Source organism: Cenococcum geophilum (assembly GCF_001692895.1).
Source record: "Cenococcum geophilum 1.58 unplaced genomic scaffold K441scaffold_11, whole genome shotgun sequence".
NCBI lineage: Eukaryota > Fungi > Ascomycota > Dothideomycetes > Gloniales > Gloniaceae > Cenococcum > Cenococcum geophilum.
Genome location: NW_027137569.1, coordinates 1525457 through 1597545, shown reverse-complemented (window position 1 = coordinate 1597545; position 72089 = coordinate 1525457). Strand labels below are relative to the sequence as shown.

The 72089-nt window shown below is 36.5% G+C and overlaps 5 protein-coding genes across 5 annotated transcripts; 3 read left to right on the top strand and 2 right to left on the bottom strand.

The window, feature by feature from the left end:
* Positions 1–13431: 13431 nt before the first annotated feature.
* Positions 13432–13629, top strand: K441DRAFT_550027 (uncharacterized protein; the record flags this gene model as incomplete). The annotated part of the gene is made up of 1 exon (XM_067643036.1): positions 13432–13629. A coding segment is annotated over one exon (198 nt), but the record flags the coding sequence as incomplete, so codon positions are not given.
* Positions 13630–35836: 22207 nt separating this feature from the next.
* K441DRAFT_712449 (WD40 repeat-like protein) lies at positions 35837–36855 on the top strand (the record flags this gene model as incomplete). The annotated part of the gene is made up of 2 exons (XM_067653920.1): positions 35837–36553; positions 36742–36855. 2 exons carry the CDS (start codon positions 35837–35839, stop codon positions 36853–36855), a joined length of 831 nt encoding a protein of 276 aa, XP_067506524.1.
* Positions 36856–37834: 979 nt separating this feature from the next.
* On the bottom strand, positions 37835–39042 carry K441DRAFT_27747 (uncharacterized protein). The gene is made up of 4 exons (XM_067640909.1): positions 38702–39042; positions 38522–38645; positions 38344–38474; positions 37835–38273 (listed from the first exon to the last, which is right to left on the bottom strand). Exons 1-4 carry the CDS (start codon positions 38874–38876, stop codon positions 38038–38040), a joined length of 666 nt encoding a protein of 221 aa, XP_067506523.1. The 5' UTR covers positions 38877–39042; the 3' UTR covers positions 37835–38037.
* A 9895-nt stretch (positions 39043–48937) lies between these two features.
* K441DRAFT_675505 (uncharacterized protein) lies at positions 48938–49852 on the bottom strand (the record flags this gene model as incomplete). Its single annotated transcript, XM_067650862.1, has 4 exons — positions 48938–49287; positions 49357–49373; positions 49456–49490; positions 49850–49852. 4 exons carry the CDS (start codon positions 49850–49852, stop codon positions 48938–48940), a joined length of 405 nt encoding a protein of 134 aa, XP_067506522.1.
* Positions 49853–69550: 19698 nt separating this feature from the next.
* Positions 69551–69772, top strand: K441DRAFT_549444 (uncharacterized protein; the record flags this gene model as incomplete). Its single annotated transcript, XM_067643004.1, has 1 exon — positions 69551–69772. A coding segment is annotated over one exon (222 nt), but the record flags the coding sequence as incomplete, so codon positions are not given.
* Positions 69773–72089: the final 2317 nt, after the last annotated feature.

Genomic DNA, 72089 nt, shown 5'->3' with positions numbered 1-72089 from the left:
TAGCGTCTATTAGGCCGTAGTTTGCGGTATAGGGTTTATAGTCTTCCTTAGCTCACGTTCTATTTTCCGTAAGTTATCCTTCCTATCTATTAGTTTAGTATAGCGTCTAATATCCCTAGCTTTCCTTTATAGCTTCGTAGGGTTCTCTATAAAAAACTTAGCTAGGTTACTACTAACTTCCTAGGTCTTTAGTGCGGGTGGCGTAATATAGGTAGTCTAGGGGCGGCGTAGTATACGGATCTGTTATAGGTTAAGCTGTATATCCTTCTTAAAGGCCTAGTCTCTGCGTATAGCATTGGCCTAATAAATAGTATTAATCTAGGGCCGTACGAGGTTTTCTATTATAATGCTGATTTCTTTTATAAAGGAAGGGGTTAGGGGTAGAGTTTTAGGCTAAATAAGCCGTCTACTCTATACTTTAAGCTATAAGCCTAAATAGGCTAGCTATTTTCTTCCTAAGATTATATTATGGCTTCCTAAGTCCGTAATAAGAAAGGGGACGTTATACTACCTTCGTCTGTTAACGCGGAGGTAAATCCGCAAGATAGTTATAATAGGTAGCCCTATCCGTCCGTTATAACCGCAAATAGGGATTAGTTTAGGTAGTTCTTTAAGGGGTATATTTAAAAAGTCAGCCAGTTTTGCAGCGCACTTTGTGTTAATTAAGGTAAAGGTATTTACTCCTAAGTCAGCTAAAGCAGAGGTTAAAACTTAATATTTATTGCGAAATAAAGTATAAGAGATAGTGCAGCTTCTTCTACTAACTAGCCGACCCAGATTAATATATAACATATTAATCCCTTTTAACCCTAAAGAGGAGTCTTCCTCTAGGGTTCCTTTTTTTCCGGCTTCGTACTATCCTCTTAAATTAACAGGACCTTATTTATCCTTACCTTTATTAGGCAGTTTCTTATAGGGTAGCCTATTTAACCGCATAAGAAGTAAGCTTTTTAATCGCTAAGGGCCTATATACGGGGGTCGCTATATATAGGCTGGGTGTATACTAGGCCTATAGTAGGGGTAGCTACGCGGCTAGCTACTAGGTTGGCTATAGGAGTTGCCGATTATACTAGGGCACTATAGGCTGTATTTATAGTACTTATGGCCTAGTTTATAAGGTTTCTAGTTTTTAGCCAGTTGGCACGTGCCTTAATTTAATAAAGGCCTTAGTTAATAGCTAGGCAATAGTCCGTAAGTTCCTTTAACGTCTATACTGTAGTATAAGCTAGTAATACGGCCCGCTGTAGGTCTAGGGTAAGCTTATTAAAGAGGTTTAGTAGTAGGTCTTTCTAGGGGATCTAGGCCTGTCCGGCTAGGTATAGAAAGCGGGTTTAGAAGGCCGAAAAGGTCTCCGTTGTTTTTATATTTAGGCTTTTATAGCTAAGGCGGGCGTTTTATACTTAAAAGGGTCCTTATAAATAAAAGACAAGTGTTTAATTATTTCTTCTTTAGAGATAAAGGGGTCTACTAAGTCTTTAGTGTATCGCGGGCGTAAATACGTCTAGGCGTCTCCGCCAGTACGGCTAAAGACATAGGCTATTCTAGCTCGGGCGTTAGGGAAGTAGTCTATATTAACTTTAAGCTTATTCCGTAATTAGAGCTTCCAATTATTAAATATAGGGTCGGTTTCGTCTGTAAGTAATAGGGGGTCCGCGACCTTTACTAACCGCTTCGGTGCTATATAGGCCTTAGTAAATCCACTAAGGCGCTAAAATAGGGCCTAAAGGACTATAGTAAGTCTTTAGTTGTCTAATAATGACTTATTATTAGATATAGGGGTATCTCTAGCTTTAAGCAGCTCTCGTAATCGTTTAATTTTGGCATTAGTAGCCGCAAGCTCCGCCTAGGGGGTTAAAACGTTAATTATTTCTTTGTCTAAAGTATTTAAGGGTCCTATAGCTGCTTTACCTGCTACTGTAGTTCGTGGTATAGTGGTAGGGGTATTGGGTAATTTTAGGTAATTTCTTTAGGGGTTCTAGTCTATGCGTGTCTTATAGGTCCTTTCCTTAGGGTTCTGTTCTTTTCTTTTAGGTCCTGTCCTTATAGTCCTAGTAATGTCCTTAGGGTCCTGTTTTATATTCTTATAGATATATTTAAGTTCCTTCTTAGGAAGAAAGAGTAGAGTAAGCTTTAGATAATATTAGCGACTTAGTTAATCGAGACATAAGTACAGCAAAATGGTCGCGCAAGCCTATACGATTGGATTGTCTATAAACGAGAATCTAAAGCTAAAGAAAGGGAAGGAGAAGAAGGGGAGCGCCGCTTGAAGCTATATACGATCTTTACGTCACGTGACCGCAATATATAGCAATCTGTAGCAACTTGCCGGTGCGTAGTTCTGCCAAGTTCTGCCAGTGCTGTAATAAAAGTTATGCTTCTGAATAGTAGAATCTCTAATTTATTACAAGCCATGGAACATCTTCTTTGCGATTTATTAAATAATACCCTTAAGCCTCTAAGCCGGCGGGCGAATCCCTTACACTATGCCTTAGTCAAGAACGCTTATTATAAGATTTCCCCACCCCTTTTAATACCCGCGGCAACCTTACGCAAAGATACCTAAATATAAATAGTATAGCGTGTTTAAATGGAAACCCTAGCGGCTCTAGTTTTATAGACGTTAGTGGTAATAGCAAACAGATAAGCTATAAGGCGCAATGGGTATACGGAGACTAAATCGACGGTAATATGCTACTAGCAATTAGAAACAGCGAATAGATGAGCTATAATAAGGCGTAATGGATGTATGGAGACCAAATCGACGGTAATACGCTACTAGAAATTGGCAACAGCGAATAAATAAGCTATAACGAGGCGTAATGGGTGTATAGAGACCAAATCGATGGTAATACGCTACTGGCGATTAGCGACAGCGAATAGACGAGCTATGGCGCCGCGTAATGGGTATATAATAAGTCCCTTAACAGTGCGGTTGCTATAAGTTCTGCTTATAGGTGTTAGTGAATTTCTTCTAAAACTCTTATATTGTTATACACCCCGGTTTTAGGTTTTTAACACGGTATAATAATGGTTTAATAATATCCCTTATTAAGTAGAACTAGTAGTTTAAGCTTAGCTAATAATCGGCACCGTAATTATTGTACTAATACTACCTCCACTCCCGTTCTATTCTACCTATTATAAACTAGCCTAGTAATAGCCCTACCTACTCTCTAAATGCGGGATAGTATAACTAAGCGGGACCTAGGAGTCCCTATAAGGGCTAAAAGCTAATGTGCATACCACTAAATCGTTTAAATAGTACATTAAAATGCGTCGTCCCGTGAAATAGACTGTTAGGCCTATACGTAAAGAGTTTATATTAACTGCTCTGACTTCTAACTTTAGTAGTATTTCTAGTATCTTTAACTTGAATTCCTTGTTTGCGTTAGCCGCTAGAGTTACTATACTAAAGTAAACTACGTTAAATATACTATTTTCGCAAGCTTACGCGCTTTATTACTTTTTATAGTGTCCGTTAAGGCGATAGTAGGTATAGTTTTGGTTGGCGTAGTCTTCTAGATCTTCTATATCGTCTCCTCTAGGCTAGATCATACGAGGTCTGCGTGCGACTTGTCGATTATGGATACTATATGTATCCTATTCCAGTAATCTTTTGTTAGAGTTTTGTGCTTACTTATTTTTTGCGTTACTGTATCCAATTTTGCGAGCTCGCTGCGAGTAATATTGTCTGAGTAGTGGGGTAGTTTAGAGGGGTAGGCTTTGTCGGCCTATTTGCATTTCGCGCGCTAGGTATGCTAATTCGCTAACGCGCACGGATATTAAAATGCTTGGCATTTTAAACGAGCCTCAAATATTTAATACCCTAATGCTTAAGTGAGCGTCACTATTAACGCTTAGGCTTTACTATTTTTATTGGCGAGGATTTAGTGGTAATGTTTTTAATGCCTTAAATATACCGCTAAAATAAGATTAATATGTATAATGGCCGCTGTGCGGGCCGCTATATGCATTAAACGCTCGGCATCTTATCCCGCGTGGATGCATTTATAGTGCCCTTTCTGCCCTTTAATATATTTAGCGGCCTAGACTGAGCACCTAGCTATAATAAGGCCTACTAATAGTATACGGCACGTACTATAACCTCTTACTAATCTTTATTAATCGCTGCCCCTACTCCTATCTATAATTATATGGCTATGCTTTTAGAACTAATAAGTACTATATTTAACGCTTTTTTCTTTCTAAGTTAGACTGTTTAAGCCCTTAGGAGTAAGGATAAAGTGTACCTTAATCCACTACCTGCTAAAACATTTACTAACTAACCTAGACCTTTACATTATACTGCCACCGAGAAAATACCTATCCTTATTAAATATGCCTAGAGAAGAGTATTATATGCTCTATAAAATGTCCGAAACTAGCTATAATAAAATGGCCGGAGTCTTTCCTAACGCTTAGGGAAAAGAAGAGTTTGAATTTATTAAAGTAGGTTATAAATATAGGTAATTTTTAATAGATCTTAAGCTTTACAGGTTTTAAAATAGATTGGTTTCCGCTATAATCTACCTACTAAACCCGAGTACACTTAAGTCCTGATAAATTTTCGTATTGGTAGTATTGAAAAGCAGTTATATGCTCTGTTAGAAGCAGTAGGACTAATATAAGGCGGGGAGAAAATTGTAGAAGATATAAACGCGGCAAAATTAAAGGTTAAACAGTTAAAGTTGCTAGAGGGGTCTTCTAGCAACTTGGAAAAGAGCAACGTAGAGGAGGGTTTACGTGCTCTAGGCTTTGAGATGGATTTTTACAGTGTAGAATATCCGTAGTGGATGTCACACGTCTGGGAAAACCTGCTATTTAGCTACTAGATTATTAATTCTCGTTTTAAATAGCATTGATTTCTTCTATTTTACTTTCTTCTTACTCCCTATATTTTTAGAATTGAAGTCTACTATGCTCCCGCCTTGTTAGTGCTACTAGCTGTCTACTATACTTTAGCCCGTTACTAATACCACGGTTAGAAAACCTTCTTTAGGGAATTTATTTACTAAGGAAATTATTACAAAGTTCTTACATTTTTGGGTGCAGTTAAGAAGATAAATAGTAGAAAAGAAATCCTGTAATAGATAGAGCGTAAGATACAGAATGATAGAAATTGTAATATAAGGTATGGTATAGAAGAGGACCGGGATAAAGATAGGGATGCGTATGAGGACGTATATAGGGAGGACATAGTCGCCGGGATTGAGGCTTTAGGGATTGATTTAAAGAAGAATATATCTCTCCGCTAGTAACTGTTCCTTCTATAAATAGTATAGCGAAGGCTATTATATGACGTTTTCGCATTTCTATGTATAATTATGGCGTACTAATTCGCACCTCCCCCTATGCTACGCAATCACACTTATGGCTGGCCGAGCTAGGCTTTTCTACTTGCAATAGGTTAGCCTCCTATATTCCGCAAGCACACTCGGTCTTACCCTTTACCGATTGTTTACTACCCATGGTAAGGCTGGAACTAGCGTCTTCTTGTATTTATGCCGTTTAGTAAGTCGGATTTAGGCCTACCTTTGCGCATTTTATACCGTTTACAGCCCAACTTAAATCTATACGTTTCCTCATTATTCCAATAAAAACTTTTATAGAGTTTAACTTTGCTAACACGCATGCACTGCCTCTGCTAGGGTTTTATATAAATAGACCTTTAAGATCTTCAAAGACCTCTAAAGACTGGCGATAACTTACCTGCTAAAGCAGGTAGCACGTAACCCGCCTCTTTTATATCTTTAGTAATCTAATCGCTGCTTTTAGGTACCTATCGTCGTGATGGATACATCTAATATAGGCTAAGGGTCGGCCTATTGGGTTTTAAGGTTAGGAGAAAAGATTTTTAAGGAGGATAAAAAACGAGATATTACCTTTATTGGATGGGAAGAAGGCAAATTATATAAAGTAAAGGTAAGTAATTGCCTATATTATAAGCGAGCAGGTCCCTAAAATCTTAAAGATTTATAAGATTATTGGCATTCTATATATTCTACCTAATGTTTGCTAGGCTACGGTTTCTATATATAATACAATTATTAAAATATCTTTAACCGTACCGGGCTACCGTGGTGGCATATTAGCTATAACGGCACTTGATTACAATGGAGAAGCGATAACGTCTAATTGCCTTTCTGGCGATATACGGTTTATGGAAGGTAGAAAGGAAGCTTTAGAGTAATTAGATAAAGAGGTTTAGGAACTTAATAAAGCCAACTAGGCTGCTAGGCCCCCCTTTACGGTTAGATTAGCGTCCTGGGCTCTGCCAATGCTTGCGGCAGCTGTAATACTTCCCTATAGGAAATGATTTGAGTTTATATAGAGGAACCACGCTGCTTAAATTGCTTATGCGGCTTACATAATGGTCTAGCGATTTGCTATCATTCTATAACTAAGCCTAAAGCCCTTCCCGCCTTGTCCTCTAACTAAGCCTCTATTATATAACCACTAACTACTTCTAGGCGCTATGGCCGCACGCCCCGCCACTTACCCTTCCTGGAACTTTAGAAGTTATACAAGTTCTTGGTCAAGCGACTGACGTTTAAAGCTCTAACTAATTAGCCAAATCCGTCGCAGATTAGACGAAGCTGATAACGACTTCTTAATGTATATATAGAGGCTCTAGAGCCACGTTTAATAAAGCAGAGTTCTTATTCTTGATCGTTCTGTTTAACACCAAATCACGCCCTTAAACATTGCTCGAAACTAGAAACAGGAAAGAAAACCAACGAAACATGTTATCTAAAAATGTTCTACTCGGCTTAGCGTAGCTTATAGACAGCGAGAAATATAGCGACTTAAAACTTGTATGCTAGGGGCTGGAGTTTAAAGTCTATAAAGCGATTATATGCACCTAATCTCCCGTGCTTACAGTTGCCTATAATAGGGGCTTTTAGGTAAAAGCCAACTAAATATCTAATAAAATTGACCCTAACTAGGAACTAACTAACGGGTAGGAGGCGGCGACTAATATTATAAATATTAACGAGTTCGATTCCGGTACTATTAAGAAAATGATAATTATATCTAAGGTAAGGTTGAGAACGGGGTAATCACGATCTAATAACACTTAGAAAAAACACACTATATTACAATCTAGTATTTAGCATAAGCGGCAAACGTTAGAGTATTTGCGTTGCCGCTTGCGCTAATCTAGTTATAGGCTAGTGGTGGATAATGCGGGCTATTAGATTTATACGGGCCATTAGATTTATACGGGCCACTAGATTTATACAGGCTACCAGATTTAGGCATTGGCAAATGATTTACACTAATATACACGTAACTAAAGCTGTTGCCTTTTTAAACATGTCTAAGTGCACGCTACGAAAATGTATGTATATATATATGTATATTCTATTATAGCTATACACCCCTAGGGGCCGTTACTAAGAGCTAGCTAAATATATCCTGCCGCTAGAGTACTAGCTCTAGTTCGGAGGCTAACTATAAGAGCTGCGTGTCCATTGCTTAGCGCGACGCACTAGCAAAGGCACGTAAGGTAGAGGCTCGTAGTGTAATCGGTTAGGAAGTGTATTTGTTTATTAAGATTGGCTTATACATCTTTTTCGCAAAGTAGATCGTAGCTTTAACCGCGCTAATATCTGGGAAACGCCACGAAAATAAGGGTCTGGTCGGTGCGGCTCGGCCACCCTCCCTGCTAGTAGGGGCGAGCTTAAAGTATTTTCCGCTTTAATTACCTGTTATAAATACTAACTTAGTAAATTTATTTCTAGTAATTTCCTTCTAAATGACCTACTGCGGGGCAGTAATGGCAATAATTAGTTAGTTATAATTATGTTATATTATTAGGAATATAACTAACCTAATTATAATCGCACCTACTGATTATGTTATATAAATATAACTATAATTACCCGCGGTAAGGCCATATTCTGGAAGCGGAGCGAATTACATTGTGCTACGAGGTAGTAAGGTTCAGCTCTATACAGCCAAAGATAAAAAGTTATGGATTAATTAAGGTACCTCTTCTTAAACGTATTTAAAAGTCTCTTAAAAAGGACACGTTACTAATAGTAAGGCCAGTTTGGGTGCTTGTGATGGGGCACTTAAGACTTAACTAAATTTGGTTTAGCGGGCTAGCTTTATAGTATTCTTATAGTTCTAGCACTTAAACTTAGTTACACCAATATCTTTATCTAGTCCGTTATAGTGCATATAAATCTAGAAGATAACTTAGAAGAACGACTCTAAATTATACCTAAAGAAGTGTTTCTTGTCAAGAAGTACTCTAATTGCTATAAACGCTCTTATACCGGTCTTGCCCCGCGCTCCCGAATGCCCTTTCTATAGCTCTTTAATGGCAATGTCAAAGTCGATTAAGAACTGCTGATAGCGTTATGTTACCTTCCTATAAGAGTATAGATTAGGGGTATCTGTAACTTATCTACTATGTATATATAGCCTTATTCTCTTTATAGATTTCAATCTTTATATAAGTTCTTCTTTCCTAATATCTGCGCACGGACTTCCGATTAATAAGAACGGCCTAAAATCGGGGCTAGTGAGCAGAGAAGGGCATTTTCTGAACCGGATAACTACGACATTTACGCCTTACTATCAGCCGTTAATCCCCTGGGTTAATAAGCTATGAAAGGTAGTTTTTCTAATGAACGGGAGGTGGGAAAAGGAAGATAGGGGGCTTTATTCTGAGATAAAGGAGATTCTTTAGGAAGTATAGAAGGACTTAAAGGTATTAGCAGAGTAGAGAGCTTTATAGCAGGCCTTCTTAAAAGTAAAGTGTCCCGTATTCTTCTTAGTAAGGTTTCTTCTTAATTTTACTGGCTTGAGATATATAGCAGCCCTAGTTACTAACTGGATTAAGAATTATAAGAATATGCTTTAATTTTTTATTAAAAGCTTAGGATATCTTTACTATCGCTATTAAGCGGAAACATTGCCCCTAGTTTTAACCTGTATAACTAATAAAATTTCCTATGAAATAAAGGAATAGTGTAAATATCTAGGCTATAACTCTTTCTTTAAGCTCCCTCTACTATTCTTAGTAACTGTTATATCGGCTTTGGGAACTAGATAGATTTTGGGAATCTTTATAGCATCTTTATTAACTTGGCCGAATATCTTTATCTTTTTTTGGTTAAGGCTGGCGTCTACTAAACCCATAAGCGCCTTGTCAAGGAAATCCTCTAATATTACTCTCTCTGGAATATTAAGGGGGATAACAATAGAATTAACGAAATCCTTGCTTTTAGAGTTCGCGTTATTTACTTTTTACGACTATGTGCTTAAATCCCTGACTTCGATGCACATTACGCTAAAGAGGTCCTATTGCCGCCTGCGGAGTTCTTTACTAGCTTTATAGTCTCCGATATATCCGCCAATATGGCTAACTTCCGATTTTAGCTTCCTTTTTCTAATGCCCGTTATGGTCGAAGGAGCGATTATAATATAAATTGTACCTATTAGACAGTCTATTATAGTAAATGTTATTTCGGCTTTAGTAGAAAGATTGTTAAATATGCGTATAACGAGATCGGTTAGCGGAGCATTTGTATTCTGCTTTATTATATTTAAAAGCTACTAATATTTCTCTAGATACTGCCTCCTAGACTATCCTTTTTGCGTATACTAGAGTATACTCTTAGCTAACCAGTAAACGGTATATAACTTTTAATGCTTGCCAGCTCCCCTTTTACTATCCAATTCCTTAATCTTCTTGTTAATTTCCTCTACTATAGTATTATCCTCGCTACTAACTTCCACCTTAATTTCCTGCTAGGCTTTCTTAATATCTTTCTAGCTGTTAAGTAAAGCTAAACCTTTTAGCCGTTTACGTTCTTCTGTCTAGCGTGTGGTTGCTTTATCTAGATTAGAGTATAAGGGGAAATACACGTCTATGGAGCACTCCTTCCGGACTAAAGCGAGTGTGAATATCTGGGTAGAATGTTGCATAGCGGCGGATTGGTCCTCTGCCATTTTGGATAAAAGAATTAGATAGAGCATATATTAATATTCTAAAGCATTATTCAGTTTCGCTACCTAAGTTTCAATGGCTTCGCTTGTGGAACTAGATCCGTAATATAATAAAAGCTTATCTTTTTTCGCAGCCCGACCCGTCTGGGGTTTTAGTGGCGTTTAGGGCTTGGAGGATATGTATTCTATAATTGAGAACCAATAGGGTATATTAATTGGGATTTTAAATATATATAGAAGGCCAAGCTTAAAGTTTAGATGTGCGGTGGAGGAGGTTATTAATTTTAAAATAAAAGTATTATAATGATTGTAGAGAGGCTGGATGCTGCCCAGAAGGCCTTTTCTAAGGCCGATTTATTTAATTACTTAATTAGAATGCGAGACTTCGCCTAGTAGGGTCTCCTGCAGTTATTTAAAATACCAATAATACCTACTATATATCCCTATGGTGGCGTTTACAGACACCTAGGCTTTAACTCAGCATAATATCTGCATTACTTTGGTTAAGTATAATAATAGTTATTAATTTTAGCTCTATGGGCGCTATAGTATACAGGAGGCAAACTATAGGCCTTACTAGGGAGGTGGGACAGGGAAGCGGAGGCACTGCTAGCGTCGAGAGATAAGCGATATTTTAAACTACTTAGACACTGAAACAGGTTTTCCCAGCTATATTCCCTCCCTTAATCCCACTTTTACGCCTTGTAGGGTGCCTAATATATGGGCTACTTATTATGTATCTTGTATAGGGTTAAATGGCCGCTTAGTTAATGCCTGGGGTCGATTAGTTAATTCGCTTGTTTCCTCTACGGACGCTATACTTGGTGAAGCTAAAACTTAAATAAGTATAAGTGTTCTAACTATAATGTAACAAAACTGACAATGGGCCTTTTTAACGGCTTGTGCCATGCGCCAATTGAGGACTTTAGTGGCTACTTGGGGTATATTCTCAGCCGCTAGTAACTTGTTTAGGCGCTTTAAAAGCGCCTCCTATTCGTCTATAGGAACCTTAAACTAAGTAGGATATATTAAATGTGATAAGTAAAGTCGTTCAGCTTTATTCTATGTAAGTATCTACTAATCTCTATTACTAAGAGTTAAAGCTATGCATAAATCCCTACTTACTAGGAACCGCTTCTATTAAGTCTTAGTATGTCCGGCAATGGCCTGTATATTACTAGCTTTGGACCTAGCGGTAAGACTTATTATACGTGGTGGCGTTAAAATAAGAGGTTAGTGTCGCTAGGCGGAGTGCCGTTTGCTAAGGCGGGGCTGTTGACTATTAACCCTATTAACCCCGTTAACCCTATTAACTGTGTTAACCTAATTAACCGCTAGTGATATAAAACTGGCTGACGCTAATACAGCTAATAAAGCCATATACGTCGCAGCGCCTCTCTAAATGTCCTGACCCAAACGTTCTAATAGGCTTATTCTATAAGTATCTCCGCATCGCTATCTTTGTCGTAACTACCCTGTCTTATTATAAGACATTTTATATCCCGTCAAACTTTCCCAAGCTTCACTCGCCCTTTATTAGCATAATGGATACGGCAGCTAATAACAAGATTAGCAGGTTATAAGCACCTCTACCTCTTACCTTGTCTTCAACACCTAATGGTCTAGAATCACTATCGCCTATATCCTGCTACGTGACTATCGACCGCAGCTTTATAGCCCCGCTAAAAAGCCATGCCTAGAAAACACTATGCGTAACAAGGATTAGTAGAATGCGAAGTGCGCCCTATATGTTTCGTTAGAAAGGAAATGGTATGCGCTAGTTGAAATCCGGCTGCCCAATACCTTAGAAGGCAATTTTAGCAGTCCATTACGGATGGAGAATAAGAGGATAAAGGAAAATACAGTTGTCTATAGGATGGATCGCATAAAGCCACGACTTGGTAAAGAGCAAGGAAGCTGTATTGCATTAATATAAGCCTTGGTATTGGATCAGGCTAATATAGCTTAGTAAGACTAGGCTGGGTAACGCAATTTTATCTAAGTTAGATTAAGGAAAGTTATAGGCAAGTATAAATATCTAATGCATCTTCTACCTTTATTTATCCTCCTATAAGTCCTTTTTTCAACTCCGTCAATCCTAGTCATTTAATTCCTTGCCTCTAGCTTAAAGCATTTATATCTGCCCAAAACATACCGCTATACCTTTTAACATTATTAATTAAGTCTTTATAGAGACCCCTATACCGATTAGCCGACTAGCGAGTTCCTACTGTAGCTATGCCGGTAATGAAACGTGTTAAGCGTAAAACTTAGGTGTTCTTAACTTTTTATTTAGGTTCCTGGAAGACGATGCCCAGCTTGTCTTAAGGAAGGCGAAGAAGTTTGGGTAATCCCTAGGAAAGACTGTCCTTAGTATAGTACGCCAGTGAACTAGTTAAAGCGCTAAGTAAGAATTCTTTTCTAGATATTTATTTCCGGGGTAGGCTAATAGGTATAGTGCCTTAAAATGTTCTAGTATTAAAGGTAAGAGGGGGACTACTACGGGTGCGTGGGTGGTGTGGGTTATTGTTAATTAAAATCGTATTTGTTTACACTATTTCCATTACCTATTACCTAGTTTCTATTACCTTTCTATTACCTATTACTAACTAAGTGGTAATATCGACCTGGTGGCAATTGAGTAACAGTTACAAATCGCTATTAGTATTACTAACAGTCCTTACTACCTACCTAATGTATATAGTGAGGCTCTAGAGCCTCTTGCAATGAGATAGTTGATTCTTCTTTTTATCTTTTAGTCCTTTAATTAATAGTTATTATAGCTGCTTGCGTCTAGCGTTGCTGCTTACATTAGGTAGAATAGTGTAATTAGTGGGCTGGTACACAGGAATATAATACTATTTAACTTTACTTAATATGGCTTGAAGGAGTGTAGAGCCTTAACCTAAGCTATGGGAATACGTCCTTTAATTAAGCCTCTATTATATAACCTAACTGCTTCTAGGCGCTGCGGCCGTATACCCCGCCACTTACCCTTCCTAGAACTTTAGAAGTTATACAAGTTCTTGGTTAAGCGACTGACGTTTAAGGCTCTAACTAATTAGCTAAATCCGTCGCAGATTAGACAAAGCTAATGATGACTTTTTAATGTATATATAGAGGCTCTAAAGCTACGTTTAATAAAGCAGAGTTCTCGTTCTTAATTGTCCTGTTTAATACCAAATCACTCCCTTAAACATTGCTTAAGACGCAGTTAAAACTAGAACCAGGAAAGAAAACCAACAAAACATACTATTTAAAGGTGTTCCGTTCGGCTTAGCGCAGCTTATAGATAGCGAGAAATATAGCGACTTAAAACTTGTATGCTAGGGGCTAGAGTTTAAAGTCTATAAAGCGATTATATACACCCAATCTCCTATACTTATAGCTGCCTGTAATGGAGGCTTTTAGGTAAAAGCTAACCAAATATCTTATAGAATTGACCCTAACTAACTAACTGACGGGTAGGAGGCGGTGACTAATATTATAAATATCAACGAGTTCGATTCTGGTACCGTTAAGAGAATGATCCAATTTATATACAAGAGGGACTATAATAATAGCGGTGGCGATAATAAAGACATAACGATATGGCCGACAACGGCCGATATTACACTTTACCACGTTTATGTTAATGCAATTGCCGATTACTACAATATACTATAGCTGAAAGAGCTTACGAATATAAAAATCTAATACATTCTGGGAACTAGCTGGTCTGCGGATAGGTTCCCTAATGTTATTAAAAATGTCTTTAGCCTGATAGGCGACTTAGCATTATATAATATAATCACCTTAATAGCGGCCGAGCATATTGAAGAGCTTATTAAACTTGAGGACTTCGCAGAGCTGGACGTTATAAGCGATTTCGCCATCGGTATTATACGGACAGCGATTACCGCATCCAAGGATATAGAGGAAAATTTTATATAGAAACTTTAAGCTGTCCAGTCTTAGCTATAACAAATAGAATTACTACTTTAATCTGCTAAGGCGAGGTACGCCGCGGCTAAGCGCAAAAGCGAAAACATTAATGACTGTATTAATACCCTCTGCTCTACCAGGACCTATTATAATATCAGTTATAGTACCGAGTTTACATATTATATTAAGGACAGCAGTTATCTATCTAACCCTAATTACCCTTATATACTTCGTTGCAAAAAGTGCCAGCGTTATGCATAAGTAAAGATGCATAGCTTAGGAGATTAGCTTAGGTAGGAAGTCATTATATAATACTTCTCTTCCTTTCTCTATTTGGGTTGATCTAAGAAATTCAAATATATATCTCGTTTATAGTCAGTCCGTTAGATATTATGTAGCAACTATATTATCTATCCCCCATTAGCCACCTATTACCTTACTTCTTACCCCTTACCCCTTACCCCTTATTCTACCCTTTATCTTATCCTTTACCTTACCCTTACCTTACCCTTACCTTACCCATCACCCCTCACCCCCTAGACGAATTATAAAATTCTAGTTATTGCATCTATTCTACTAAATACTAGAATAGGATTGGATGATAACAGACTAAAATGAAATAAAAAATGGTAAATAATAAAATAAGCGCGTAATGACTAGGAAAAGGTCCTATATATACTAAGCGCATAGTTCTGAAGATGCATTTTGTGCTTAAGGGTCACTTTGTAAACGTTACATCTAATCTTACCCTACTGTAGGAGTTTGGAGAGATGCCCTTTTCGGAAATGTTTTGTGAGAGTAGCTGGAGTGTAGAACTTATATGTGCGCTTGCCGATTAGTAGCTTTTGGTTCCTAAGGCAGATAAAGTATATCTTTGGTCTTTTCTCCTTATATAAGGATGCCTTTGCCCTCTCTAGCGCTTTAGCCGCTTCTGAAATCTTAGTATCTTCTTCAATCTTAACTTGGCCAAGGGCGATACCTATCCTAGACTATCTCTGGCGATAACTTAGCCGATACGCTCTACCTTCCTTAACATTGCAGTAATCTACAACCGTATTAATGGCATTATTGCGTCTATATATCTTATCTTCTAGTGACGTGCTAGGAAGCGTTATAATTATATTAATAAGGCGTTTGTATTTAACTAATCTATTATTACAGGATTCTAAAGTTGCTTTAATATCCTCGCTGAATTTAACCCTAGAAAGTTACCGCTTAATATTAATTATAGCTTATTTGTTGTCCTAATTCTTCTTAATATTTTCCAATAGCGCGTTTCTTTGACGTTGTCTTTTATTTGTGATTTTCTGGTTAAGCTTTTAGTATTCTATACTTCCTGCGGCTTTGCGCTTAAGGCTGTGCTTTAGCTTATTTCGAACCTTAATTAAGGAACAAATGTGTGGGTTCTTGTTAACCGATAAGGATTGTTCTTTTATTAGGTTCTGTGGCCGCCGCGGGTTAATTAATTAACTTATTTAGCACGCCGCTTTTATTAACTTTTCCTAAGGCTTTAAGCCTCGAATGATTGCTTATGTATCTATGTTAACACGCCGCGAAAGGTAGTGCTTTAGGAACGTTTGGGTGTTGGCGTGCTACATTATCAGGTTCTAGAGGGCATCAGTTACGTTACCTAGGTAGTAAAGATGTTAGAAATGTCTTAGTAGGACCGGCTCTATATAATAGAACTTACTATTCTTATTAAATGCCTTGCCTGCGCTGTAACGGAGACTATATGGGCGCGCAATCTGCCGAAATCCCGTGATTGTGCCAAGGTCCTTAATTTATGGTAAAAGAGTTAAGTACTATAAAGGTTGGTTAGGTAAGACCTCATAGCCATAAAAGGCTTTAATTAATTGCCGAAATATGGGGATATTATCTAGGTCTAAACGGAGTGGCAGTGGCAACTTGTTACGCCTAGGCTTGATATATAGCTTACTAAGCTGCTCTGCGGACGTTAGGTTAGGGGCTTTAAAAGCTTTATTAGCAAAGAGGAGGCCTAGGAGAAAGACGTAAGGGCTAAGAATAAGTAAAGGGTTAAAGATAATCTTAGGAATTGGGAAAGTATTACTAGTTCTCTATAAGTATAAGGTAAGAGGAATAGGGTAGAAAGATAACACACGCTTTCTTTATACTAAGATATTCCTTAGTGAATTTAAATGTGAACTTAAGTACGATGTTATGGGGACCGCCCTTTAGGTCCCGAATAAGTGTAACTATTATATATTGGTAGCATAGGTTTAGAAGAGCTTTAGGTCGGCTCGCAGTATAAAGGCCCAGTTATATTAAGAAGTGCACTTATATCCAATGCCGTCTAACTATATATTGCTTCCTTGTTATAACTAAGTTAGTCTTAAGGACTAAGGCGAGATCCTCCGCGTCTATAACAGTCTTTTCTCGCTTTTTATTGCTTAGACCATATTTCTTCGCCAGTTTTCGAAGTACCTAAGAAAGATATCTTAGCTCCGCCTTACCTTACTAGGTTAAAGGATTAATTAGAAATATAATTACCTTATATATCTAGCGGTTTAGTTTACCAGCAATTTTCCCTTTAGTTGCTCTCTTGTATATAAGGCGATAGTACTTCTAGTATAGGCTAAGCGAGCTAGAAACCTTTGTCCCGCACTATTTCCTACCCCCCTTCCCTTATTTCTAATTTAGGAACCAGTTAAAGAAGCTATAAAGGAGCCGAAGTAAGAGGACTCAGTACGTTTTCTTAGGGTCTTTCCCTATATAGGTGCAGTATCTAGAAATTGTTAGCTCTCTGCCAAGTTAGGCCTAAGAGGAAGCCGTTAAATAGGTTATTACTTACTAATGCCAGTGTTCTTCAATACGGTTAATGAGATTCGTACTACTATCGGCGTAGTCCTATGTTGTGAAATTGGATTCCTCAAACTCTTCTAGCTGTTTAAGGTAATACTCTAGTAGATGGTCTTGATCCTTATAAAGCCATGCTTAAGCGGACGCTTCGCAAGCATTTTTAGATTCAGCAGTGCTGTCGGCATCACTGTTAAAAACGGTCGGTTCTGTCCTGTAGCTATTACCGTCGCTATTCATATCTATATACTTATTGTCGGTGACGCTAGACAACGAGTTGCGATCTAATAATCGAGCGCGCCGCATTCTAGGGGGCTAGAAGAGAATTTAGGGCAATAACGGCGAGAAGGACCTAGAGGGCAATGACGGCGGGAAGGATCTAGAGAGTAAGGAGATGGGAGGGTAAAGAATAAGAGAAACGGGGCCTAGATTAAACGGATTAGAGGTAGGAGCTATAAAGTATATATAGCTTTAGGGCTAGGCGCGTAGAAGGTTATATTTTTAGATAAACTAGTTTACCTATTAAAAAGCAAGGGGTATAGGGCGGTAAGCAAGAGGCTTAATATTAGACCAGTAAGTAAGAGGCTTAGGGCGGCAGGGAGTTTTGGCGACGTAATCTCTAAAAACGGCAACAGAACCCTCTAAAACCGGCAGTCAGATCTCTATTTTCTTTTTTAATAAAGTAATATTTCTTAAAGCTGTTAATATAGAACAGAGCTAAGGAAAGTGGACTTTAGTAGGTGTTAGCGACTTAGTTAATTAAGATATAAGTACGGCAAAATGGTCGCGTAAGCCTATATAATTAGATTGTCTATAAACGAGAATCTAAAGCTAAAGAAAGGGAAGGAGAAGAAGGGGAGCGCCGCTCGAAGCTATATACGATCTTCACGTCACATAACCGCAATATACGGTAATCTATAGCAACTTGCCAGTGCGTAGTTCTACTAAGTTCTACCAGTGCTATAACATTACCCCCCCCTCTAAAAAAGCCTGCCCTTAGGCTTTGCCGCTAAAAGTCTTAGCAAGAGAATCTAACCAATTAGATAACTTTAACCGCCGGTTAAAGTTCCTAGATATTTTAATACCTTATATAACTAAGAAATTTCTAAGGCGTTTTTGTTTTTATATTCTTCTAGTAGCTTATCGTCTTTATTATACTAGCACTCTATCTACTTATTTAAGTACTTTAGCGGTCCGGGTTTATTAGGGTAATAGCTATAAAACTCCTAAAGCTTATAGGGGCTACCTATAAAGTTTTATATAGGGTACTAAGTAGGGTCTAGGTTATATCCTTTCCAACTAACCTAATACTTTAACATTCCCTTTATAAGTTTACAGGCCAGTATTTCTTTAATTTCCTATTTATTATCGTCATTAACTTAAATTAGTAGGGGAGGTTCATTCTTTTATTCAGGTAGTAGGTTATTTATAGCTTTCCGTAGCTTATCCAGTAAGAAAATAGGGTGGACTTTAATTAAGTCTGGGAGCTTAACCTTATACGAGTTACCTACTTTATTAAAAATCTTATACGGTCCTACTATTTTATAGTCTAGCTTACAGCTAGGCCGTTCTGTCTTTTAGTTCTTTATTATAACCTAGACTATATTACCTATAGTAAAGTTAGGCTCGCGCCTATACTTATTTGCCTACTATTCTATTAATTTTTAGGCCTTTTTTAGGTTTATATAAGCTACTTTCCAGGCTTCTTCTAAGTGCTTAGCGTACTACTGGGCTTCCTTATAAGATAGTTTTTCGCGTACGGTCTAGGGCCCTTCTGGTCTTTCCTAGTTAAAGCTTATATAGGATAGGTAACCCATTTCTAGTTAAATAGGGGCAAATCCGGTAGAGTTATGGGGTAGGGTCGCTTGGGCGTAGTCTATTAAGGGTAATAGTTTAGCCTAGTTATTTTAGAAGTAGTTAATAAAAGGCTAGAGTCTCTAGTCCAAGTATTAGTTTATAATCTTTGTTTAACCGTCTATCTAGGGGTAATATGCTATAAAAAGCTTTAGCTTAATGCCTAGAATCCAGGTAAACTTATTCTAAAAGGCTAATATAAACTACGGCCCGTAGTTAGATATAATAGTGTCTAATAGTCCGTAAATTCGGTAAACGTAATAGATATACAGTTGGGCTGCCTCTTTAGCATTAATATTCTTATAATAGGGAATTAAGAATAGGCGCTTGCTAAAGCAGTTAACTAGGATTATAACCATATTATATCTGTTACGGTCTAGAGGTAGCTTATAAAAGTCTATAGAGACATATTACTAGGGGCGGTCGGGTATTAGAAGGGGTTTTAATAGTCCTAGGGTCTTATCTCGTAGGATTATAGACCTACGGCAGTCGTTACAGTTCCGTATATAGCGGTTAATATTTATAATTATTTCGGGCTAGTAGTAGCGGTCGCTAATAATCCTACGGGTCTTATTCTTTTTAGGGTAGGCCATAGAGACCTAGGTATATGCTTTAGTAATAAGCTAAGTCCGTAAGTTTTATTCCTTTACTACTACCAGCCGTTCCTAATGCTTAAGTAATCTATTTTTAAGGGACTATAGGCTAGTAACATTCTTTGCCTTTTTACGGTACTCCTATAGAGAAGGGGCCGTATAGTTTATCTACAGCAATTTATTAATTAAGTTAAGTCCTAAAGGGTTAATAGGATATATCTCAGCGCCCAAGGGGTCTGTACTTAGTTCTGCCTATATCTAAGGGTTAAGGTGCTCTAGTTGTAGTAGCGTCTAAGTCCGTAATAAGATCTTCGCAGCTATATAGTTACCTAGGTCTTATTCGCGCCTAGTAAGAGCATCCGCACGGTTTATAGCGCCTAGTCTATATATAATTAAGAAGTTAAACTAAGATAGAATATCCGCCTAGCGTGCCTGCCGGGCTATAAGGCCTTAGTTATTATAAAGTATTCGTTAGGGCCTTATAATCTAATACTACTTTAATAGGTTTAGGGGTCCCCTCTAGCTATATACGCTAGTACTAAAAGCTAGAGAATAATAGCCAGCATTTCTTTATTATAGATGTAGTAGTTTAGTTTAGTATCTATTATAGTCTTTAAATAGTAATATAATAGGTGCCATTTTCCGCCGGTTGCTTTTAGGAAAATACTGGCTATCGCTGCTATCTAAGGCATTAGTTTTTAGCATTAAGGGCGTTTTTAGGTCAAGTGGTATAAGTATGGGGGGGCCGACAGCTATAGCCGTTTTTTAAGCTTATTAAAGGCCTGCCATAATACATAGGCGTTAAATTAAAAGGGCTAGTCTTTCCTAGTAAGAGCGGTTAAGAGGCTAAGGCGATCCCTACTGTATGTTCTTAATAAAGCGTTAGTAGAAAGTTATAGAAAACCTAAAAAAATTATACCCCTTCTTTACGGTCTTATAGGGGCGTCCACTAGTTAATTGCGGTCGTTTTTTTTAGGTCGGCCCTTAATTCCGTTTATGCTAATTAATAAAAACCTAAGTACTTTATACAGCTTAACACGACTAAATTCCAACTCTTAATATTGGCTTAAAGCCTAGCTCGCGGAGCATATAGGACTTTATAGATAGTATCGCTTCTATATTCCTATTGTTCTGTCTTAAATTAGATTATAATATTATCTAAATAGGCTATATATGAAGTTATTAAAGGTAGTTAAAGAGTAATATATTATTTACTGTGGTACGTCCGCTGCGTACACGTAGCTAGTCTAATTAGTTATTCCAAAAGGAAAATACCCCTTTATATTTAATACGCCCGTAACGGGTTTAGAAATGTAGTAAAATTCTTAAACCCGGGGTTTATCCTAATTTAGTAAAGGCCTAGCGGGATATTAAGCTTTATAAAAACCTTAGCTCTATCTTATTTAGGTAAGAGTCTTATTAAGTAAGGGTAAGCGGGTAGCAGTCCTTGCGGGTTATATTATTTAGCTTATAGTAGTTAAATGCAGAAGCGCAGTCCTCTATTTAGCTTTTTAATAAAGAGAATAGGTAAGTTAAAAGGGGCTTAGCTAGGCTTAATAAAGCCCTTATTTAGGTTATTAATAAGGTACTGCTTTATGGCCTATAATTTAGCAATAGACTATAGGTAGAGAGGGCTAAAGCTAAGGGTGCTTCCCTTATCTTGCTTAATCTTAATCTTATAGTTATATAGTTGGTAGGGTGGAAGCATATTAGATACTGCCTTAGAAAATATATCCTTAAATTTCCGGTGTTAATTGGGCAGTTTTTACTCCACTAGTTCTTCATCTATAAGCCCGCTTTCCTATCCACTAAGCTCGCTTTCCTTTTCCTTAATTATTTAGTTAATTTTATATAGGCTAGTTATAAAGGTAACGGTATTAGGCTAAATTAGGTTTTAGTAGAATCCTATAGCGCCAATACAGCAGATATTAACTAGTAGGAGGTTTATAGGTTTCTTTGGCGTCTATTAGGCCGTAGTTTATGGTATAGGGTTTATAGTCTTCCTTAGCTTATATTCCATTTTCCATAAGTTATTCTTCCTATCTATTAGTTTAGTATAGCGTCCAATATCCCTAGCTTTCCTTTATAGCTTTATAGGGTTCTCTATAGAGAACTTAGCTAAGTTACTATTAACTTCCTAGGTTTTTAGTGCGGGTGGCGTAATATAGGTAGTTTGGGGGTGGCGTAGTATACAGATCCGTTACGGGTTAAGCTATACGTCCTTTTTAAAGGCCTAGTCTCTGCGCATAGCATCGGCCTAGTAAATAGTATTAATCTAGGGCCGTATAAGGTTTTCTATTATAATGCTAATTTCTTTTATAAAGGAAGGGGTTAGGGGTAGAGTTTCGGGCCAAATAAGCCGTCTACTCCGTACTTTAAGCTGCAAGCCTAAATAGGCTAGCTATTTTCTTCCTAAGATTATATTATGGCTTCCTAAGTCCGTAATAAAAAAGGGGATATTATACTACCTTTGTCCGTTAACGCGGAGGTAAATCCGTAAGATAGTTATAATAGATAGCCCTATTCGTCTGTTATAACCGCAAATAGGGATTAGTTTAGGCAGTTTTTTAAGGGGTATATTTAAAAAGTCAGCCAGTTTTACAGCGCACTTTATATTAATTAAGGTAAAGGTATTTACTCCTAAGTTAGCTAAAGCAGAGGTTAAAACTTAATATCTATTGCGAAATAAAGTATAAGGGATAGTGTAGCTTCTTCTACTAACTAGCTAACCTAGATCAATATATAATATATTAATCCCTTTTAACCCTAGAGAGGAGTCTTCCTCTAGGGTTCCTCTTTTTCTAGCTCCGTACTATCCTCCTAAATTAACAGGACCTTATTTATCCTTACCTTTATTAGGCAGTTCCTTATAGGGTGGCCTATCTAACTACATAAAAAGCAAACTTCTTAATCGCTAAGGGCCTATATATAGGGGTCGCTATATATAGGCTGGGTGTATACCGGGCCCGTAGTAGGGGTAGCTGCGCGGCTAACTACCGGGTTAGCTATAGGAGTTGCCGATTATACCAGGGCACTATAGGCCGTACTTATAGTACTTATGGCCTAGTTTGCAAGGTTTCTAGTTTTTAGCCAGTTAGCGCGTGCCTTAATTTAATAAAGGCCTTAGTTAATAGCTAGGCAATAGTCCGTAAGTTCCTTTAACGTCTATACTATAGTATAAGCTAGTAATACGGCCCGCTATAGGTCCAGGGTAAGCTTGTTAAAGAGGTCTAGCAGTAGGTCTTTTTAGGGGATCTAGGCCTATCCGGCCAGGTATAAAAAGCGGGTTTAGAAGGCCGAAAAGGTCTCCGTTGTTTTTATGTTTAGGCTTTTATAGCTAAGGCGGGCGTTCTATACTTTAAAAGGGTCCTTATAAATAAAAGATAAGTATTTAATTATTTCTTCTTTAGAGATAAAGGGGTCTACTAAGTCTTTAGTGTATCGCGGGCGTAAATACGTCTAGGCGTCTCCGCTAGTACGGCCGAAGACATAGGCCATTCTAGCTTAGGCGTTAGGGAAGTAGTCTACATTAACTTTAAGCTTATCCCGTAATTAGAGCTTCTAATTATTAAATATAGGATTGGTTCCGTCTATAAGTAGTAGGGGGTCCGCGACCTTTGCTAACCGCTTTAGTGCTATATAGGCCTTAGTAGATCTACTAAGGCGCTAGGATAGGGCCTAAAGGACTATAGTAAGTCTTTAGTTATCTAATAATAACTTATTATTAGATATAGGGGTATCTCTAGCTTCGAGCAGCTCTCGCAATTATTTAATTTCGGCATTAGCAGCCGCAAGCTCCGCCTAGGGGGTTAAAACGTTAATTATTTCTTCATCTAAAGTATTTAAGGGTCCTACAGCTGCTTTACCTGCTACTATGGTTCGTGGTATAGTGGTAGGGGTATTAGGTAATTCCGGGTAATTTCTTTAGGGGTTCTGGTCTATGCGTATCTTATAGGTCCTTTCCTTAGGGTTCTGTTCTTTTCTTTTGGGTCCTGTCCTTATAGTCCTAGTAATATCCTTAGGGTCTTATTCTGTATTCTCGTAAATATATTTAAGTTCCTTCTTAGGAAGAAAGAGTAGAGTGAGCTTTAGATAATGTTAGCGACTTAGTTAATCAAGACATAAGTACGGCAAAATGGTCGCGTAAGCCTATACGATTGGATTGTCTATAAACGAGAATCTAAAGCTAAAGAAAGGGAAGGAGAAGAAGGGGAGCGCCGCTCAAAGCTATATACGATCTTCGCGTCACGTGACCGCAATATACGGCAATCTATAGCAACTTGCCGGTGCGTAGTTCTGCTAAGTTCTGCTAGTGCCGTAACAGTAGGTATATAAACTATTAATACTTATCTCTACTTAAATAAGGCTGGATTTATATATATTAATGCAGATATATTAGCAGCAAAGATGCATAAAAACAGCTGCATGCAGTAAGAAAATGTACTTAGATATTTAAACTATTCCATTTTAAGGTGCCTACAGTAAGGCTCTAAGATATTAAGTAGTAGCCTTATAGGTGTTACTAACTAGTAAATATAGATCCTTTTATATCTTAGATATTAATATCTAGTAATACTACCTATAAGTTAATATCTAAAACATAGCGAAAGTAATAGTATTCTATAAATAAAATAAAGCAGGGACGCTAAGCAGGCCATTTTACTATAGGCTTAGTGGGGGCATCCTAAGAGCATATTTTCCTATAGATGCCTCCACTAAGAGGATAGTGCCTAGAATATACCTCTAAGCGAGCTCACATAGCACAAACTGCCAATTTGGCAGCGAGATAATAAATATATACGCTTTAGATACCGCCCTTTATCTAGCCTCTTTTACCTATTACTATAAAGCCTTTATTTATATAGAAGCTTAAAAGCGCTCTACTTTAGTATAGCTAAGTAGGTATATAAACAACAAGTTAATTCCTTCTACCGTTATAGTTATATCTATCCGACTGGTATTATTAGCTAGTGCCTCTTCCCCGCTAGAGGCTATGTACCGTATCTTATCCTTAATAAACCCAAATAGCGACTCGTCTTGCCTAAGCCGACGCTCTATCTTACCGTATTCCCCTTATATAAGCTAAAAGGGTGTCTACGGATTTTGATTGCTGTGTCTCTGAGAAGCGCGATAACTTAGGGAGCTTGGGTAAAGGCGTTCTCGTCAGTTGGCGGAGGCGTCAAAGGCGCGCCTACGAAGCTTAAAGGCAGTGTGATATGCTAAGATTCTTTTAGAGGAGGCTGCGATGTAAACATGGCCGTATGTTATGGCATGAGATGGGCTATATCCCGAAGTTAAACAGTGGTCATCTTAAGGACTGGTTGGGGTTCGGGGTGCAGCTGACTAAGGTCACGGAAAAGTTGACCAAGGTCACCGATGGGGGTCGGCAAAAGTTGAACGGGGTCACCGATGGAGCCACCGGCAAAAGGTCGGCGGGGTCACACTTTTACCCATACAGAACGCGCATCGGTAGCCACATTTAACTTAAGCGACCACATGCACCGAATATGCGGTGCATATACTAAGCATATACACGTATATAACTACAGCAAATGAGAATATATCGCAGTGTTAACCGACGCATTAGAGTTGTATATGCCTAGTATATGCTATAGTATAGCCTACCTTATAGAACTAGTGGTGTATAGGTTAAGCATATGCTTAGCATATGTAACGCGCGCGGTTACATAGCTTATTAGTGGAGTATATGCTCGGCATATACTATATATAGCATACCTTATTATAGAATAATAAAGATATATAGGTACTATAGTACAGCCTATCTTTTATAAAAATAATAAGGTATATAAATTAAATATATATTTAGTATATATAATATATATACTTACTATTCTATAAGATAGGCTATACCTAAGGTGGGCTATATTATAGCATATGCTTAGCACATGCTAAGCATATACTAAGCATATACCACACTAATAAGCCGTGTAACGAGCGCGTTGTATATGCTAAGCATACGCTAGGCATATACTCTGCATATATAACTTAAGTATTATATATTATATATTATTTATTATTTATTTTAAATTCTAAAATAAATAATTTTTTGGTATATGCGCTGCATATACACAGCGGAGTCATGGGGTGAGAAGTTGAGCAGGGTTAGAAGTTGAGTAGGGTCACAAAGTCAAATTTAAGGTTCTGACCTTGTTGAACTTTGTGACCTCGCCGAGCTTTTCCGTGACCTTGCCGAGCTGCGACCCCGTTAGGGTTTCGGCATGGTTTAGTTGACTTAGCAACCGCGCCAAGCTAAACGCCGAGCAGCGGAGGCAGTGCATCACCGCCATAACGCCACACTTAAAACAACACCAACCATACTATGGTAGTTCCCCAGGAAGTAGACCCTTAACAAGATCTATGCCGGTACGGGTCGGCCATCCTCCCTGCTAACGGTGGCAACTCGAAGTACTATCTTATATAGACTAACGTTACACATTACGTGATTTCTAAGCGAACTAAGGTACTTTAGCTATACTATTTAGTGCTACGCCTAGCCTGCTGCTACTTAAGAAAACGTCTCTTACTAGATATAGTTCTACTTACTAAGTGCTATAGCCTCTGACTGCCATGTTGCGAGAGTTTCGCGAGCATTATATCTGCAGAAGAAGCATAATTAGGTAGGCCAAAATACTTTCGAAGACACTAATGCCTAGGTTACTCTCTTTAATATCTTTCTAAATATAGTATAAGATCTAGACCTAAAAATAGCCTAGTTAGTTGTTAACGCGCTTAATAAATACGTAGAAGACTTGCCAAAGCTCTTAGACTTAGTTATTTATACCTCCTTAGTATTATTAGCCCACGTTAAGTGGCTCTTGTTAAGTCGAAACAAGATAAAAATCAAATATAAGCTAAGACGCGTAGACGTAGAGGCAAGGTTAAGTCTAAAGCTAAAACAAAATATAGAGCAGGTGTCCCACGCCATTAACGTATATATTAATAACAAGCTATCCCACCTTAACTCACTTAAAGATAACAAGCTAAGAGATCAAGTACAAGATATTCTACGCAAGAAGGCGAACGGTATATTCCTCTAGGTTACACTCATACTTTAGGAGCTTAAGGAGCCGGAGAGCTGGGACGCTTTATATATAGTAGAAGAAGTACTACTAGGCTTATACCCGCTATACAATCGCATAATAGATCAAATCCAGCAACTAAAGCAGAGAAACTCGGAGATTTACCACCTCCTGCTTTCTACTACTTACGTCGCATACCATCCGCTTTACCTAGCTAAAATAGGCAGCTTATACAGACTATCAGGCCAAGTTTCCACACTTACGAGGGACGTAAGGGCGATCACGGCTATATATAGTTCATTTCTTACCGTTAGGGATAATCAAGTCCACCTTATCCACCAATCAGCTACGGACTACTTAGGCAACAAGATACGGGACGCAGTACTCCCATCTCAAAGCGAGATTCACTATAACATGTTCTCTAGGTCGCTTAAGCTTATATATAGCGTACTCAAGCGTGACATGTACAACTTAATCACTCCAGGTTTCCCAATTAATAAGGTTCAAGTACCAGTCGACGATGTACTAACGACAATGCGATACTCGTGCGTTTATTAGGTTGACCACCTCTGTAACTAGAATTCTAGCTCTTCTGCAGCGGATGAAGTCGATGTACAGGATGGAGGCGCTGTCAACAAATTTCTAAGGCAGCAATACCTCTACTGGCTGGAGGCTCTTAGCCTTTGCAAGGGAATATCAAAAGGAGTACTATCAATGGCGAAACTGGAGGCTCTTGTAAAGGTAACCTACGAGTTCGTCCGCATTTTTGATGAAATATTAACTTCACCTAGAGGAGAACAAATGTATCTGCATTACATGAACTAGTTAGAGATGCGCGCCGATTTCTTATGTCCCACAAGTGGGCAATTAAGAACTACCCTCTTTAAGTTATCTCATAAATCAGACCCCCGGGAAGAAATTGCGCCACGGCGTGGCGCTAAGGGCTAGTGCTACGCTTGTGGAGTCCTGCAAACTCCTAAGCCAATAAGATTACCTTACCCTAGTCCTGTGGACTCCTGCGAACTCCTAGACCAATTAGATTACACCAAAAAGAATTTCTCCCTAAGGGTCTAAGAGCTTATAGGCGCCCTTTATATAAGAACTTAATATTTCTTATTAGGCGACAACTCTTCTATTACAACGCTGTATCTTATACCCTAAATTAACTCTAAAATATTTATAATCAGAATTAATTAAAAGCTATTTATTTACTCTATCCAATTAAGAAATAATAGACGTCGCCGGCCTAATACATGTGCCCCTATCTAATAATTCGTAAAGTCCTTTATCTAGCGCCCCTTTTAGCTCTCTTCTGCCTCCTAACGGACACCCTAACGGACACCCAGATAAATATTCTAACAGCGATATAGACTACCTTAATAATAAGCTTAATAGCGACGCTATTAAGGCTCTTTAGCCTTCCTCTAATGAACCTTCTCCTACTCGCGGTTAATATAATATAAGCTCTAAGGAACGGCAGTCTACGTAATTTAAGCTATAACAGGTGGCTAATACACTCCGCCGCGTTTAATAGAGTTTTTAAACCTTTATACTTGCTTAAGCTGGGGTAGAAAAGGGCAAAGCGGTTATAATTTAGCACCTCCAATATACCCAACCATAATAGCGACAGCGTGTACTAATACGTACTATAGACGATCCACGCATAAGGGTTATCTGCCAGCGTCCTTCTCTAGTAGATTCTTTTGCTATAGAGCTTAATAATCTTATTCATTAGCCCTACTTTAGTTAATTTAATTATACTACAGACCTAGAGACACTAGACTTTAAGCTAGCCTTCAGAATTATCTAAGAGGTTACTCCAATATAGCATACTATTCTTTTAAAACTTATAAGCAATTAGCGCGCCCACCGAGCTAGTTATAACGCTATATCTCAGTCTAATGCGTTATCTAGGCGATTGTTTGCTATTACTAGTATAGTATATTATTCTCGGGCTAAAAAGCGATCTAGCTTCCTCTCTTTAATACTAGATGTCTATTTAATAGGCTCTAGTATAAAGCGGCGAGTAATTAAGACTCTATTAGGGCTTGGAATATATTATAGTTATTATTAGGCTAATTAGTTAATGGTTAAAGTTGTTAAGGAGGCAGAGGTACAGTACCCAACTCCTGTAAACTCCTGTAAACTCCTAGGCTAATTAGCTAACTTCCTTAGAGACAGCTCCAGCGTTAAGCGTTTAGTAAGTAGGTAGTAATTGTCTATAATAACGTTAATTTTAAGGACAAGAAATGTAACAAGGTTATGGGCCATATGGCTACAATGCGGGCAATAACGACGGCGGCTATTATTCTTTGCCCTAAGCTACCACCTTTAGGTTTACGTTAAGGCATGCACGATCTAATAATACTACTTAGGCTTAAAGATATACTAAATGCACCTAGTATATCTGGTGAAGATAACGAGATTAGGGTGAATATTACATAAAGCCTTATATTAGATGCACTTAAGAGAATTTATATAGATGGCGTTAATACTGTATTTAGAGATAGTGATCACTATCCTAAAATGTCGAGTGTGCATTGCCTTTCTGTAAATAAGACTACGTTCTAGCAATTTAGCGCTATATTTAAGGATAAGGGTACTATTAAAGGTATATATGGCGTCCACAAAAGTATATTTCTAGACTAGCTTAGTCTATATATACCGGAAGATCCTACCAAAGCTAAAGCTGTCCGTAATGACTTCCGTGATTAACTCTGGCTTATCCATAGAGACCAACTTACGGTAATCCGTATTAGGGCTATTAAAAACAAGTAAACCTAGGCTTGCCGACCATACGACCAACGGGATTGGCTTCTTAGTATACCTACGTGGTTCCATATCCAGATGAACTTACTAAATACTATTATCCGTATATATTAGGCACCTATTATTTTTAAAAAGGAGGCTTATTATTGCTTACGAGCTAATACTACTATGTGGGGTCGTAGTTAGTATAGTCGGGAGAACGCTAAATATTACCTAATAGAACTAATTATTGCGCAGGGCTTTACGGCACGTGTAGTTGCATTATTTTATACAGCAATGCGACGTAAGGGCTACCTTATTGCCTCTAGCAGAGACTTCTTTAAGCGAATGGACCACGTTACTGACGCTATTAGTTCTCTTACACCAGATTAATTTTTAGAACTTATTAAAGACGTTCGTCTAGCCGCCTTTATATTAGATATATAGAATAGCAACAGCTCTAATAAGCAACCGCATAACGATATTAAATTCTAGACAATATGTTGTATGCTTCAGGAGGTTAAGCTATTTCTAACTATTTAGTATGCTGTTAAACATGCTAATATAGGCATACTAAGGCACTTTGTTGACCCTCTTATTGTCTACTTTTTTAGCGCGTCCCAGCTCAACTATGGCCGCGAGATGTTATTCTATTAATAGAATCTCTCCTTAGTAAACACTCCTGAATTACAGCATACAATACTATCCTCTAGGCTTATTAACTGGCCTAGTAGGGTCACTATACATAAAGCAATTAACCTCGGGCTTAAGCATCTTAACGGTAGTTATAAGATTAAAATGAAGTGTTATAAGAACTTAACCCATAATATAGATATTATATTTAACTAAGTATATCTATCTAATACTTAGGTTAGAGCGTTACGTAAAAGAGTAAAGGCTATATTTAGCGAGCACATGCCCGGGACTTATACTACTACTACTACACTACCGGATATATTTTTACTCGCTTGTACCCTCTTTACTTTAGATCTGGCTAAACCGCAGAGTACTAAACAATTAGCTAGTAGGAAGTTTTTTAATTCTTATAACATCTTATAAGAAGGCATTAAGGTACTAGCGGATAAAGTTAATTAGTTTAACTAGCAGCACGTCTAACAATTAGGTACGCTTAGGGGGTCGTACCCTTTTAATACCCTAGATAATCTTAATGGATTTGCTAATATAGAAGATTATACTAACCAGGTTGGGGAGGGGTTAAATAGGGTTATTAATCCAACAATTAACCTTATAACAATTGACATAATCAATCTTATAGGAATTAGAGTAGCTAACTAATCCCCAGACTTCTATAAACTCCTATAAACTCCTACAAACTCCTAAACTAATTAAATGCCTATATTTATTAATGCTCTAAACTAGCATACCCGCAATAACTTCCTTAGGTTAAATTTACCTAGTCCTTAAACTCCTACGAACTCCTGCGAACTCCTAGGCTAATTAGATGCCTACGTTTCTGTTTAACTAGGCTAACTAATCCATATAAACTTATGCACGAACCTATACACGACCTTTTATACAACCTTTTGCACAACCTTTTACACAACCTTTTACATAAATTTTTATATAAACTTTTATATATAAGGCAACGACAGAACCCAGCAACTATATTTAACTACTATCTACCTATACTACCCACTAGACAACTCCAGGGCTTCCATAACGCCTTGCAGTTAGGCCTATACTAGATAGTACCGTTATCTAGGATTACCCCTCGGATTAATACAGCTGGATTAAAGCTTGCCTGCAAAGGATGCCTTATAGTTTAGCCCGTACCAGACAGTATTGTTATCTAGGTTTTACCCCTTAGATTAACGCAGCTGGATTAAAGCTTACCCACGAAGAATATGCTATAAAAGCTGCCACTTTAGCTTACCGGAGTGCCAGAAAGCAACGCCAACCCCCCCCCCTCCCCCTTATACTGTAATACCACTACCACCAGGACCTAGTGGTAGACCACTAAACGGCTTATACGCCGCCAAAGACCTTAGCCTAGGAGGTAGGGGCAAGGGATTTTTAGGGTCCTTACGCTTCCGCTTTAAGAGGCTACACCTACCAGAACGGGCCGCCGCTTAGCAGCGAGCGCAGGTGTCCCCAAGCCTACTTACCTGCTGTGCACCCTTTTCAGAGTACACCTAATACTCCTTACCCGAGGCTTAGTAGGCAGTGCATCGCTTACCATCCACCAACTCTACCCCTAACTCCGTCTCCATTATCCGGCCGATATAGCCCTAGTCTCTCCACTTATTCGGCCCCATAGCCGCCAACCCCGCCGCCAACTGCGACCACCATTTGCCTTAGGCGGTAGGGGTATACGCGGCAGTCGCCTTACCGCGGGGGGCCCAAGCCTACGGCAGGCGGACGGGGTCGGCGCGCTAGGCGAGGGCAAACCCAGCGGTAGTAAGGGCCGGCAGCGAGAGGGCCGGCAACGAGGGGAGAGCTAGGGCGGGAGCAAGGGCCGGGGCAAGAGCAAGGGCTGGGGCGGGAGCAGAAGCAGGAGCCAGAGCTAGGGCCGGTAATAGTAATAGTAGTAGTGGTCTATAAACATATTTGAGCTAAGTACATACTATACAGTTATTAATACTTACGGCTCCTCTCCTAACTCCCTACCGCCAAACCATTTATCCTTATCGTCGTCGTCGTCGTTGTTGTCGTCGTTAGCGGCGGCAGCGGCGGGCGGCGGCGGCGGTGCTGCTGTTACTATTACTGTTGCTACTACTGCTGCTATTACTGCTGCTGTTAGGAGGGGAGGGCAGCGGCAAGGGCGAGGGCGCCTATTAAAACCAGTTAGTTATATCTTATAGTTAATAGTTAGAGTTCTAATACTAACTATATCTTAACCTAGATTCTACTAGACCGAAGCTAGCGATAATAAAGGAGGGCCACAGCCCGTAGTATTCTCTCCTCATTAAGGAGGACGTTAGGGGGGTGCGCACGCACCTAGAGAGCAGGAGGAGACATTTTAAAAGCTTTTTATTAAAAGCTTTAATGGGAGACGGTTAATAAGTGTAAGTGCAAAGAATAATTTTAAAGTGGTTAAAGATATTATTAAACGAAATTAGAATTTTAATTTATATTCACTTTAAACTACTATAAACTCCTAGGCCAATTAAACAACGTACTATCTCCTGCGAACTCCTATAAACTCCTAGGCTAATAAAAACAACGTACTATCTTCTACGAACTCCTATAAACTCCTAGACTAATTAAATATATTCTATATATTAATACAAAAGTTCTCTAAACCCTTTAGAGTTGCTTGCCTTACACGCCCTCTCTTTAAAATAGGTGTAAAGGTTAGTATTTTATTAGCATTTAAATCTCTCTCTACTAACGGCAACCGACGTATTAATAGGGTCGTTAGCTCTATATTTTTACGCCTCTGCCTTTATCTTTTTTAACTAGGAGTAGCGCTTTTCTGCGTATCTAATACATTAACAACTGGCTACTAGATATTTAACTAGCTACTATTAGGGCTATGCCTAGCGGCGTTTGCTCCTAAAGTGCGAGCTTATTTAAGCTATCTTATAGTACGCTAAATACCTTCCGGTACACCATCAGGTGGGACAGGTACGGTTAGTAATAGCGATACTAGCGTACTAATAACTCCGTTAACCCATTCTTCTAGTTATAAGGTTAACGGCAGTATACTAACTCTTGCTATATCTAACGACGTACGCTTATTTGCTCTGGCCGTCTTAATTACGCGTAACTATGCAGCCCTTAACACCTCTCGTCTTGCAACCTATGTGGCAAGAGTGTTATCCCTTTTACAAATAGTTACGGCGTAATTAGATACACTGGTACAAGATTCCTAACTATGCTGGCCCTATAGCTCCTATAGCTGCTATTATTGCTTTCTTGCATATCTTATATCCTTTATCTTAGTATATAAATCGTTAACCTCCCTAATAAAGTACTAAAGTTGCTCTACTAATAGTTGCCCAGATTCCTCTCTATAAGGCCACGTCTAAAGTAGAGAAGCTTTAGCATAGAGACGATTAAAGGTTAGCGTATCCTAAAAGTCTAGTCCTAGTTTATACGTATATGCAAGCTACTAGCGGCATATTATATCTATATACGCAGATAGCGGCATAGGGATGCGCCTATATATACTGCTATATAATGCTTCTACCCGCGTAGTTGCCCATTTATTAATAAGAGTTAGGGCAAGATAAGCTCGCGTACTATTTCTTAGCTAAGTAATTAGTTATAGAATATCCGGAGCCTAAGTAAGAGTTAGAAGCAGTGCTAGATTGCAATAACTATAATATTAATCTGGTGGTACGCGGGTAACCTAAACTTGTGGTAGTAACTAATCCTTGCCAAGATAAGTTAGAAAGGCCTTTTAATGGCATATACTGTTAATTATTTCCATCTATATAGCTAATAGCCTAGCGCGATAAGATATCTCTGCCTTGCTCTAAAATCTAGTCGTTATAGCGTTATTAATAGGAGTAGGAGCCTGGCTTAAAGCTAATATCTAAGAGGAAACACTTTCCATGTTACTTACGTCGCCGGGCGTATAGCCGTTGGCTAGTTAACTACGTGCTATTGCTTAATTAGCTAGTAGTCGATTCCGATATAGCCTGCAAGTGGTTTTCTGAGGTACGTCTAGTTATGATTATAGCTGTTTAATTTCTGGTTTATTAACACCTTTTGTGTTAAAGGCCCAATACAGCAAAAATATGTAACCTTTACTAGTCTAACTATAGCCCCGTCTACCACAACTAAGACGCTGCTAATAATCTGCAAGACTCTTTATAATTAGAAACTTCTAAAGCGCTACCTATTTAATATCTAGGACATTAATACNCATGCCAAGAGAGGTTGTTGCTACTATAATCCTTATAAACGATAAGGATTTCTTAAACTCTTTATATCGAGTAGTACGATTATACTTTTAAATATGTACAGTATACACCTAGACTATATTGGTAACGCAACGAGCTTTACCATCAGCATTAGTAGTATACTGTTTATTAGGTGTAAAGGTTAAAGTCTTTATAAGGAGTGCTCTTTAGAAGTATACCGCTGCTTCCTAAACGGACTAATAACCGTCTATAAAGATAATCGTCTTTAGTATTTGCTCCGGGACTACAGTATCTAAATCTATACACGCGTCTAATAGGAAGTATAGTGCGTTCTATAAATCCACCTTACCTTTACTAAGCGGCAGTACGCAGATTAAGACATCGGGGCGATCCATAGAAGTCCTAATAACCTTAGTCTGGTATATGCGGTCACCTATAAAGCAAAAACCGGCGTTGCTAAGAACTAGTTGTTCTGCCTCCTTATTAAGTGTAGTAGAATAACTAAACCAAACCATATCCTAACGAAGTATTGTCTGTAGCTCGCCTAATATTATAAACGTCGGTCAGAACGATTCCTATTGCTTTACTAGATAATACTTATTAATTGCAATAAGTTTAATCCTAGCCTATAGTTCTGGGCTCTTTAACACATCCTAGAAAGACTTTAATAAGGCCTGCTTAGGACCAAGAAGTACATATGTATACACACTATCCTTTACTTTTCTAATTAGGGCCTTGTTTAGGCTCCTACTCTTGGCAGTAATAAGACACGGATTAGAACTATTAAGCTTTTGGATATTATCTAACTGTTCGTTGCCGAGCTTACTTAATAGGACTATCTGGATAGTAATCTTGCCTATTAAGATTAAAAAAGCATAAAAAATAAAACTCTTTTTAAAACCCGTGCGTGCAATAAGAAGTATATCGCTAAAACCAAATATTAGACGTCTTAAGGTGCGTATCTATTCGAAATGAGGGGTTTAAGGGCGGCCTCCTGGGTTTATATACCGGAGTATTTACTTAAGACATGCTTTTAGAACGGCCATCTATAATAGAACATTTTCCTTACGCCGAGCTTCCTTAATAATAGATAGCAATTCTTCTAGGTCCATTAAGCTGATTGCTATAATACGACCTAGTTATAGTGTTAGACGCAGACAAATCTCTGCCCCGCCCGCCCTTGTCTTCCGCTAACCCTTATACCATTTCTTCCTACGATCGCGATTTTGTTTAGGCATCTAATTGGCCTAAGAGTTTACAGGAGTTTGTAGGAGTTCGCGGGAGTTTATAGGAGTTAAAAAGAATACAAATTGGCTGTGCTTTAATTAGTAACAGGTAGTATGTACAGAGGAGTAACGCCAGATACGCCCTAGGGTCCTATATATAAGCGATCTAATTGGCCTAGGAGTTCACAGAAGTTCGTAGGAGTTCGAAGGAGGTTATAGGACTTGGCTAATAACAAAAGTAGACGTGATATAGTTGTGGTGTAGATGGTAGTGGGAGGAACGGTTTATAAGTGTTATAAACATTCAAATCCAAAATATAGTCAAGGTTTTGCACGATATATCTCATACCTTTAACTACGTTATAATTAGCTTTTATATATATAGAATTAAAGACTATTACCTTAAGATTGAAATACATCGAACAAAGCATTAATAACTATTAGTGGGGCCTTTTATAGAGCCAGTTAAAGTCAAAATACGTGATCCAAAACATTCAAATCTCACCAAAGCGACGCCCATAAGCTCTCAGACGCTCCGCAGAGGATTTTATTAGGTGACAGGGGTGCGCAGGGGGCTGAAATTAGTGCGCTGTTCTAATTGGTCCAGGAGTTAGCAGGAGTTGGCAGGAGTTAGGGCGCTATTCTAATTGGCTCAGGAGTTTGCAGGCGTTTTAGAGGGTCTATGCGTTATCCCGTGTCACGGAATAAATCTTCTGCGGAGCGTCTGATTTATGAGATAATCTTCAAGTATATGCTTCCGCACTCCTATTCAGCCCAACTCGCAGCCTGATAAGAGGTCTTTTTAAGAGGGAAGAGCCGGACTGGATTACAATAAAGCCGGCTATGGATGATAAATGGAGCCTCTGCTTGCAGACGCTCGAGGGCCATAGCAGGTGGGTCAACTCGGTAGCCTTCTCGCACGACTCGGCCCGGGCCGTGTCGGCGTCGAACGACAAGACGGTCAAGATCTGGGATGCAAGCAGCGGCACGTGCCTGCGGACGCTCGAGGGCCATAGCGGCTCGGTCTACTCGGTAGCCTTCTCGCATGACTCGGCGCTTGTCGCGTCGGCGTCGGACGACAGGACGGTCAAGATCTNGGATNCACGCAGCGGCGCGTGCCTGCAGACGCTCGACGGCCACAGCGGCTCGGTCAGCTCGGTAGCCTTCTCACACGACTCGGCGCTTGTCGCGTCGGCGTCGTGCGACAGGACGGTCAAGATCTGGGATGCACGCAGCGACGCGTGCCTGCGGACGCTCAACGGCCACAGCGGCTCGGTCAGCTCGGCAAAATTCTCGCACGACTCGGCGCTTGTCACGTCGAGGTCGGTTGACGGGACGGTCAAGATCTGGGATGCACGCAGCGGCGCGTGCCTGCAGACGCGCACTAGTCGCAAAACACCCAACACCCCGCCTGCCGCCCCTAGACCTCCACAGGGAAATGATTCGCTGCCGGTTTACAAGATGCAGCTGACGCTCCTGGAGCAACAGGAGAGGAAGAATTTTCTAATGGCCTGGTACGATCATAAAAATATGGCTGGACCTCAGTATCAAGGCCTCGGTGTGAGCGGGGATGGTGTATGGATAACACGTTATTCCAAGCGCCTAATATGGCTACCCTCAGAATATCGGCCGACATACTTAGCGTTCTCAAGGAATAAAATTAGTGGTCGTGTTGGAACGAGAAAGGTAACGTTCGAGGTTGCAGCTGACCTGAGCCTCGCGTAACCTCGCTAAACCCCCATCCTTAGCGCGAAAATTCTCGGCAGTCAGCTCAGCATTTAAAACGCTCAGCTGTCCGAAAAAATGCTCGCCTCAGCGATCCACCACTTTCAAACTCTAATTCTAGCAGTAGTAATGGGTAAATGTGTTAACGTAATTCTAAATGCGGCAAAAGACCGCCATACCACTGCTTGGTGTAATAATTCCCTATCCACCACTGTTTCCAATACCGTACCACTCTTGTGGCCGTGCGTCGGAAATGGACTAAAATACCACTGTTTCTTCCCCAAATACCACCGTTTTATTAGTGGCTGGTGAGAGGCTGGTGAGATAAATCCCCACGAAAATCGCAACTCCACGCTTCACAATGCAATTCCACCGCAATATCAAGTGTAATTCTCAGTTTTGAAGCTGGCCACAAATTACATATGCTCTAAATTACAACAAATATCAAAATAAGAAATTCTAAGAGTGAGGATAATAAGCTATTTGGAGTTGAAGTATGCAACTACTCCAAACAAGTCACCAATTTCCACGCGCAATTTAACCACAACGCGGGCCAATTTTAATGCTTTAAAATAGCAGGCAAGATTCTCCAGGCTCTGAAGCCTCTTCTAGTATTTACCAAAAAAATTTAGCGCATATTAGTGAGGAGCTATGCGAGCTTGAAGTTAACACATCGAAATTATAGCGACAAATCTCATCAGCCTCTCACCAGCCACTAATAACACGGTGGTATTTGGGGAAGAAATAGGGAAGAAACAGTGGTATTTCGGTCCTTTTTTAGCCGAAGCCACATGTGTGGTATGGTATTGAAAACAGTGGTAGATGGGAAATTATTACGCCAAGCAGTGGAGATGGGAGTGTCAACTCCTGCTCCGCGCAATCCGAATGAGCTTCCTGCATAGCATGGAACCATACAGGTTATGCTGCCCTTCAAGATTATAGGCTAATGGCCGGGTCCATTACATCGTCTTGTCGTTGCGGCGTACGTGACCTAGACAATATTCGTTGAACCACAACCAAGATCCCCGATGCAGGATTAGATCTCCCAGAACCATACAACATGGCCAAGACGTTTAAAACTAAAGATACCAAGATGGATTCCAAGTAAGTGGCCCAGAACAGGTCGTTTAGACATCTGTGGTAATAAGTAAATGCATCTAATAGTCTGATGAACGTGTGAAATTTCCAGGAGGCGACAGCGAGGCGATGGCGAAGAGGTAGCAATGTAATATCAAGAGTCGAAGAGCCACAATTATTAGAAGTTTTCTTTCGAGTAAAACATCCGTGTAACCCAGAACCTCCCCAATCACGCGATCCATTTAGGAAGCATTCTTCATCCACGAACGGACCACTGGAACAGCAACTATAATTCCTATAATCGCAGTAATAGTACTAATAACTATCCCCGCCAGTTCTCCCGGAGTTATTTTATTGTCACTCTTTGTGCTAGTTTCTCCAGGTTGCTGGGATATTGTTGCAGAAGGCGCTGTAGAGCTAGCAGTAGACGTCACAGATGTGGACATCTCTTGAGAAGGCATAGATGTTGGCCCCTCTTCTACAAAACTAACGTTAGAAGTCGAATATTTCATTCACAACACTTAAAAGCATAAAAAGCATTTACGGACCTTGGCGAGGTATTGGGTTCACGTAGAGATTTCCATTGTAGGCTGGAGTGCTACATCCAGTTCCTGTCCGTGGCTTTTCGTCATTAATGTCTGTGAACAACGTAATACGCCAGCATGAAGTTGTATCAGAACTTTCTAGTCAGCACGTATCGTTTTGAAGAAGCAAAGGACATTTTACCATTTGCAAGGGCCTGCGCTTGACTCTAACCTCGTCTCCGTACTTAAGTTTTCGAAGCATCCGAACATAGAATTGCTCCAAGTCCAGACTTTTTTCCAAGATTTACAACACACCGAAGTGCCCCCTTAAGAGTCATATATTAGATCTTGAGTAAGCGAGAGCCTGGTGACATTGATTTACATAAATTTGGTCCCAAAGATTCGTAACCTATTAGACCTCCCCCTTCTTCCCGTCTCACCACATCGGGAGAGGGTGTTATTATCGGATGCACTATGTTCGGGACCGCATACGGTTTCATGACGAGGAAAGAAAGCCATAATATGGCCCAGAAAAGGGTGACGCTAATGTTTAGCATCTTTAAATAAATACAAGAATCCTAACCAAATGTGCAAGTGGCTGCTCCGGGAATATAATACAACGACAGAGGAATGAATTGTGGCAGTGAGAGGTCTGGCACAAGGCTGCGTGTGCGGGCGGACGATAACGATGACATGATGTGCTGCAGTAGCGAGGGCGAAGCCATGCATAATACGAGCGCACGAGGCTGCATGTTGCTCCTCTCATTCGTACCTTCAGTTACTTCGCGAGTCAATGCAGCTATACAGCTCCTCACATTGACAACGTGGCGCACACCCACGGCGGGGCAAGATGGGGTCCATCTCAGCCTTGCTAAATCTTAGGCCTCCAGGTTGCTACGTTACGGACATTAAAGCCTGAGCCTTGTTCGTAAACCTATATCCACATCAAACTCCTTAGGTCTATTACACAGCACCTCGGGTGTTATTTTTGCCTAAGAGCTACTATTTATTTTCGGACAAAGCCAACACTCGGATCCTCCCGGTGTTCTACGTTCGTAACAGAGTTTTTATTGCGTGTCCGCCCTCCCATGTCTGCGCAGCTTCGAATTCATGGCCAAAACCGAAAGAATGTTCAAAAGCCAAGATATCGTGATAGCGACTTTTAAGTTTCATGTGAAAAGGCTCACATGTCGCATTACCAGAAGCATTTACTAAAACTGTTAGCCAACCACGGTGGATTACGTAATTGTTCACGTGATCAGAGCCAGCTTAAATAGTGACTCGTAACTGAGGAGGATACAACAACAAGGAACAACTGATCAACTTGATCAAATCACTGCGCTTGCTTTAAAAATATATCCTTTTGATCCACCTGCTTCTCCATTAATAGTTCCATGCCCAATCACACTGCTCAGGCTATCCAAAAGTAACACTTAATCTATTTGCCAAAGCGCAGCCTTCGGTCTTAGTGTTCTGGATCATGCTAATCTCGGTATGCCATACCCACTATGTGAAACACACCCACGCTATCCTGTCTTAGACATCTCCTAACTTAGGTGGTAGCGACAGGCTGTCCTTAGTCACATCGGTTGGCGGTACAGCAGAATGTAGCGAAGCAAGGCTGAACAAAACCTACAAATCGCAAACACAGTTTACCTTACTTTCCTTTACGTATTTATTTTCTTATGTTATAAAAGACTGGGGGTCGAGGTAAAGACGTAGCCCGCTAGTTTGCTGCAGCGAAGCTTCGAGCTGCTCTAGATAAAGTGGCGGTGAGATGCTGCTGCTAGAATAGGGAGGCATTGGAGATTCGCCACCTTAGACCTCGTCAAACTGACGAACTCCTCCGATGATGCTAGCAGGGAGGACGGCCGACCCGCACCGGCCAGGAGCTTGTGAGGTGGCAGGACATAAGGTGTGCAAAAGGTACCCAAGTACTGCAATCTTTAGCGTAGAAGAGACGTTTACTGTTGCCTAGAATCTATTTGCTTCAGCCTTGTTAGAGGACGAACGCCTCATTAACGCTAGCAGGGAGGATGGCCGACCCGCACCGGCACCGATCTTGTTTTTGTGGCATTGGTGGCAGAAAGTATTTAGCTGTAAAATAGTAATACAAGCTTTCTCTATCCTTAGACTTCCTAACCCTTAAAACAAGGCGTAAAGCATCCATTTTCAGAGGTAGATTTCTTAACAACCAGTTTATGGCTAGGGTTTGATGCGTGCTCAGATATACGCCGAGATATCATATTGGCATTCTTAGCGTCGTTAGTAAGCCAAAAGTATAATTTATGCTTTTGGTTTACCCCGCGTATAAGGGCAGATCTTAGCGAGCTTAGAGGCCAAGGGGAGAGGAAGCGTAGGGAAAGAAGCCCTGGGGGAAAGAAGCCCTGGGGGAAAGAAGCCCTGGGGGAACGAAACCCTGGGGGAACGAAGCCCTGGGGGAAAGAAGCCCTGGGGGAACGAAACCCTAGGGGAACGAAGCCCTAGGGGAAAGAAGCCCTGGGGGAACAAAGCCCTGGGGGATTATTCCCCTAAGGGAATAGGCGAAGCCAGTTTCGCTAACAAATGTTAAGGCTTTAGGTGCCCGTTTTAGACGCCCTATAAAATTCGCCTCCTAAAAATAGAAGACTAAATTTAGTAAGGGCTAGATTTAGGCACTCTAGGATAATACGCCTGGTATTCTCCTTGTACTTCCTATACCTATTAACCTCCTAGGAGTTCTCTAGGTCCTAGAGATAGCCTCTTAAGATTAAGCTCTAAGGAGCCTCTAGGTCCTAGGGATAGTCTACTAGTAGCCTTAGGCTTCCGGGAATAGTCTCCTAGGAGCCTTTAAGTCCTAGAAATAGTCTCCTAGAAGCTTCTAGGTCCTAGGATTAGTCTTCTAGGATCCTTAAACTTTTAGGAAGTTTTAGGTTCTAGGAATAGTATTTTAGGAGCCTTAAACTCTTAGGAGCTAAATGCTAGTAATGGCGGCCTGTAAAAAACATACAGCTTAAAAAATATACCGGCTATAGAAAGTATGCAGTTATGGCGCCTAGGACTAACCTATAGCCTAGGAGTATTACCCTAAGACTAATTTCACTCTAGTGCTATCCGGAGTGGAAATATCCTTTTAGGGTGTCCCCCCTAAACCTATAGTGGGATAGTCTACTTGGCGTTATGCCCTATTGCTAGTGGTTATATAATAGGGTGATGCGTTCCTATAACTTAGATTAAGGCTCTATACTCTATTAAGCCACATTAGGTAAAGTTTAATTAGTATTATATTCCTAAGTCGTTTCTTAGCCTGCAATGCCTCTCGCTTATAGGCTTAAGTAGTCCGTTTTAAATCAGTCCGCTTTAGAATAATCTCTAATTAAGCTTTCTAGTTTTACCTTAGCTTGCTGTTATATGTGGTTATATGCTAATCGGAATAGGTATAATTTTCCCCTTATTTACTTATGGGTTGGATCTATATCATCTATATAGAATTTAAACTCTAACAGCTCCTTACCAAAACTAGTTTACCAAAGGTAAAGTATATAACCAACCCTCACCCTCGCCCCTTACTTCGCCCCTCACCCCTTACCCTACCCTTTATCTTATCCTTTACCTTATCCTTCACCTTATCCTTTACCTTATCCTTTACCTTACCATCACCCCTCGCCCCCTTAGACAAATTATAGAATCCTAGTCATTGCATCTACTCTACTAAATATTAGAACAGGATTGGATAATAACAGACTAAAATAAAATAAAAAGTGGTAAAGAATAATAAGATAAGCGCATAATAACTAGGAAAAGGTCCCATATATACTAAGCGCATAGTTCTAAAGATGCATTTTGTGCTTAAGGGTTACTTTGCAAACGTTATAATTAATCTTACCCTACTATGGGAGTTTAGAGAGATGCGCTTGTTAGAAATACTTTATAGGAATAGCTAGAGTGTAGAACTTATATATACGCTTACTAATTGCAAGCTTTTCATTCCTAAGGTAGATAAAGTATATTTTTAGTCTTTTCTCCTTATATAGGGATGACTTTGCCCTCTCTAGCGCCTTAGCAGCTTCTGAAATCTTAGCATCTTCTTTAATCTTGACTTTGCCAAGGGTGATATTTGTCCTAGACTATCTCTGGTGATAATTCTGCTAATATAATCTGCCTTTCTTAATATTGCAGTAATCTATAACCGTATTAATGGCATTATTGTGCCTAAGTATCTTATCTTCTAGTGACACGCCAGGAAGCGTTATAATTACTTTAATAAGGTGTTTGTGTTTAACCAATCTATTATTACTGGATTCTAAGGTTGCTTTAATATCCTCACTAAATTTATCCCCAGAAAGCTGCCGCTTAATATTAATTACGGCTTGTTTATTGTCCTAATTCTTCTTAATATTTTCTAATAGTATATTTCTTTAATATTGCCTTTTATTTATAATTTCCTGGCTAAGCTTTTAGTATTCTATATTCCCTATGGCTTTGCCCTTAAGGCTATACTTTAGCTTATTTTGAATTTTAATTAAAGTATAAATGCGCGGGTTCTTATTTACCAATAAGGATTATTCTGTTGTTAGGTGCTGTGGCCGCCGCAGGTTAATTAATTGGCTTATTTAGTATACTGCTTTTATTAACTTTTCTTAAGGCTCTAAGCCTTAAACGATTGCCTATATATCTACGCCAACACGCCGCGGAAGGTAGTGCTTTAGGAATGTTTAAGTGTCGGCGTACTACATTATTAGGTTCTAAAGGGCGTCACTTATATTACCTAGGTAGTATAGGCGTTAGAAAGGTTTTAGTAGAACTAGCTCTATATAATAGAACTTACCATTTTTGTTAAATACCTTGCCTACGCCGTAACAGAGACTATATAGGCGCGTAATCTGCTAAAATCCCGTAATTGCGCCAAGGTCCTTAATCCAGGGTAAAAGAGTTAAGTATAGTAAAGGCTGGTTAAGTAAGACCTTATAGCCATAGGGGTTTTTAATTAATTGCTAAAATACAGGGATATTATCTAGGTTTAAACGGAGTGGCAATAGCAACTTGTTACGCCTAGGCTTAATATATAGCTTGCTAAGCTGCTCTGCGGACGTTAGATTAGGGGGTGCAAAAGCTTAATTAGCAAAGAGAAGGCCTAGGAGAAAGACATAAGGGCTAAGAATAAATAAAGGGTTGAAGATAATCTTAAGAATTGGGAAAGTATTACTAGTTCTCTATAAGCGTAAGGTAGGAGGAATAGGGTAGAAAGAGAATATATACTTTTTTTATGCTAAGATATTCCTTAGTGAATTTGAATGTAAACTTAAGTATAATCTTATAAGGCCCACCTTCTAGGTCGTGAATGAGTGTAACCCTTATATGTTAGTAGCATAGGTTTAAAAAAGCTTTAGGTTGGCTCGCAGTATAAAGGCCTAGTTGTATTAAGAAATGCACTTATATCTAATATTGTCCAACTGTATATCGCTTCCTTGTTGTAACTAAGTTAGTCTTAAGGACTAGGGCAAAATCCTCTGCGTCCATAATAGTCTTTTCTTACTTTTTATTGCTTAGATTATATTTCTTTACTAGTTTCTAAAGTACCTAAGAAAGATATCTTAGCTCTGCCTTACCTTACTAGGTTAAAGGATTAACTAGAAATGTAATTACCTTATATATCTAGCGGGTTAATTTGCTAGCAATTTTCCTACTAGTTACTCTCTTATATATAAGGCGATAGTACTTCTAGTATACGCCAAGCAAGCTAGAAAGCTTTGTCCTATACTATTTCCTACCCCCTTTTCCTTATTTCTGATTTAGGAGCTAGTTAAAAAAGCTATAAAGTAGCTAAAGTAAGAGGACTTAGTACGTTTTCTTAGGGTCTTTTCTAATATAGGTATAGTATCTGGAAATTATCAGCTCTAGGTCAAGCCTAAGAGAAAGCCGTAGAATAGGTTATTACTTACTAATACCATTAATCTTTAATGCGGTTAAGGAGATTTATACTACTATTAGTATAGTCCTATATTATAAAATCGGATTCCTTAAACTCTTTTAACTATTTAAGGTAGTATTCTAGTGGATAGTCTTAATCCTTATAAAGCTATGCTTAAGCGGGCGCTTTGCAAGCATTATTAGATCTAGCGATGCTATTAGCGTTATAGCTAATGCCACTGTTAGCATTACTATTAAAAATGGTTAGTTCTGTCCTGTAGCTGTCACCGTTACTATCTATATCTATATACTTATTGTTAGTAACGCTAAACAATAAGCTGCGATCTAATAATTAAGCGCGCCGCATTCTAGGGAGCTAGAAGAGAACTTAGGGAGTAACAGTAGAAAGGACCTAGAGGGTAATAACGGTAGGAAGGATATAAAGAGCAATATGGGGTTAAGGAGATAGGAGGGTAAAGAATAAGAGAAACGGGGCCTAGATTAAATAGTTTAGAGGTAGGAGCCATAGAGTATATATAGCTTCAGCGTTAGGCGTGTGGAAGGATTATAGTCTGCCTATTAAAAAGCGAGGGGCATAGGGCAGTAAGTAAGAGGCTTGACATTAGACCGGCAAGTAAGAGGCTTAGGGTGGCGGGGAGTTTTAGCAACACGACCTCTAAAAACGGCGACAGAACCCTCCAAAACCGGCAGTCAGATCTCCATTTTCTTTTTTAATAGAGTAAAAACTGCTTATAAAAAGCAGGAAACAAGCCCGCCATTTTCAGGCCCCTAAGCCGCAGCTACCAATAAAAAAATTAACTAAATATCGATTACTATTCCGGTATACCACTAGTGCTAATACTAAATACTATAAATACTGGCTTCCGGTTATATCTGCTTTACTAGCTAAAATCACGCTTAAAGAATATAGGCTAAATTAAAGTTTTATTATAGGAGGTATCGGAAGATCCGAAATACTAATATACGCTATAGCCTTCTCTACTTGGTTTAAGTTTACTAATCCTCTATAGATTAACGATGCTGCTTCTTTAAGGCAAGTGCTTTATATAATTACGAAATTAGAAATTTACAGATTAACCTTTATATTTAGCGTTACCAGCACCATCGACGGCAATAATTCTATTATCCTCCTATTGGAATTTACCAAGGTATAAGACGAGTAAACTTTAAGGTTGTTAAAGTAGACCCCTTAGAGTATAGTATCGTTACGCAAGATACTATTATTTACTGTAAAGGCGAGCCGATTTAGGATTAAGTTAGTTTTTTAAGCTTTGGAGGATTTGGTTTAATATGCTACTATAGGCAGCCCCTTTTAAAAAAGCTAGCTTATCGACGTATTAGTATAAAAGGGGGCTACGGCCCTGCTCTCCTCTGTTTAAGAAATGGCGGAATTCTACTTATTAAGCACTATTCGCGCTCCTAAAAGCATTTTAGGAATAGAAAAACTATAAAGAAAAATTCTAAGCTATATATCTATAGTTAATCTAATAAACTAGCCTAGACTAGATCGTGATTTAAATAATTTAATATTAAAACATTTAAACGACCCTAATTCATTTTTACGCAAAATATTCGTTAATTACTCGAAAATGGAAAGTTTGTTATTATGTGGTAATTTATCTCTCTAGGGACCGTTACTGGATAAGTACGCAAGAATATAGCATCTAGATGTTAAAGGCACTAATTTATATATATTTGTGTCCAGGCAGAGCATATTACTCCTAAATTTTAATACTATATTCTATCTATTACTTCGCAGTAAAGGATATAGTCGGCCGCTTTAGAATTGGTCCTAAGATACTTAGCGGCACTACTAAAATATAAAAATCCGAACTTGCAATAGACTTATATTATATAATATGCCCTATTTTTATATATAGATAAGAATATAAGTAAACATCCTCTTCTATAATAATAGTCTTAGCATTAGTACTTAGAACTATATACTAGGAATATATATATATGCCTTTAGATTTACTATTATCGCGAATAAAGACTTGGATCAAGCGTTAAAGGTAAAAACTATATAGTTTTATAGTTTCTTTTCCCTTCTATGCCGCGATCTTATAGCTAAGGTGCCTCTAAAGTCTATTAAGGTGACGGGGCGAGAGCTATATAGAGTAATTAGGTATAATCCTTCTATTTTAAATATAAGCTTTATAGCAATTAGGTAGGCTTATATCCTATAAACTATAAACTTTTATACCCCCTTCTGCTAGGTAGTTTATATTAATATAGAAAATTATAATAAACTCTTTACTATTAAACGCTTAGGCTTTGCCTTAAAAAAAATTAAGAGGGTTTTGCAAATAATCTAATATATTTTTATTAACTAGCCTAATAGGCAGGGACTCGCCCGAGCTAGAAAGTACATTAAGCATAATATATAGGATGCTCTATATAAGTTCTAGTCGGATAATTTGGAAGGCATAGCCAAACTATATAGCTACTAATTTAGAAACATCGTCTACGCTAATCTTATTAAATATTTTTTAAAAAATAGGTAAAGTAACTACTTACTCTTTCGGGCTAATAGGCTTTTGAAGCGCTTTATAGTCTAGGGATATTTTAAATAGCTATAACCGGGGCTTAGTGTCCTTATTACTTAGGAATAAAAGAAGTAAACCAGGGTTTAGAAAGCTTGTTCCTTAAAGGACTTAAGTAATTCTACAGCCCTACTTAATATACTTATTAACTTTTTTATGCATTTCCCCATTCTTATCCTTTCCTATATACCGCTTAACTATTACAGCCTTAATAATATTTAATGCCTTCCTAGCCATTTTATTAGAGTTAAGAAAACACCTATACTTAGCTTTAATAAGATTAATAGTTAGAATTAGAGGGAGTAAACTTAGACCTCTTTTATACGTTGCTGTTTCTCTATAAGTTAGTTGCTTTTATTTCTTAGCTTAACTCTACGCTTTTATTTTAGCTAGCGAGCATACTTTGCATTTAAAGCTTTGGTAATAATAGAATTTTATATATTAGCTCTTAGCAGTTAAGAGGTAGCTTAAGGTCTTCTACCCTTCCAAGAAATTGTATATAGAGGAAATTTTCTAAATATTAACTTGTTTTAACGGAGTTAAACTAGGCTAACTGCCCTAAAGAAAATATTTAAGACATTTTAATATATTTAAAAAACCTACCTTATAAATACACTATAGAGCGCACAAACAAATTTTGGGGGAGAGGTCGTGCGGTCTGTATATAAACACTTTAGAAATAGCTTTACTATCTAAACTAGCGGCAAAAGCAGTAAATAAGACTACCTATATATATAACAACTCTTTAGCGGTATTTAAGGATTTTAGCTGCTATAATAAGCTAATAGTAGTCTTACTGTATATGTTTCTCCAGGCACTATTTATATATCTAAATAGGCGGGCTACCTTACGCTAGCAATTATCCGTACTATTATTCTTTATCCTTTTCTTAGGGCTAGAGAGATAAATACCTATCTATTATACTACAGCGTCCGTTTATAGTATAACCTTATATCGCTTAACTAACGCTTTTAGATAACGTAATTATAACTCTTAAGGCTTTATATTTTATAGTGGCGTCCTAATAATAAGATTCTCGGCGTAGAGAATAGTATATACGCTACAGTTAGTCCCGTTTACTTTAATACCATCTAGATAGAGCTTAATTTAATTAGCGGATCTATAGAGCTAGAGAGTATAGCTACTTATAAAGATTCCGCTATAGGACTATTTTTTATGCAATCCTTATAGCCCCTTATCAATTATATATCTAAGATTATCCGCCTAAATATTACTAATTAGGTGGTATCTATTACAAGTCGTTATATACTTTTTATTAATATTAGCAATAATTATTATAAAATAATCTAGATTCTTTGCCCTTAATATATCCTAGTTAATATAATAGGGGACTGCTAGAAAGTTAGGCTTTAGTATATTAAATCATATTATTATATCTTAACAACTATTTTCTATAAGATCTTTCTTAATTTTAAAGACTTAAATAGATTTAGGAAGTAACTTATAAAGAATCTTATAGATAAGCCTTCCTATAAGCTATAAATCTATACTAGATAATAGTAGTATAGGATTTAGTAAATATTTAATGTCTTTTAAAGTCTAGTATATTCCTACTCTTTTCTATAGAAGATAAAAACCCAAGCCTACGCGATAAGCTATATTAATATAGCGGTTAAACTTATTATAAGGATTTTTTAGGATCTCTATCCTAGGTCTAACAAGCAGTGTTATATATTCTTTATTATCTTTATTATCTTTATTATTATTATTATTATCGTTATTATCGTTATTTGTTATTATAGTATTACTATTATTATTTATTACTATAGTATTATATCCATTTTCATCATTATTTATTATCATAGTATTATATTTATCTCCGTTATTTTTTTTCTTATAGTATTAGGTTTAATATATAAAAAAAGTTTAGTAAAGAATCTCTCCGGGTTATTAAAAGAACTATTTATATTATATTTTAGATAACTTTTATTTAGTCCTTTTAGTGCCATTATACCTATTTCCTTTAGTTTAAAAAAAGGACTTAAACTATTTCCTTATTCTAAATCTATACTATCTAAGCTATTAGTAAGTAATAGTATATTAAATAATACGTCTTATAAATCTAGCTTAGTTATATTTATAATATTAGCTAATAAGAGGGCCTCTATTATTTAGTAGGTTATATTAACAAACAGCGGTATCTAGTTAAACTTAGATTTATTTCTACTAAACTCTTCCTCCCCTTCTCCTCCTCCTTTTCCTCCCTCTTCTCTCTCTCCCTCTTCCTCTTCCTCTTCCTCTTCCTCTTCCTCTTCCTCTTCCTCTTCCTCTTCCTCTTCCTCTTCCTCTTCCTCTTCCTCTTCCTCTTCCTCTTCTCTTCCTCTTCTCTTCCTCTTCCTCTTCCTCTTCCTTTCCTCTTCCTTTTCCTCTCCTCTTCTCTTCCTCTTCCTCTTCCTCTTCCTCTTCCTCTTCTCTTCCTCTTCTTTCCTCTTCCTCTTCCTTTTCCTCTTCCTTTCCTCTTCCTCTTCTCTCTTTATTCTACGGCTTCTCTCTTTAATGCTATTTTTTTAGCTCTTTCCTTCTATATAGATATTGCTTTTCTAGTTATCTTAAGTCTTACTAAGGGATTTAGCCGCTCTTTAATTATATTTACCTATAGTTTAAGTACGCTTTATAGCCTTTTTAGGGTATTAGTATTATATACTTAGTCCCTATTTACCTAAATTTATAAATAGTCTTATATAAGATATAGGGCTATATTAATATTATTTCCAGTATATTATCGCGTTATAGCTATATTAGACATAAAGAGGAAAAGTAATTAAATAATAGCGCCGTTTACTTGTAATAAGTGTAACTAGCGCCTATTTTAGGTTAGCGTAAACACAATAAAATATTTCTTATAGTTTATTACTCACGCTTATCTATAGGACTTATATCTCGCAATTTTTTATAGGCACTATTTTTATAATATAGCTATTTTTTAGGGTCCTTAAAAATATAAGGGTATAAAATATTATAGGTAACTTAATACTATTTCTAAAACTAGTATAACCTAGCTTTATTAAGAGGACCATTAAGATAATTAAGTTAACCTTAAGTTCGGCACCTACCATTGCTACTACCCTTACTATATTAATAGGAAAGGCTAAGTAGTTATATAGTATTTCCCTAAGTTCTTTCCTCGCTTCTTTAACTACTGGAATAGTTATTTTTAGGCTTAAGACGATTCTATTCTTTATTCTCTAAAGAAAACTTCCTACTATTTAGTACGTACTCTAGCTACCAATTTTTACACTATATTAAAATTTGTTCCCTAATGCGCTAAATAAGCGCCGGGTTTATAATATAGAATTTACTCCTTATACGCTATCTTAGTTCTAGTTACTAATTTATTCTTCTAACCTAAACTATACATTAAACCTTAATATATACTTTTTTCTTTAATATCTCCGTACGTTACTAAAGATATTTAGACCTATTGCCCTAGTTATTCTACTAATTCTTATCCCTTTAGACTTCTTCTAGGGAAGAGGCGCTGGTAATAGTATAAACGGTCTTAATAAACTAAGTTAGGCTAATATCGGATTGTCTTATATAAACTGTTATTAGGTGCACTTAATTTTAGGTATAAGTATTATAGTATATATTTACTTTATAATATAGACTAAGCTTTAAAAATATATTAAGGTTTAGTAAAATAACCAGTATATCCTTTTAACTACTATTCTTATTAACTCTATTCCTAACGAATAGCTTCACCTAGAAAAGCTTAAATAATAGTTTAGCTTGTTTCCTAAAGGTGTTTATAATATTAATCTAAATAGAAATTTTACTACGCTTTCCAAAAGCGTAAAGAGGCGTAATAACATTATAGCAGCACTTAAGGAAGCTAAAATTAGACTTATTCGGAAAGTTCTTTAAGCGTATAGTAAAGAAAAGTAAAAAGGGCACTATAATAAGACTTATAAGGCAACGTAGGAGGCTTACCTTAATAAGAGTAAACGCGAACTTGTCACACTCCCTAAAGGACTCTTTACTTAGATATTAATACCTTTCCTATAACCTAAGGTTAACGCTATTAATTACTATAGGGAAGAGTATAAACGCCTAAGTTCTAAGATTAAATCCGCTAAAAAGACACCTAAAAGATTCCCTACCCTAAACTTAGCTTTTATTAAATTTAATACGCAAATAGCGGCGCAAATAGTATACTAAACAGTGTTATATAAAACCACCGACTATATAAGGCCTTATAACCTCCAGATATTACCTAAAGATATCCTATAAAATAATATTTCTATTTATTAGTGGGAAAACTTCTTCCGTATAGTGATTTTAAATACTGCCATCGTGGCGCTAACAGTCCTCTGCGTGGTTCTTATTACTTTTACTAGCCTTCTCTCTTAAATTATTTATCTAACTTACGCTATCTTATAGCTTAGTTAGGTTAATAAACTACTAGACTAGTTACTTAGGCTTATATAGGGTGTTTTACCACCTACAATGCTATCTGCATTTATAGCTTTATTCTCCTTTAGTTTATAATACCTTATACGAAAATAAGGGATCTACTCTAAGGTTACGGCAGAACTTTTAATACAAGATTATTATTTTTCCTTCCTCTTCCTTTAAATCACTCTTATAGTTTCTCTCTCCGTAGGTTTAACTATAATTTTTAACAAAGTTAGGGGGGATATAGCGTTATTGCTAGCTATGCTTATAAAAGGCTTTCCTAAAGCTAGCAATTACTTCTTATCTTACGTACTATTATAGTTATTATTAGTTAATACTAGCGCACTTCTTTAGATTAGTACACTGGTCGACTAGCTAATATTATCACTACTACTAAATTATACGGTTACTTAAAAGCTGGCAAGGAAAACGGATGTTATGCCAATTTAGTAGGGCGTTTTTGTCCCTATCTACATAAACCTATCTTGCATTAGTAAGGTATAATTTCTTCTCTCTAAAAATCGGCAGCTAACCTACTAGGCCTTATATACTCAATTATCTCTCCGTTAATTTCGCTCCTATAAGTTATTACTTTTACTATTTTCTAGTTAGTCTATCAGTATAATATGCTATATATCGTCCATATAAATATTAATAGTAGTGGCCTCTTCTATCCGAAGGCCATTAAGCAGCTTTTAGCTGGGCTATATTTTATAAAAGCTGGCCTATTTAGCCTCTTTATACTCGTCCGAGATTCGCAAAACAAAGCCATATATATTGGTTAAGCCGTCGTTATAGGAGTTATAGGAATACTTACAGTTATATATTACTACCTTCTACATAAAGCGTTCGACCCGCTATTATCCTTTTTACTAATATCTCTAGAGGTTTCCACGAGAAAAAATTACGACTTTGGGCCTTTTAAGTATAAGGCTCTAAGTAGTAACGTACTAGTTGTTAAACTATTAAAGGACAAGTTAGAAATAAGTAAAGACGAGATTAATTAGACTAGGTTAGTATATAAAACTTTAAACATTAGTAATAAGGAAGCTATAATTAATCTAAATAGTAGAATAGAATATATAACTTAAGTAAATATTAATAAGCTCGGCCGATAGCTAGTTAGCCACCTTTTTTTAGGGAAAGGGGGATTCTAAAGGCCTACATTTTTATAGTTTTTTATAAGAGCATATAAATTAAAACTAATTCTTTTATTTCTGTAAAGTATTATAGAGTGGATATAAGAACAAAAGGCAGGCGTTAAGAGACTTTTAATAATTATTGTATTAGAGAGCCTCCGCAAGAGAGCTTAGGATTAGGTAAAGAAATCAATTCTTATAGTAAAGAGAAAGCTAATAGGAAGGTAGTAAACTTGGGAAATTGCTTACGCCCTCCTTCTTATATAGTGCTTGCGGTGGCCTCTAACTACCTAGCGGAAAAACCTACCTGCTATTTATTAGTGGCAGATAGATACGCCAGGCATAATAACCTGTAGTTTAGTATATAAATATATCTCTAACTTATACAATACTATTTAAGGTAAAGGTATATATAATAAGGTATAAACTAATATTTACTAATAAACTAAAGCAAGTAAATTAAAATTTATAATCAACTCTACCCAGCTCTAACTCCTTATATTTAGTCTATTTAGAGCCACAAACTAGTACTTCTAGCAGGAAAATAACTTAAAATAATTAGACTTACTTAACGATCAGTTTATCCACTTCATAGCTAAGTATAGTTAGGTTTTTGCTGGGTTTTAGTACTAGATAAAGGTAGTAAATAGTATAAGGCAAAAGAGGATAGGTAGACCTTAGAATTAAAAGGAAATTAAATATTTTCGCGAGATAAGAAGTCCCTAGTTATTATAAAGTTGTCTCCTGCTATTATAATAGGCTAAATAATATACCTTAGCCTTTCCCCGTGCTTACTTATACGGGCATAACTCCAAATAATAACGCTTGCATTTGTATACAATATCCTACTTAATATCGGCAATAAGCCCCTTAATTAATAACAAATATTTATTAGCATCTTAGGTCCTTATAAACCGCCTAGGATCCACCTTTATAAAACTTAAAAGCTAATCTAGTATTATTAGCAACTAGACGGTAAATGCCTTATTAGTAATATTAGGCGATTTTATAATATAATAAATATTTTATAAAATATTATCTATCTTATACTCGTCTTAAAGCTACCCTCCGTCCATAATACAGTCTTCTATAGTTATTGGCGTATAGATAACGAATTTTCCTATAGGCATTATAATAGTATGGCCTAGTTCTAGGTAGGCTACTTTAAGAATTCCACGTTAAGGGATCTATCTATCTCTATATTCCTTAAAGCTCTCTAAATCTTATTTTAATAGATCTTAGGCAAATAGCCATAACTTACTACCTATTAGATAGCAAACAAAAGTACTATTTAGCGCGTCTATATATAGCCTAGAGACTGACCCTCTTTATATATATAGCGTAAACATATAACAAGATATAATGTCAACAAATCTAAAAGGGGTAGTTTTCCTTTTTCCGCCTTTAGAAGACTCCGCTATAATTTACGAGTTAAATATCGGTACTACTTAGAATTGTTATCACCCTAGTATCTTAGGTATTAGTTTCTTTAAAAGATTTGCTAGATTTAGTAAATTCTATAGTAGATTTTTATTAGTTAGAGTAGAGCTATATCCCTATAATAATAATAGCTTTTTTTTAATACGCAGAGCGGTTTTTTTCCTAGCTAAGGAACTTTTATTTACTTCCCGCGCATATAGCTAGACATTAATGCACTTAATATCGCCATACCGGTCTACTAGCCGCTAGAAGAATTTCTCCTTTATCTCTTCTATATTTAGGCTTATATTAGCAATAACAATTACCTTTAATAAGCTTCCCCCCGTATTAAGTATAGTATCTAAATCTTCCTAGATCACATACTATATATCTACGTCATCCTATATTAATAAGCCCCAACTAAGCAAAGAACCTTATTTTACGCTAATTAAGGCCTAGTTAAGATTTTTAAGGATTGTAATTCCTAAGTCTAGGCAGTGCTTCTAAAGCGTTTCTTTACCCTTACCCACTACTAGTTACTTATTAATTTCTTTCTTATAAGCACGCATTTCGCTTAATAAGCGCTACAACTTAGGCTCGTTCCGGTAATATATCTAGTTAAGTAGATTCCCTAAGTCTATTTTTATAGCTACTCCGCTTATTAATTCTAGATTAATATAGATATGGGGCGACTTATCGTTATAAACGTAACTAGAATTGCATAATAAATAGATAATATAAGTTCTCTTTTCATGCTTTCTACGGTTACTCATTATAAGTATTACTTTACAGTAGGCTACCCAATAGGGAGTATTGTAGGCACTATAACGTTTATAGCGTTAGGATATTATTATATGGTAGGTGTTAGATATAAGCTTAAAGGGCGGCGAATTTCGAGCTTTAAGGTAGAGGTGGAGGTAGGTAAAGAAGGTAGATGCGCTTAAGATAAATAATATAAATAATATGGAAGTAGATAACGCTTATAAATAATAGCAGTTTATAGTAAAAAAAGCTATTTACTAGTAGACGACACCGCTTAAAGGTAGACGACACTATAAGGTATAGTAAAATCCACGTAACGAACACTAAATATCTTAACTAACCTTTAACATTTTCCATAAATGTCTTTCATTTAAATGTACTTCGGTATATCTTCTATAGCAAGTTAACCCTATAGCCTTTTTATATACTTATATATCATTTAAAGCGACGCCGACAATATTTGTATATAATAGTGCATCTCTCTTCTAAAAATTCACCGTATTTAGCTTTAGTTTGCTTACTATAATATACTAGTAATAAAACCCGCCGTATTTATTAGCCTAATATCCTATCTTAATCCGACACGTCTCCATCTAATATTTATTTATCTTTATTTATCTTTAAGGCCGTTTAGAGGAAGATAGTAGCCTATTTTATCCTGAAATATTTAATAGATATTAAAGCGCCGTTTAGCCCTAGTAGGAATGGTTTAAAAAAGCGATATTATATATCTTTTTCTCGTTAAACGGTTCTAATAAGACGCTTTAAGTAGATATAAGCTAGAGATAGACTTAGGGGTAAAAATAGCTGCGCGAGAGTAACTAATCGTTATTAGTTGGTTTTTATTACGGCCGACGTAAATTAAAAGCTTAGAAAATGCCTAACTAGCGATATTATAAACTAAACAGCAGCTACTAGCGGCTTGGTTTAATAAGCGGTATCTATAACTTCGCCCGTAGGTAGGAGGTTTCTAAAATAGCCTAAAATATTTGGGAATTAAGAAGTCAATGGTTTGGTAATATAGTAATAACGGCTAAAAGTTATTACGAAATATAGTCGTCGCTTAAAACCTTTTACAAGTTTTAAATATAAGGCTAAGGTTAAGGCTGTATATAGCGGTGACCTAATAACTATAAATAAAGACTTATAACGAATTCTTGCGGGCTAAAAGCGGTTCTAAGAAGGGAGTCCGATCCTAGCTATTATAATACGTTAGAAATTTAAACGGATAGTTAAAGTGCCTTTATTTGTATCCTATACCTTAAATATTAGGTAGGGACTTTAATAGGGGAGCGTAGGCCTATTAAAAGGTCTTTATAGGCGAGCCAACAGGATAAGCTGGTGGATAAACGGAATCGGAGATCTGCTTAGCTAATTAGAAATAATACCTTTTTAGGCAGTATATAATAATACTATTCTATATAAATCTTTATATAACGAGTCTCCTCCACTTATCGCTCTCGCGCTTTTACCTCCGCCTCCTCTTTTATACAACGCTGTTTAATACCCGGCCCGTTTTATTATTTAATATCCTTAACCTATATTTTGCCTCCGGCTTAGGCTTTAATTGCGGTAAAGGACCCTACTTATTTACGCCGCGCCTTTTACACTTATAACGTGTCCTACCTCCACGTCACCAAATAGGCTAAAAAGATAGCAGTACTCGCGAATCTATCGCGACTGTGGCGGGATCTAATATATATACTCTTACATTTTAAAAAAAGAACTTAATTATTTTAGTTAATTCCTTATTACCTTACCTATACTATTTAACTATTACGCTTTAGATGGTATTATAATTTAAAATTAATACCTAATTTTTTAATTCTTGGCAGATTTCTATATAGTGCACAGTAGTTTCAAATAGTAGTTATATATTTATTTCTTTGTCTATCTAACTATCCTAAGATATAAAAAGAGCAAAATATACTCTAAAAGAAAGTTAGTATAATGGCTGAAATTATAGGAAATAGTAGGACTAAAATATCTAAAATACTAGAAACTGTCCCCAAACTAGGAAAATTATAGTACTCTATTAACTGTGGCGGTAAAAAGGAATAAGTAGGCCCCACAGTTAAGTTATATGTGGTATTAAAATTTATAGTTAGGCTAGTAATCGGAGTAACTAATAAAGAGAGCGCTGTATATAAAGGAGGTGGGACGACTATTAAGTAAGGTCTATAACTTACTATTAGAATCAAAACCGAAGTAAAACGATTAGGTTCTTGCAATTCGGATATAGCGATAATAAAGTTAATAACTCTAAAACCGGATAAGTTGCTAACTTGGATTTTGGTAGTTGCAGCTGCTTTAGAAGAGAAGTTATTTACGACCGAACGGATGCTCGAAGATGCAGCTATAGACTAAGGCGTTATATTTTAAAAAATAGGGTTTACCTAATTGTAAGTTAAGCCTAAATCGGCGAAGAAAAGGACTAGAGTAAGAGCAGTAAGATCTATAGTGGCCTGCAAAGAACATCGCGGTTATATTTCCGTATTTAAGGGATATATAGCACGTAGCATTATAAGGGAGGGGGTTAGAAATTTAAAGACTATAGAGCTTATTTCGGCTCCTTTACTATCTAGCTTTAGAAGCTAACTTAGGCTTTTTATTCTAACAGATTTATTTAAATATAAATTATACCAGCAATTTCTAAGATTAAACCATAGTTGCTCTAGGATATTAGAAATCTATATAAAGCACTTCTATACTTAAGCTACTAAGCTAAAGCAATTAGGCACAATACCGGTAGCGAACTCTATCTTTATATACTATACTATAAAGATAAAAAGCGGTTCGGGTTACTAGAGGGTTAGAATTATATAGAATTTATTAGATATTATATATACGCTTAATAAAAATATACTCTATTAGGAACGAGCTTCTTTAGAATAAAGTCTTGTCTAAGAGCTTATAGGCGTTGTTTTAGTAGTAATGGAGCGTTAAAATGCACTAAAAATCGCCTTTTTTACAGCTGTATCTCGACTATTTTATAACATTTAGAGCCGGAGGCCCGCTTAGCTAATTAGAAATAATAACTTTCTAGGCATTAATATTGCCGTATATAATAATGCTGGCCTATATAAATCCTTATATAAGAACCAATCTAACACTTTATACAGCCTTCTTCGCTCTAGCTAAGAAGGATAAGAAACAATATTATAGGCATATTTGCCAATCCAGCTAAGCATTAAATATTTGGATATAATAACTAAGAAAAAACTACAGTTTAAAAAAGGTAATAAAGACTCCATATGCGATTCCACGCTCTTTCTGTGTAATGTTCCCTTTTTAGCGACTAATATTCTCTTTCTAGCTTCCTTAGTCTCTTATCTTTATTATCTTCATTATTATCTTCGTCGTCACTCCGCTTATGGTACTTTTTCTTACTATTATTGCGATTAGCCCTATAGATATAGATCTAAGGTTTATTAGGGCATTTATAGACTAGTAGATAGGGCTCTACGCCTCTTAGTACTTATCTTATTAATTAGCGTTAATAGGTTTATATACTCTAAAGATGCTCTTTAGTTCTAGCGGTGTTTATATTTTTTTATATAAATAAGAGGTCTGTTATGGATGAGAAAGAGTAGGTTAATAAAAACTAAGTTAATCTAAAATATAGTAACTTGGAGAGTGTTAATCGGAATATTAAAGAATAAGGACTCTGTCTATTAAATATAGCTCTAGAGCCTATATATATATAAGGAAGGCGTAGGCAATAAGGAGGAAAAGAGAGGGGTTATATAAATAGGAATAGGGGTAGTAATAGAAACAGGGTTATAAGATAACCCGATTTTAGTTAATAGAGAGGCAGTAAGGCAGAATTCTATATCTGTCCCTTTTACAGCTTCCTATAAATGTCCATCTATTTTATATCTACTACGCTCTAAAAAGAACAAGAAGTAGATTTAGTGTAATAATTTAGCCTCAATGCCGCCTTCTATTAAAATCAATTACTATATCTTTAGAAACCGTTCCTTATAACGCTAACAGCTTTATAATTTTAAAAAGTACCAACTAGTTGCGCCACCATAGCCTTAAACTCTAATCCTGCGATTTACACGCGCTTGCATTTAGTTAAGGTATTAAAGCCCTAGAAATAAATAGTATATTTTAAGCAGATTGCGCAGTAAACAAAAAGGTAGAGTTTAGGGTTTCATTCTATTTATATTTTAATCCTTTAACGTACGGTTATCCGGAAGAAATAGAATTTATTAGCTTATTAATATAGCTAGGGCTATTGCTATATCTATAAGATTATACCTAAGAGCAGCTGCGAGCGTAATATTCTTAGTATAGATAGAATACTATGTACAATATCCCATCTAAATAATAGGTGACCCTATAGTCGCTATATAAGTCTACTAGCGCACCTATAATAGCACTAGCTATACCCTCGCAGTATTAACTATTAAGATATGCAATATAGCTAAGCCCTATTAGACGAGATACAATCGCGCCGGTCTACGCCCTATAAATAAACAACCCTAGTTAAAGGAAGTGACGCAGGCTATTATCAAACTAGTAGCACACTAACTTTATAATAAAAGTCCTCGTAATCTATAGCGTGTTAATAATACACTCGTATTATATAGAGACAATATATTTAATTAAGATTATAATTCCAATGTGTCCCTGCCTAGTTAGGGACTTATTTCTTTTAGTAATAGGAATATACGCAATTAACAAGAGTTAGAACCTAGCTTGTGGTTAGTTTAAAAACGCCAAGCAGCGTAATAAGTAGCGGCATATCACTAGGGTAAGCTGCGGTTAACTTAGCGGACTAACGCGGCGCATTTAATAACCAATTAAATACCGGGCTAGTTATTAGTCTATACCGCACTCGCCAATCCGCTTTTTATATTACTCTTTAAAAGTAAGAACTAGGGTGCTGTAGCATGCATAACGCAACAGCGCGCGAAGGTAGAGTGTAATTATTACACCCACTTGCATTGCTGTGAAAAGATAATACCTTTTATAATCTCTAAAATATATACCTCTATTGCTATAATATAGCATTATTATAGGACGGGAGGTAAAGAAGATATTAGAAGGAGCTAATATTTAAGCGACAACTAATTACTGCAGGACGCTGCGGTCATTGCCACCTCGTTACTATAACTTACCTATTTTACCTTTTTTTACTCCCAATAGGAGTAAACTACTAGTATTTTCTAGTGTTGGTAGCGAGATCTAAAACGCTAGGAAGACTGTCTACTATATAGATTAGGTTAAATCTACCTAGCACTCCTACTAGGCGGAGCACACACTATACTTACTAGCTAGCCGACGTATTATTTTAATACTATATGTCCTCTCTAACCAAGCTAAAATATTAACTTAAATAAATATATTTTCCTATTTCTTAACGCTGCCGTTATTTCTTAAGCCCCATTTCTATTTTGCCGTCATTTATATAATAGTTAGGCTCTATAGAGATATTTAAAGTTCTAAAGCGAATTTATAAAGCTTATAACCGCTACTAATTAAGGAAGTCAAGGGTATTACCCAAATTTCAATTATACAATATTGCACTTCTGACGATAATTTAGTGTAGTAAAGGGAGTCTATATACTTAATATATAGCTAATAATGCTATCTATATCCCTAGCTCGCGAAAGAAATCATAAGATAAAGTTTACCCTAAAGGGTATATCTCCATATTCGAGCGTTCTAAGTTTAAGGACTAATTATAGCAGTTACATAGAAATGCTTAAGCGATAATGGGCCCAGCTAGTAGCAGGTCTAAGAGAGCTCTATAATCGGCTATAGGGCGACAAAGATTAGCTAGGGCTACCGTTACCTAAGGTATAAGACAGCCACCCTCTTATACATAACATTTTTAAAAGGCTTAACCTATTATATTCTAGCAGTAATAACGCTAGCAATTATAAGGGTTTTAAAGAGGATTGCAACCGTATATAGCAACGACTATTAGAGAACGGTGTAGAATACTTTTATAACTTATCTTCCGTATCTTACGGAATACTAACAACAAAGCCATTCGATCTATTTATGCCTAACTACGCTCTACTAACCCCACTAATAGATAACCCTTTTTTAGTACAGCCTTAACTTACCTCTACGGCACAGCCAGGTCCTAATAATATAATATTTATATAAACTGACCTTAAACGGGCGACTATGGACTTTAAATACCACGGCACCCTTAAGTTTTTATTACTACCTATTAACCGGTTTTTATTCCCAACTAAGTGGTAATAGAGTAATAATTATAAATCGTCGTCAGTATCGTCGCCATTATATTAGCTAGTGTATTAGTATTTATATCTCACTGTCGTTTTAAGGATTTTTTAGGAGTATTGGTATAGCTATCATTCTTTTCCTGTTCTTTAATACATCCTTTTAGTCTATTTAACACCTTCCCGCGTACTGCCCGTATATAACTACTTACATTTTGCCTTTTTAATCCTTATTGCCGCAAACACCTATAAGGAGTATTTTGATTATTTAGCACGGCAAACAATTAAAGTATTTCTTTTTTAAAATGTCTGTGTAATAAGCGTATTATTTAAACTATAGTTATTGTAAACCATAATTTTATAGTCATAAGGACACGGAAACGTTAGCACTATAATTAATTGTATTAATAAAGAAATTCTAATTTTATCGTGGTCTATAATCCTAATAAAGATAGTAAATTATATTAAAGCTATTCCTAAAGGTATCTAACGATATAGAAAACTTCCCGTTGCCCAAATCCGGAAATTTTTTAGGGTTATTAGGAATACCCCAACTATTAGTATTAATATTACCCTATAGGTTATAAAGAACTATCTAACTAGTTTTATCCCCTATTATAGAGCCTAAAAGAGAGTAAGAATGCTAGCTTACTATTCCCTTAGCGGGGTAGTTATTTAAGGCCGCAACTGCTAAAACGCCTAGGGCCGTAAGTATTTAAGTTTATAGGTTGTTATTACTTAATAAGCTAATATTAATCTACTATCCATTATCGCCACTATAGATTCTCTTTATAGTATAATAGGCCGAGCCGCCTAACTTAACTTTAGTTTTATATTCAGCTATCTCTATAGCTTTTTCTATATAGGCTACCTAAGAATATGCTTTTAATATACCAGTGCCGCCGGAAATAGAAAACCCGCTAGCATTTAAGAGGAAACCATTCTGCAGATCCGCTAAGCTAGGTTTTAATACTATATAGGATTTTTGATCTTTTCCATCGGAATTATATAAAAGAATATTAGCTTTATTTTTATCTGTATTGTTTTTAATAATCGTTTTAATTAAGTCTTAGCCTTTAAAAGAATCGACTATAAAAGTAAGAGTAGTAAGTATCTAATAATCTCCTAGTCTATTCTGCTCAATATCAGTCTCTATAAGCCTAGTTAAGTCATTTTAAAGAAGATTAATAGGTGCGTGGAAATCCCTATTTAAGCTAAATGCGATAAGGGCGTTTTCTAGAAATGGTGTGGCCGCTATATAATATATAAGCATAAAAATATATATACTAAGAATTTCCATTTTAGTTGTTTTTAAAAGAATTAATAAACTAATATCGTTTAGATTCGTAGATCTAATATCTAAAAGTTAGATTAGATTAAAGTTTTATTCTTTATAAATAAAAGCTAAAGTATATAGATATTTAAATTTCAATTACAGCAGCTTTTGAATTTAAGGGCATTACGAAAGTACGGGATGCGAGAAAAGGAGCAAGGGCTAGGCTATGAATTTTATACGCAATTTGCACTATAACTAAGGTGGTTAAGTAATTATTACGGGACCTTAGGATAAAACAAATGTAGCCTTTTATATAATGTCAAATAGGGGTTAAAATTAGGAGGCGTATAAGGTAATCCCCTCGCTAATATAGCTCTAGGCACGACCAGCTTCACCCCCCCCATTTAGTAAGCGCTGCGAGATTTTAAATATTTAGTATATACTTATAACGCATAGGGAATGATTTAAATAAAGAGGAAGATAGCTTAGGTTTTTTCATATAGAAAAATATTTAATAGTCAGTTATATATATATTAGGAGTTAAGAGTTAACTTAACCTTTTTATAAAGGACCCTGCGATTAGTGGCAGCCTTAGTGCATTAGGCGTTATAGAGCCCCGTAGTAAAACAACGGCCATCTTTTTAATTACTTTTCTATTCCTATAAGGAATAATTTACTTAGTTAAGAAAGAGTTTAGATTCCTAGCATCCTACTACCTATAAAAAACTATACGTAATTAACAAGTTTTAAACCTCTTAATTATTGCGCCTTATAGTAATATATAATACTTAAAAGCCTTAGTAAGTGCCTAACTAGCTCATCTAGGGTTAGCTTAAGCAGTAAACGTATACTCTTTTACACTGCTTCTTACGCTAATCTCAATTTATTAGTAGTAGATTTAGGAGGTAGATTAAAATAAGGTCACCTTAAGGTGCTAAATTTTTATTTTAATATTTTAAAGGTTATAACCACATTGCTTTAAAAATGTTTTATGCCCAGATTAAATACTAGTATAAATAAACAAGCAGTAGATAATACTTAAGGATGGAATATTAATAGGAGCTAGCGTTAGTGGCGAATTTATAATCTAAGCTTAAACCTATTAGAGCTAACGATTTATGGTCACTTTACGACAGCCCGCACTACTACCTGTTATTAATTCTAACTTTATCTAGTAACTGAGGTCTTTTACTTCTAAGCGGACTATAACTTCTTAGGTAAGAATAAGCTCCAATTAAGTATAATAAATAATACGGCATCTTCTAGCGTTTGCATTTTCCTTAAGTTATACTATTACTGCTAGTCCCTACCGGTCGCAACGTGGTTAAAGTAGTAGCTAATACTTTTTCTATATAAGGCTGGATCTCTCTTATATTTAAAAATCTGTTTTTCCTTTTAACAACAAACTTCTACGCTTAATCTATAGTTGGGATAAAACAGAACTAATAAAATCATAGTAATTCTGAAATTTCGCCGTTATGGTTTCAAGCCTTATAGAAATCCGCCCTCTTAAAAAGGAATGCCTTAAATAGCGTAATACTATACGGAAAGATTTAAGCAATGGTGACTTTTTAGATTTAGTATAAAGTTACGAAATACTTATAGAAGAATATCTCGGTCTATTAAGCAGCCTAAAACCAGACCTAGCTTTTAAGGCAATTATAAGAATATAGTTAAAGGGCATTAAACCTTTTATAGCTCTATTAGGAAAGCTACCTTAAGCTTTTAAACATCTTATCCGCTTCCTTTATAAGTCCTACTACTCTATTAGCTGCTTATATAAGAAGTACTAACACTATAAGTTGGCTTTAAGAGAATGTCTTAGGGATCTTACGGCTTACCTCGCTTGTTATAATAAAGAACAATTAGAAGAATAGCGAAATATTATAAGCGATAAGTATAACAGCCTTATCTATATAACTCCAGAAGTTAAAAGACTCTTTTATAGATTAGCCTTATTAGCTAAGAGTAACAAACTAGAGTAAATACAATTCCTTTACCGATCGCTAGGCTCGAAATAACCATTTAAAAAGCCCGTTACTTTATTTTTTAAGGGATTTCCCACTATAGATGCGGAAAGCCAACAAATTAATATAGCATTTGTAATTATGCATATTAATCTCTTTTAAGGGCGACTTATAGATTTGCAAACTTTTTAACGTTGCTTTCTTAAACAGCTTTAAAATTATATTTAATAGGATAACTCTTTACGGAAGAACTTTGGGATACATTTGGCCATTATAAATGTTACGCCTTTATATCGCCCACTAACCAACTTTATAGGTTCTAGGAGCCTTGCGTCTAATCTAGCATTTTCAACTTTAAAAGTCGTCCTTTACTACAAAAGAAAAGAGAACGCACTCCCTTACGTTTATATCCTCTTATCCTTTTTGCTTTGCCTAACTATATTAAATAGGGGTGCAATTATCGCAAATAAGGCCCCTTAGAAGGACATTTGCATATTTATTAACAGTTTAAGTTATAATCCTAATTCTTAAGCAGAGCCTAGACTTAAGAGTATTAAAGACCTTTTACCTAAAGATTATATCATATATGGCCAGTTTTGGGCTCAGGAGTATCCTAATGAAAAATGGTTTAAAGCGAGCTATAAGCACGAGATAGTTGCGGAGCGTTCCTTAATGGAGGTGCGCCGTATTAAACGAATAAGGTGGCTAATTAAAGAAATTATAACAGTAAGTATACAGGCTGCTAATGGAATTCTGCTAATATATTTAGCGTAAACAATAGATACATTACGATAGAATTAGTTAGTGGGTCCCTATAATATCTAGGGGGTATAATGCTAAAAAGCAGCATTTTATATAGCTTTATACTATATAAGATCTAATAATTTAGCGTATAGCCTTGTCTATTATAACTTCCTTATTATCCTCACTAACCTCATTTCCTAATTTATTAAAAATGCTGTAGATTTATCTCTGGAAGTCTCGTTAAGAATATATTCTATATAATAATCTCTTTCTAAATCAGATTTCTCTTCTTCTTTACTAGTAAATTTACTTTCTACTATATAATATTATAATAGACTACTAGCACTGCGCTAAAACTTAAGATTGTCGCCTAAGAGGCTCCGAGATAGGATTAACCCTACCCTTATATATCTCGGATACCTTAATTTCCATAAATTTAGGATTAAGTTGCTTATTTAATTTATAGACACCAAAAAGGTCTATTATAAGTTGTGAGTTTAGCTATAATTGCTAGTAGGAATAGATAAGCCCTGCTATGCCGCAATTATATATTATAATAATAACGCGCGGGCTATCTCTAACAATTCCCACAGAGTCTAATAGGTTAGCCTTTATCCTTAGCTAAAAGTATGCTATAGGTAGGTTTTAAAGTCCGCACTAAATATAAAACGGGTAAGTTTAAACAAGCTATTTAGATAAAAGATAAATCCTAAAGGGTCCTATCTTAGTTAATTAGCATCTTTATAAATGTCCTTTAGATAAATTATTTTTAAGCGACGCTCTTTAACAGCTCCGTACGTTAAAGAATTTTTTATTTCCCCAATTAAATAAATGGCATACTTGATGCCCTCTAGAGTATTAGCAAATTTTAAATGCGTACCAGAATCTAAATCTATAAAAATTAACTTATTACCTATTATAGCTTCCTATTTAAGTCCATATATGCCTTTAGGGCCTCTAAGTTAGCCACGTAAGCTATAATAGTTAGGCTTAGGGGTTGGAGACTAAATAGTATTATGGGGCGGTAAAGCATTTAAAGGCTCTTCTAGACTAAAGTATAGAGATAATAAAGAATATAGCGCTACTAAGTTAGTCTATTCGCATTAGTTGGGATAATTATTATTAATATTGCTATTAATCGCGCTGGTGTTATTAAGGTCGCTAGTGCCGTTAATGTAGTTAAAGTCTGGGCGTCTAAAAAAAAGCAAAGAAAATAAGTATTTTAGCTGTAAAAGATATAAGGGAGCGCTTGGGATCCTTATTCTTTACATTATATAAAGTTAGCAAGAAGAGGTATCTACTGTTAAAATCCCGCGAACTTTTAGAAGGCTTACTATATCTTAACTTAATTTATAAAGAGTTGGTAGTTAGTTCTGGGATAGGCTATAGGGTAATTAGCTTAGGTTAAAATATCTTTTTATTAGCCTCTTGCTCTCTTTATACTTCTTATTTAAGTTTAGTATTATTAATATTAAATAGTTCCTTAGGTCTACGTTTATAAATACCGGCTTAAATTCCATTTAGTTTATCCTAATAGTAATAGATTTTATTGGTTTTAAATCCTAGCTTAAAAGCGAGACTAGTAAATTTAAACAAGCTAAAGGGTGGCAGTTCGTTCACCCTATACGCCTTAAGCTTTACTCCTCTATAGGACGCTAAAGAATTTTTACCTTTATTTGGCTTAGGGTAGTAGCGGATAATAGAAAGACAGAGCTGTAGGTAACCCTATTCCTTACTCTAAGATTTAGTTATACATATATAATATTTATCCTATATCCTAAATTAAACGATATAATAACCACTTTGTTGCGCCTGGCCTGTATAGCACTTTTTTATTACCGTAATGGTTAAATCTTTAACCTTAGGTGGTAAAAGCGACCTTATCCTTTTTATAACCACGCCAATGTAGTTAGCATCCTTAAAAAATGTATATAAGGTAAATATTATTCTATTTACTAATAAGACGTTTATAAGGAATTGTAAGCGCTAATATAGATTGTCTAACTTAGGAAAGACAGCTTTAGAACTAAAGAGAGATTAGATTACTTCCCTATTTCTATAGCACTAATTTAGCGTAAGAGACCCTAGTAGCCGCACTGTAGTTTTATTAGCGAATACGCTAAGGGACTTATCCCCCCCTATTATATATATCTATACTTAATAAATCTTATAAATATAGTTAAAGAGTTCCTAGAAGTTTATAAGTAAAGATATAATTAAAATTGTATATAACTAATAAACTTCTCTACACTTCTAGCTTATAAAAGCGCGTATAAATCTAAGATAGAATTCCTTCTATAATCTAGAAAACGGAAGGAGCTTATCTAAAGGGTTAATAAACCACCTATTACGCTAAATTTGTTTAAATACTTTCTTCTTATTAGGGCTTAATCTAGCTAGCCACCTACGCTCTTTATCTTTATTATTACGCTTCTAATAGAATTTTATATATAGATACTTTTCCCTATCGTAAGGGTCCTAGGGGTTTGCATAAGCTAAGTAAATATAGGCCTCTATTTCTAGAGAAATACCTTTTTAAGTTAGTAATTTTTCAGCTTAATACTGGTAAGCGTACTAGTTATATAAAAGTTAACTATCTACCACTAATCTCCTAGCAGCGGAAATGCCTATTTTATAGCCTTAGTAAAGTCTCGTTTATATAAATATACTAAATTAAAGTTCTTAAGAAACGAAAGCCTAGAAAAGGCTCTAATCTAGAATAAGTCTAAGGCCACTCTTTTAGATTGCGCAACCGTAGCATCCAAGTTATGTTTTTCAATTTTCGCGGGTATACGATTCCCCTCATTAGCATAAAAGCAGCCAGCTTTAAATATCCCCACTAACCTTTTAATATTACCTTTATCCAAAAGTTTAAGAGATAAATTAAAGTGTAGATGCTTTAGATTTACCTTAGCTGACCTAAGGAAATTCTTAAGTTTATTCTATAAAATGTTATTATTTATCGCGAAATAGAGTTAAGAAGAATTGTAAAGGAATCTTGGGATAAAGTCTATTTAACCTTAATAAAACAATATGGAAGAGTGTGGCCAAAAATACAACCCCTCTATAAAATTATAAAGATTTATATAGACTTGGTTTAAAAAGGATTTTAAAACAAAAAATCCTTATTATAGCTTCGCATTCACAAACGGATTAGATCCGGATATTTCGCAATTAAAAGGACTAGGTTATTTCTTACGGAGACCGGCTTTACAGTATAACTAGTAACTTAACTAATTTAATATCCTAATTCCCTTCTCTAATTATTCTTATTGGGAGAAGAGCGAAAATAAAAGTATTAAAAGAAGTGTTTCCAGAAAATAACTACTTAAGACGATAAGGGCAAGGCATAGCTGCTTTTAACCTCAACTTATTAATAGCTTACTTAAATAGGCCGCTGCTATTTGCTAATATTAATCTTAAAGATACCTATATAGAAAATAATTAACTCCTAAGCTATAGTTGTAAGATTGGGAGATAAAGGGTAAAGTAGATAGAGGAAGCTTGCGAACTTGGTCTAAAGGACGTCGTTAATACGGTACTAGCTAGACTTATATTCCTTTTCGCCGACCTTATTTATATTTTTATAAACGACTTTAATAGTACTAATAAAGCAATATTGTAAGTTATAACGTGGGTATAGATGGGTCCGGCGTTAAGTTTAACTCAACCTCGCGTAATTATAGTTATATTAGGCGAACTCTGGGATATAAATTCCATTACTTAAAATCTACCTAATTTCCATTAATCATTCTCTAGCATTAGAGTCGTTAACTTACTAAATACCTCCAAACTATTCCTAGTTGCTTACTATCTTATACTTAAAGATGTATTACTTAATAAAGCCAATACTACTTATTAGGCTTACATTAACTAACAGCTTTTCTTCTCTACAGCCTACCTTAACGCCTTCTTTAAAGGAGCATTTAAATATATAGCCAGTACTAATTTTAAGGAATTCGACTTCATCCGCGCGTTAAGAGGGGATAATTAGGTTAGAAACGACTTTTATTACCACTTAGGAGTCTTCCTAAACCAATACGCGGGTAACGAGGCGTCTATAAAATTTATCGTCTTATTTATAGCTTCGTATATAGTTCTAAACAGCTTACCTCCTAAAATGCATTATAGGTATTCTTCTTTCTTACTACACTCTTCGCTAACTATAGCAGATTTTAACCCCCGTTCCGTTTTTAGAGCCCTATATTATTTCTAATACTATAAAGCATTTCTAGCCCTTTTAGCGGAGGGTATATAGCCTCTAAATAAATGGTGCAAACTTATTAAGGAGAGAGTAGCTACTATATTAAGAGAATTAATAATAAGTGATACTTTTACTTATAAACTACATATCTAGAGCCTACGATCGCTCTGTTAGAACTAGAGTCGTTTTAAAACTATAAGGATATGTCTTTTTTATCTTTATAGGAAACCTAAATATATTCTATTTTACGGTTATATAGTATATAATACTTATATTTATATATTTAGCTAACTATCCTCTAATATAGAATACCTCTATTATTTATTAATATGCCTTCTTTGTTAGATTGATACATAGCTTAAAGTTAGGCTAAAACCTCTAACTGCTAGTACCCGTTTACTTATTATAGATAGGGGTAGAATCTAAGGTTTATTTTCCCTTAAGGCATTAAAGGTTTTAGAATAATATTAAAATCTACCTTACCCTCTGTAGGACGATTTTAATTTTGTGCTCGGGACAAGCTCTAGTAGTCTCGCCATTCTTATATAGTGTCGCGTATTTCGAAGCGTTTAAGATTACATTAAGATTTTTGATAAGCTTAGGAGATATGTATTTGTATTTTAGAATAACTATAGGCGTTCCTTATTCGCGCGTGTCCTATATTTCTTCGCTTCCCTATTAAGGGACAGTTGTTACGGAAACCTAGAGATAAAGGCGTGCGTTAAAAATGCTTACGGAGTAAATAGTTGTATATTTGGTGCTATAGAGTTAGGGATTACAGGGATAAAGGTTGCTATTACAGCTATTACGGTCTCCGACTTAAAATTATGTATATTATCTAATTATAATAGCGTTGGTGCGTGACGGAAGGAATACGGTATGTTTGGTATCTATATAATGCACAGCTTAATCTAATATATTATTCTAGGCTATTGGCACTTTAGGCCATATAACGCTAATAATAAGTTCTTAATTTATAACGCGTATGTTCGATCTCCCTATACGTCTCTTACTAATTTTTTCATAGTGCTAAAGCTACCTCCGTAGCACTATTGTATTTCCTAGCTAAATATATCGCTAGCTTAGGGTTTATTTAAGACGCTAAAGTAGGGAAATATAACAATCCTATAGACCTAGCAGAGTAGGAGTTAAGGGTAATATAGGACGTTAAACTAGACTTTATAGTATTAATTAGAACTAGATTTGCCTAGCTACCTAAGTCTCTAGTTATTTACTAAATAATACTTAGTTTTAAAAATAGATTTATCCTTTAATTAATCCGGTCTTAGGCGGAATTATAATATAGGTAAAACTACTAGAACGACCACTAAAATCGATTACTAGAAGAAACTTAAGGTAAATACTTCCGTATTAATATGCCTCTTAATAAAGAACCCAATTTAGATAAAGTAGAGAAAATGCCAGAACTTTAATAATTAGCCTCTAGCTTTTTTAGTACCTATGATTTTCTAAGCATTACACGTGCCATTTTCTCTGCCTCCTTTTTTTTTAAACTAGACCAGGTTTTATGTTATAGGGATTAATATATATATACTAGGTCTATATAATATTAGAGCCTAAATCGCCGCGCTCTAATTACTAGAATTCTACAAGAGTATCCCACTGCAGCGTTTACTACAGATTAATATATTAGTCTTAGTTATATTAACGAGCGTAACCTATATATAAGCTACGGGCTCTATAGGAAAGCTATAAGTTTCTCTATATACTACCCAAGTTAAGTTATAAGGATATACTTGCGATTTAACCAGTTATATAAGCAAGCTATTAGTGGGTTTCCCTAAACTATATTATAGTTTATAAAACGGTAAAAGCTTTATACTTAGTTTAGCAGGTCTAATCACCATAACCCAAATTATTTAATTTTAGGTAAATGTGATTGCAATATTAGGAGTAATTATAAGAGAAGTCTATTATTAAAAGAAAAGCGTATAAGTAAAAGAGTGCGCCTAGCTGCAAAGACAAGAAATAATTTGCGTCCTCCGATCCCACTAGAATCTTACCACCTTCTTAAATTATCTTAAAAGTCAATATTGCGTTAATACGGAGGTAATATCTATTAATGGAGTTGGTCCTACAAAGAAGTAATTTTAGTTAAATTCCGCTGTAAGAATATAAATATTTACCTTTTTTAATTGAAAATAGCATTACGTCTGACCAGCTTAATATCCTATATAGGTTGTCTTTATTGGTAGAAGTAATATAGGCAATATAGGCATAACAGACAATTTCGGATCTTCTTCTTTAAAGGAGATTGTAATGTAGTACTAGTATTAAATGATTGAGGTTAAGTCAGGGAAGTTATGGTTAAGTTTTACTGCAATTAATTACAGAAAAAGGCACCTTTTTATCTTGGGTTAAATACTCCGCCACACTGTAGACGATTGCATGCTCCTAACTATAGCCTATCTTAAAAGTGCACTAACTTATAATAGGTTATAGGTCTATAAAGATTAGATCGACGGTGCATTTTTATCCGCGCTAGCCTTGCGCGCGCTTAGCCTTCTATAGTTTTAAGACTAGGTACCGCAAACTTCTACCTTCTAAGAAATTAATAGCTTTATACTTCTAGACAACTACAAATTCCACACCCTTATATAAAATTTCTTAAGGGGAGTAGAGTAATAAATTTTAAAGCATTTTAAGTGGCTCTAGCGGGCGCTCTTTTGGCCAATTTTATTATCTGCCTTATATACTGCGTTAAGATTCTATATAAACCTAACGCTAGTTAAACCGGTATTCTTACCTTAGTAAGTATAGCCACTTTTTAAAGGTGTAGCGTTAAGCTTCTAAGTTTAACCCTATATTAGAATTACTAGGGACGCAGAGTCTTACCGTTAGCGTTGGTATAACGTACTACTGTATTAGTAAGGAGCTAGATTGCGAAGACCTACTACTTAAATTAGCTAGTATTTTTCTAGCAGGAGTTTAAGGCCTCTAATAAGTAGACTATATATTAAGATTTATACTTCCTAGCAGCATTAAGCCTGGCTTAATTATTGGTCTAATATTCGGAATTACCACGGTTATTATTTTTTTCACCTACGTTTTTGGTAATGAAAGATAGGTCTCTACTACTGTATAAGTTATATTGGCTGCTCTATACTATATCTTCTTCTTAATCCCGTTCGCTTTTTTATGCCTTCTTTTCTCTTAAACT

Coding starts and splice junctions, on each gene's coding strand:
- K441DRAFT_27747 (XM_067640909.1), bottom strand. CDS start 38,876: ATGCTAAACATTAGCGTCACCCTTTTCTGGGCCATATTATGGCTTTCT. Junction 38,646..38,701: donor ATCTTTGGGACCAAATTTAT/GTAAATCAATGT, acceptor ATGACTCTTAAG/GGGGCACTTCGGTGTGTTGT. Junction 38,475..38,521: donor AGCGCAGGCCCTTGCAAATG/GTAAAATGTCCT, acceptor CTGACTAGAAAG/TTCTGATACAACTTCATGCT.